Genomic DNA, 72,089 nt, shown 5'->3' on the forward strand with positions numbered 1-72,089 from the left:
GATAGGGGGATCCTGATCCTGTCACACCTTCCCTAAGGACCAAGCACCAGAGTAACCGTGGGTCCGTGGGAGCACATGCAGGCTGATCGGCATCCGGTACATGAACCAAGACTAGCACTTGAGGAGCCACAATATATAGCAAATGCAATATGATCTGTCCGCACCAAATTCACCACCACCTCAACTATACTAGCCATGGTCCTGCACTCCTGCATGAATAATAAACGATGGACGAGGTGGAACAATCAGGTCCGATCTCACCTGCACCGATACAAATCGAAAGGCTCGCAGTGGTTCCGTGGATGAAACATGCTTACGCGAGAAGATGAACACTGAAATTGTGCATAATTAGTTGGCAGAAACCCCGTCAAAAGAAAGTGCAGAGTAAGACAAGCATAACAAAGTCAGATGTGCCCAGACATAATCTTGACGTTAATGATGATATTCCAGATTTGCCTAATTACCTAAGGAAATATGAGTTTAGAAAATAGTTCCTACCTGATTGGGCACTTAGTGAACTTTCAGATTTGCCTGATTAACATAACTCAAAAAGTTTATATATACATTGCTACTCCGCATGAATTATATCCGTACAATCATCTCATTGGATTCCTATCTTTCTCATTGTCGTTGACTAAAATTGGCAGACTTGCAGACTGGTCAGACCAGTATGCACAAACCAATTTGACCGGTCAGATGATTTTGTCAAAATTCAAACTTAATTTCACCATTGGGTATGTAACACCAAAAAAAGGAGAGAGAAAAAAAAGAAAAAAAGAAGAGGTTTGTTGGGCTGGCCATGGGCAAGTTAGGCCCAACCATTGACATATTACCCTCACTAATATTTGAAAAGAAGAAGCAAAACGGATCAAGGAGTAAGAGAGGATCAAGGAGATGTGCAAGATCGGTGTTTCCCCCACTTTTCCCTTGGGGATTCTCATGGAGAAAGCCTAGGTGAGGCTTGAGCCCTACTGTACATTCGATTTGAGATTGCTTGGGCATGGTAGTTCATGGTAAGGAATGATTTGGTGTGCAGGGTTAGTGGTAGATCTTGAAACGATGTTAGTCAGGAGTTTTCAGACTGGAGAGAGGTGATTTCGTGGCTAGTTAGGACTATGTAATGGAGGATACAATCATAAAAATTTATATTATGGTGGTATACTCGAGTATGGCTCTTGTATGCTAGGAGTTATGGTCAATTCTTTGTGACCCAGTTCTTCTAATGAATTTCTGCGCAGTTTTAGATCTATTCAGTTTGAACAACCATACAAGCCTAAAAAGTTTACACAATGAATAATAAAGTTGTAGAGAATTCAGTAAATTTTCTAGAGTGTGTTTAATTGCAATTTTGCTGGAGTAAAACACGAGATATGGTAGGATTATTATGTATATTCATGTTTGCTTGACAGATCGGGAAGGTCTGTTCATTGATGATTTTCATCTAGTAAATGGCCAAATATTCTCTTCCAAATGTGAATATTTTGTAGAGGGATAAAAGTTCTTACTTCTAGCAAATTTTCATATTTGTTTATGGTATAATATAGGAGATATGATTTTCTTAATATTGGTGCTCTTTATCAATGTTGTTGACAAGGAATGTAGTTTGACTATTCTTATTCATATTGGGGTTTGAGGCATAGGAACGCTTTATTTTACGGTGTGATAGTTTGCTTTGAGAGTGTATGTGCTGATACATGAGTGGTGTTGCTTCAAGGTGAATGTCTGGATTGTTGGTAAAGGCAAGTGAACGTAGCTGTTGCTTGCTAGAACTTTAACATTCTATGTTTACTACCTCACTCCACTTATAAAATGCAGCACACATAATTATATGTGATAATGGGGAACTTTATACATGACCCATAATTAATGGGCAAAGTATGAATATGATATTGCTAATATAGATATAAAGTGGGTACATTGATTTTGTTACTTCAATATGAGTGGATAGATAAATGAAATATTCTCTGGATGATGGATTTTGAATTTATAGTGGAGCTGGAAGTATATGTATTTTAGCAATTTATTCTATGGAATATGTTACTATGAGTAATGTTTGTGGAATCCTTGGTGTTTCAATTGCTGATGAGTTTGTTAGGGTATAGGTATGTTAGTCTTGGTGTTTGAAAATATATGTGGTGTTTACTCTACTTTTATATCTCCTAGTGCAATCATGTGTGGATGATTGGTGTTTGGGTTATGAGTATGGTCCGGAGTAGTTTCCTATCACCATTCTTTGGTATATGTGATCAAATATAAGAATTGAATCTTGCTCTCCTCTATGTTTAAATTAATAATGGCTATATGCTAACCTATTCTTAGTAAAGATTGAGATCTATAGATATGATGGGATCATTAACTTTTTGGTTGATGTTTGGTGTACATAAGATTATATTATTCAATCATGATTGATGAGATTTAGGTTAAAGAAGCTCTGCTTGTATCTATCTGTACTATTTACTATGGACTAATATCTTTTTCCACTATGGAGTACATGGTACCTTGTTGGGTATGAAGGCAGGAGTTCATATGCATCCATATGCATATATCATCATTAGTTTCGCATTGCAATGTTACTTCATATCTCGATGGGTATGAAGGCAGGAGTGTTGTACATTGATATGCATTCTTGGATGTCTGAGTATTGAATGTAATGGAGTAATGATAGTGTGTGTGTGTGTGTGTGTGCGCGCGTGCGTGCATGTGCGTGTGCGTGTGCGTGGGATGAGTTTTTTCTACACTCACGTGTAGCCACTCTCATCATCAGTATACCACCGTGTATGTCCACATACTCATATTTATCACTTTGAGTATGTTTATATACTAATTCTAAGATACTTCAAAGAGATATGTACGGAAAATTTCAAAAGCATCCCTGTTTTTAATTCTATTATGGTTATACATTACTACTATATATTAAAAATAAGTATGTCCATATACTTCATGTATGGTCACATACCCAATGTATATACCATCATATATTGTCTGGTATGATCACATACTTTACATACATACTTTTCGTTGGGTCAGATACATCATACATCATGAGATACACGATATACCGTATATTAAGGATATTTAGATATTAGTTGATATAGTTGCAATAAAATTAATATGATAATGATGCTCCTGCATGGTGACGTGAATATTGGTATGACGTGAATATTGGAGATATTATGAGTTGCTGCCTTACATCCTTTGCACCTTGATTGAATTGCATTATTCCTTTTATGATATTATATGATCTGCACATTGGTACTTTTAATTCTATTTTTTATGATGACCTATATGTTTAAGAGTTTAAGGGTTGCTTATTATCATCCTAATTGGATCCTACTTTATTGATTGTTTGTAGATCTGTACCAAAATGATATTGTTTTATCCTTACCATTCTCCTGGTATAGCTGGTGGATGGTGGAGCTATCTTTTGATATTTTCTACTTTGTCAATTGGTTAATTAATCTATTACGGTTTAAATAGCTTGTTAAAGTAGTTTACTTGATGAGATTATTCAATGTCACTCTTATTTTATCCCTTCCCAGGTTATTTTTTAAAGATAGCATAAAGGGAAGTGGGGTAGTTGCACATCGTACAATTCCACGGGATCTCATATAATGCTAAGATGTATTCTTCTGTGTTTGTGAGATACTAGGGTATCCTACTTGTGTTTGCTAAAGTTATACAGTGGTTATGTTGGAGAATCACACTTCATATTTTGTCTACCCACTGTTGCTTCGACTTTGTGCTTGTTTTAAAGTATGTTGTCAAAATTTTTTGTATCCGAATTTTGTAGTGTAGTTGCAAAGCATCCTAAGGTTGTGTGATGCCTGGGGTGTTATAGTGTAGCTCTCGTCAATATGATAAAAATGATTATATAAAATATCCGATTTGGATTTTGGATGAGAGAGTTATGACTTTGGGAAGACGTGTCCCTAATCGGACCGGTCAGACTGGTCCAAGCCGCATGTTACGAGTTGTAATTTAACAAAGGATTTGTACAAAATTAGACTCCTAATGGGGCAAGACATTCCATGCCTATAAATATAAAAGGTGATGAGGACATCCTCCACTATTAACCGTTGGCAAAGACGCAACAAAGAGGCCAAGTGGTCCAGTTGTAGTCGATCAGCGCCCGTGTGAGCCTCTGAATAATCCTACCTTGTTTAGCTTGAGAGGAGAAAGCCACCTTAAAAAGGAGAGCTACCCTTCCCCTATTGGACTAGTCTTTTAGGGAGATTGGGCATTTCCCCGAGTGGGTGTGGCTAAGAACTGTTGGGGTCCGGGCAACCTTAATTTATTGGACCTCGGTCAACCTCGGCTGGGCCGGATTCATCATTTGGTATCATAGCTGGGCCCTTGTTTAAGGGGGTGGAAATGACGAGGACATCCTCCATTATTAACCGTTGGCAAAGACGCAATAAAGGGGCCAAGTGGTGCAGTTGTAGTCGGGCGGCGATAGTATGAGCCTCTAAATAATTCTACCTTGTTTAGATTGGGAAGAGTAAGCCACCTTAAAAGGGAGAGCCACCCTTCCCGTATTGGACTAGTCTTTTAGGGAGATTGGGCCTTTCCCCGAGTCGGTGTGCCTAAGAACTGTTGAGGTCCAGGCAACCTTAATTTATTGGGCCTCTGCCAACCCCACCAGGGCCGGATTCATCAAAGGGCCACGGCAGATTGAGGGTATCCAATCGATCAAAAATATAATCTTTTATCTTTTTCCCTTTAGTTTTGTATTTTCAAAACCTTAGCTCTTCCAAACCTTGATCTACCGTTCTCCATGTGTCCCGATGGCGTTTGAATGCATTCTAGGTGGCATGATGACCCAAGAATAACCCTGCATGCACTTGCCCTGACTGGGTCCCTCCGAGGCGAGTGTTCGTTGGATCCTCGCCGAGTTTTCGGTGAAACTGTGGCACTGCAACATGCGCCCCTGCTCGCTGCACGGACTATGCATCTCATGTGTTGGCCTTAAATTTGCGCCAACACATTTTGGTGACTCTTCTTGGGAAGTGAATCTAGCTATCATGGCCGATCCATCAAGCTCTAGCAATATGATAGCATTTGAAGGATTACCTAAAGAACTACTCAAGGGTATCGACGAGAGATTGTTTCCTCACTATTGTCGGGTAATGGAATAAGACATAATCATGATGAAGATATCTGTCATCAACAAGTTGAGGCTGTACATCTACCAAACCATAGTAATATAAGCCCGCAGCTAGCTTTATAAGTGGTTTGCTTAATTTTGTGGATGATCTGATTAACAAAAGGAAGGAGCAGAAGATCCAAAGAGAGGAGGAAGAAGCTATGAAGCATTATATAACGTACTTCTCCGTGGATCGACAAGGGAAAGTCATAAAGATAAATGATGTCATCTTCGATTCTTCGCAGTTTGAGGTAAAAACTCATAAGAATAAACAACCCGCTCTTGACATAGAATTTGCTAATATGGTTGATAATACTATTACTGCTATTTGGAATAAGAAGTTGAAATTTGTGGGTCAAAATATTCATAGTATGTTTGATGATCGCTTTAGCCGAATAGAAGCCCATCTTGGTATAAAGTCTATCGGTAAATAAACATGCATCTACATATAATACCGATAAGATGGTGGGTGGTTCGGCTAGTGACGGAATTCCAACTATTTTACTAATGTTATGATGATTAATTTGGCCACCAATCGCCTAACCGAACTAATGTGATGATGAAACATCACATAACTTTAAATAATTCAGCACCTAATGCAAATGTGCCATATGGCCCCGCAAGTTTGCTGCAACACATCTCTACACCATCGAAGTTTGCTGAACCTAATAGTACACCTACTGTAAATTGGCCTAGGGCCAAAGATATTGGATCAGACAGCCTTAAAGAGGAGGTGATTAAAATTTTTGAAAAACTTTTGGTATAGAGCCAAAAGTTAAATGCCGATCCTATCAGAGAACGTACCTTGAGAATTATGAGTATATTGCATATCCTCAAGGGTTTAAAAATTCTGAATTTCTTAAATTCACTAGTGATGATAGTAGAACCATATTAGAGCATATAGGTCAGTTCCTTATATAATATGGTGAGGCTAGCACTAGCGATATTTGCAAATTGAAGTTTTTTGCATTCTCTCTATTGGGTTCTTCATTTTCTTGGCTTATTTCTTTGCCACCCAATTCCATTTACACTTGAGCTAATTTAGAGCAGAAATTTCATGATTATTTCTTTACTGGTGAAACTGAATTGAAATTGTCACATCTTACATCGGTTAGGTAGAAGTTGCATGAAAATGTTTCTGAGTATATTAGATAATTTAGAGATACTAGAAACCGATGCTACAATTTGACAATTTTTGATAGAGATTTAGCTGACCTAGCTTTTTCTAGTTTACTTGATTTTCTTAAAGAAAAGCTAGATGGATAATAATTTTTAGATGTTAGTCAAGTTCTGCCAAAAGCTATGGCTAATGAAAGACGACCTAAAGAAGCTAGAAATTTACAAAAGTCCAATGAAAAGACTAATCATCCTATTTATGCACATGGTTGTGATTCAAATGATTAGGATGATGAAGGCAAGATGTTTATACTGTTGAGTTTGTATGTCCCTCTATTGATAAACCTAGTACTTGTACTTCTCAGGATTGGCAATATAAAATCAAATTCACTTTTGATGTAGCCAAGAGAAATGATGAATTTCTAAAAAATGTGAATATCAGATTGTCTCATGCTATATCGGTGCTTGATGAGTTGAAGTGGCATGCTTATTGCAAATGGCATAATTCATTACCCCATGCAACAGATGATTGCAATGTGTTTTGGAGACAAATTCAATCGGTTGTTAATGAATGTCGATTGGTTCTTCTGCAGATGTAAATTGATAAGAACCCCTTCCTAGTGCATGCTATTGAGTTGCAGAATTCCAAAATATTAATTAGACCGAATCAAACCGAATAAACAAAGGATAAGATATTAATCATTGGTAAAAGAAGATTTGAGCCTTTGAAAAGGACAAGAAAGTTCCCTTGAAGAAGATCCCTAGAGTTACATTGAAAAATTCAACGCTTGGAGGGCAAGAGCAAAAGAGCAGCACCAGGTCTACAAAGACTGGTCTTGAAAATGGTCTGACCGGTGCCCCCTTGAATTTTGCAAGAAGTCCCAAATCCTAGAAGCAGGGGAGGCTGAGTTTTGAAGAACTCATAGCCAAGTATAAAAAGAAAGGAGCCGCTCAAAAGTAGAAGAGACGACCAAGTAAAACTAAGGATACAAGCCATCGTCGGGACATCGTGAGCAACCAAATTCTTGTCCACATCAAGGTAATTATGTAACTACACCACATTCACTTGGTGAGCCGGTTGCTCCATGGTTTTGGTCGTATCCTTGCTATTATACACCTTTGGATTATAGTAGGATGCATATGGAATCATATATCAATCAATATCTTTCTATGTATTCAAATATTTTTTTTTGACGTGATCTATGTATTCAAATATTGGTTCATCGCAAAGAACGATTGTTGCTAATAATAAGCTAGTCAGAAGTGTACTTACTAGTGATGAAGGAGGTGAGAAGAACAATAAACAAGACAACTAGTGTTTGCAACCGAGGTGGTGTCCCTCAGGCTTATCTCACACTCAAAAAAGAAGATTACAATGGATGCGCAAGCAATAATCAGTGGAGCAAAAAGTGGGGTTGTACCAGCAAGGTCAGCAACTACGAAGAAGATATGGAAGACAAAGCAAGTTGTTTCATCATCAGCGTGAGTTAAAGCAAGTCACGACTTATTATACTTATCGCCTTTAGAACTAATAAATGGCTGATGTATTGTTCATCATCGTCTTTAGATAATTTTGGTCCAGAAGATTATTTTTTGGTATGCAAATTTTACCAAGAAAAAACACTCGTGTTGAAGAAGGGTAGACTTTGCATATTTGACTCGTTGAACTACGCACAAAAAAGTTATGATAACTTCTTATCCGTCAACAATAGTAAGAGAACCATATCACCATATATTATGAACACAAGATACTAAGTCCTCTATCCCCCAGACTATATAAGGACGGGTACAGACTCCCTCAAAATATACATCAAAGACAATACAAATCGACACATATAACATAGGGTATTACGTATATCGCAGCCCAAACCTGTCTAAAGTTTATATTCCTTGCACCATCGAGTTTCTCATCTTGGCAACACCCTACCTATAAACTAACCACCTCGGGGGTATCCCTCAGTGGACTTGGCGGCTAATTAACCAGCGACAAGATACAATATCAGGTATATATTTTATTATAGTATTTGGTAACGGAGGTAGTACATAGAGATACCCATGTAAATTAAATTGTAAGCTTTCTACATGCATCGAAATTGAGAATATATAGATGCATGTACACTAACTACTAACAATCATGGCGAATGCGCTCGTAGCGCGATGGCAGCGCCTCCCGTTGTTGAGCGTGCCCGCCCAGGTTCGATCCCTGTCGGGGACAACCTGGGTGTCGCCCGGGATTTATTCCCACACAGGTTCTCTGCTGGCCCTCTTCCGACCGTGCTTCGGTACATAAGCAGACATCTTCGGAGGATAGGTTGTAGTAAGTCTTAACTTGCTTGTAGGGGGTGTTGCGTGTGGTGTGAGTGTGTGTGATGTGTGTCTATTTGTGAGTTCAGATACTACAACTTGTACTCAGGGCTCTCTCTCAAAAAAACTACTAACAATCATGGCTTCCATCCTTAATACATAATACTAGTTATGTTTCATCATGCAATCGGTAATAAGCTTAGAGCATTAATGCTTCAAATCCTTTCCCCCTCGTCTTCCTGTTTGTGAGGCATCAAGTCGGTGTACCCGATGCTCTTCCTGGTCGTCGGGAAGATCATGAATACCATGCTAGCCAGGAACCCTAGCCTCACCGGCAGGTTCATGAGCACCCCCCTGACGTCCGGCCCAACGTCCGGGAACAGGCAGCTCTGTATGCTGGCGTTGCCAAGCGCGACGACGATGAACAGGACCGAGGAGACGAGCGCGTGCACGTAGTCCAGCGGCCTGACCTTCATCCGGGGCATGTTCCGGAACTTGCGCCTCCTCTCCTCGCCCGTGCCGTCGAAGTTGAACGGGTAGAAGCCCCGCGGCGTGGCCACGCCGTAGTAGAGCCTGCCGTCACGGCCGACCAGGCTGTCGGTGAAGGAGAGCAGCACGCAGGAGGCGGCGCAGGCGCCGACGAGCGCGAGGGTGAGGTACCGGCTGGCCACCCCGCATGCGCCGTGGTTGCTGAAGGACGGCGCCATGGCGTGGAAGATTGTGACCGTGCCGGTCGGCAGGAGCTTGATGATGTCGCAGGCGCCGCACAGGGTCTTGTCGACCAGTGGCGGTGGTGGCTTGGCGCCGCCGTCTGGCACCAGGAGCTTTACGTCGGCCATTTGGGCCTGCACGGCGGCGTTGTGTCCCATCTTATTTATCACCAGATGGTCGCGCACTTGCACTCTGCTGTTGTTGCGCACACTTTTATGGCCGTTCTGCAAAGTAGTTGCAGGATGCGACATGTAATGTCACAACTTGTGGTGCATCCGATCCGTGCTTGGACAGGAAACTCGTGCCAAGTAGCTAGCTAAAATGGTAAAGTTGACGTCGACGCAACAGAGATCATAGTGTTATAGCAGAGAAGCTAAGTGTGACACGATGGCTTATATATTACTAGATAATTATGCCCGTGCGTTGCTACGGACAAAATTGATATAGGTATCGAATATATATTGGTGTTCTGCGTTAATTTGTGATCGAGTCGTGGACGGAGGACTTGTCCAATTCGCATACGGAATAGACTAAGACCCATATGAAAGGACATATGACGGATCAAAAGTCAAAGTACCGCAGAAACGATCCGCTCTTTAGAAATAGATAGATAGATGTGCACTGTTCGCTTTTGTTACTGTGCAATGTGGATTTACAAGTTTGAGTATCGTAGGTTCGAAGGAAAAGAGAAACGAGAATGCTTCCTGTAGGACGTCCGACGAGAAAAAAAAATCGGACGCTCTCCGCACCAGAAGAGAGCGAATCGCTTGCACCAGAAAAAAATTATCTGGCTCGCTTGCTGGCTTGCATTGCTCGCCGCTTGTGCCACTCACGACCGCCGTTTGCCTGCTCGCCGCTCGCGACCTGCGCGCTCATACGTTCTCGCCTGCGCTCGCGCTGGCCCTCGGCTGGCGGCAGCGGAGAAGCAGGGCCAGCAGGTGGCAGCGCAAGGTCCCTCGGCGGTGGAGCCGACCGCGCACGCCTGGATGGCGGAGCGCCGCGCTCATCTGGCCCCGGCTTCCGGCGGCGGAGCAGTGGCGGCCGCGCTCGCCTAGCCCTGGCTAGCGGCGGCAAAGTAGGCCCTGTGGGCAGCGGAGCAGATCTTGCGGCAGCCATTGCTGATGTTCCCAGGGAGGATGCCTGATTTGAAGAGGAAGAACTCTAATTCGGTAGACGGCTCCTCACGCATGTTGCAGCTGTTATTTCGTGATGTTGCAACAGTGATTTTGCGATGTTGCGGTAGCTTTATTTCGATGTTGTATGCATTTGAAATGGATGTTGTATGAAACAGAGCTCTAATGTTGCGGTGGGAATTTTACTCCCGCACCCGATGAATTGATGAGTCGCGGTGCATATTTCTTTGATGTTGCAAACTTTGATTTTTTTATGTTGCAGCCGTATTTTCTTGATGTTTCAGCAACTCTATTTCGATGTTGCAATGATAGTCTGATGGGAGAGGTCTCCATCGGACGTCCAGACGCTAGCAGTGCCGAAAGAGAAAATTTCCTATCTAGCACCAGAAAACGTTCACAGCATGTAAGGAAAAGTTCAAAGAAATAGGAGTGACTAGTCGCAATCCGTGCATACTTTAAATGTAATACTTGTTGCAATAAGATATGTTTCTTCAAAGCATTGCAGGAATACCTTGTTCGAGGATCATTTTGGTCGTTATTGAATCAAAACACAGCCGCAAACCGCAGTATATATATATATATATATGTGTGTGTGTTGATGAATTACAATTATTTTTCAAGCTATTTTTTGTGGTATGCAGTGACACCACGCATGTCTTGTGGACAGAGTTTTAAGGTGTCTCATCTTCCCCTCCATCCTCTTTTTTTTTTCTTTTCTACCCTCTTTTTTTCTTACTCCTCCCCACCCCAACCCCAATGTGTGGAACTTAAAAATCCAAAGGGCCATCATCGTACGATTTATGAATGTTGATTTCATTATTCTCACTCAGTTGACAAAAATAACATCCGCAATTTTCTTTTAAGGGAAACCTCCACAATTTGTAGTGGAAAAATGATTCCCGAAGTTTCCGTTTATGAAACACTATCTTAGAGCATCTCTAAAAAGATCTAGCACTACCGGATTCAGCCGCTTTGCCGAGTGCCGGTTACACTCGGCAAAGGCCAGTTTGCCTCACTCGGCAAACACCACTCGACAAAGCCTCCCACGGCACAGTGGTCTTTGTCGAGTGTCGGATTACGGGCACTCGGCAAAGTCTTTGCCGAGAGCCTTGGCACTCGGCATAGGAGCCACGTGGCGTGACCTTGGGCGGCATCTTTGCCGAGTGCCTAACGGCAGGCACTCGGCAAAAGGGCCGCCCAAGGTCCCGCCACGTGGTCGTTTTGCCGAGTGCCACCCAGCACTCGGCAAACTTTCAAATCTTTGCCGAGTGCCTAACGGCAGACACTCGGCAAAACGGCCGCCCATGGTCCCGCTATGTGGTCGCTTTGCCGAGTGCTGGTTCCTGGCACTCGGCAAACTTTCAAATCTTTGCCGAGTGCTAGGACTTTAGCACTCGGCAAAGTGGATGTTCTGCTGACATGTGAAGGCCACTTTGCCGATTGTTTTTGCATAAGCATTCGGCAAAGTTGACACATTTTTTTTCTTTTTTCTCTGTTTTTCAATATAAATACAACAACAATATATATAAATGCAGGGACATTACAGGCAGTTATAACAATAAATATATAATTGACAAATACGAGAATAACATCGATACAAATAACGAGTCCATCACATATATCACAAGTCCGATAGACAATACATCACATAGAACGAGTCCATCACATATATAAAGTCCAATACATATAATATGTCCACAAACTAAGAGTCCATCGACGCGCCAAGTCCACTAGTGTACAAGCTACGAGCAGGTGTCACTCACGGTCTGGTGGGGGGGGGCAAGATTGCCACGGAGCCGCCGGCGAGTTCTGGTCCGGAGGAGGGTCGTTCGATGCGTTCCACGACTGATTCTGCAAATAGAAACACATAATTTGGGTAAGAATAACAAAGATATAATAATTAATATCTACAAACAAAGCATACTCACGGGAGTGTCAGAAGGTCCTGCAGGAAAGTAAGGCTAAGCTAGTAAGGCGAAGGGAGGAGGCGGCGTCGCATAGTTCATCGACGCGCCAAGTCCTTGCATCCAGGTGACCATGCTGTGCAACATAACCGACTGCTCCTCCCTCAGCTTCCGCTCCTGCTCCAGCTTGGCCTCGATCTCCATTCGGCACTTCCTCTCCTCCTCAAACTTAGCCTCCATCTCGGCCTACAAGATTTAAACCTCCATGTTACAATACAAAGCAAAGTTTCATTTTAATCATAGAACGGCAACTAAATCTAAACTAACCTGTCTCTGGTGCACGCTGGCCACTGAAGTCTCAGGCCGTGGGCGTATGGGCGGGGTCAAGTCGGTGGTACTTGCCCTAAGCTGCGAGAGACTGGGCGTACTCGCCGTGTCGACTAAGTTGTTGGCGATCAAGTACCGCTCGTGATTCTTCCCTTGTCCCGCCCTCATGATGGCTTCTCCGGAGAGTGGCGCGGTGGTCGGATCACAAGTCTCCCCGTGGAGCGCCCTTCCCACCTCTGTGTATGCATTGATGCGCGCGTGGATGCTTGGGTTTGTGTAGGCCTCTGGTGGAGCCGCTGGGTTGTAGGCCACGTCTGACGTCGCCCTGCCCATGTGAGACATGGTGTACGCCGTGAAGTCGTTACAAGACTGGCCTGGATGAGACTCCTACTGCCAAGAAGTCAACAAGATGATTAGTAAGAATTAAAAATATAGCTTTAGAAAGAATGAAGAAATTAGTGAACTTACCCAAGTATTCTTGTACTCGCCGAGGCTAAGGCTCCCTTGATGATGTGCCGGACCCGGCATCATCAAGCGGCGCTCCTGGCATAAGGCGTGCTGGCGGGCCCAATCCTCGCTGATCCACTTGTCCACCATCATAGACCAGCACTCGGCCTTGTTTGCGCCCCAGTTCGGAGGCACCTAAATGTAATGAAGTGCATGACATATTGTAATATCAAATACAAAATAAATGAGTAGATATGGCATTTATTTACCCTTAAGTACTGGTCTCGCGTGAGAAAAATGTCCCTTGCGGCTGGTTTCTTGACACTCCTCTTCTCGAACTCGGCGCAGTACACAATGACGGCCTGGACACGCGCCTCGTAGTGCATGTCCTTAACCAGCTTGTAGCAAGCCTGGTGAGCCCGCTCGTTCGCCGGGCCTCATAGCCTTCCTCGCACCTGTAGAAATCCTGCATATATACCCACAAGATAATTGCAATCATTATTCCAAAAATTGAAACATAATGTGATATTTCTAACAATTTAGTGCGAGGATGACTTACCCACAACTCCCCGACCACCCGCCTCGCTTTGGTGGTAAAGTTTCTTCCTTTACGATCAGTAGCGTCCGGGCTGGCCATGTAGTGGTCCCACGTGTATGCCGGCTCCAGCACCCCGGCATGCATCACGAGCCCGGGGAAGTGCAGCCGGCACAAAAGACCCAAGATACCATTGGGCTTCCGTTTGTGCTCACCAGGCTGCACAAAAAGCCACCCCCTGCAAGAGTGTTTAAGGTAAAATTTTAGTTAGTATTGCAATTTAAAATATATGTAATGCATAATAAATAAGTACTAACATACTTACTTAGGCTCTAGTGGCCGAATCATCGGGCGTCTCGCTAGAGGTATCGGACATCGCGGGAGTTGTGACGGTCCACGCAACCACACCACCCACTCATCTCCTGCCGCCCCCTCCTCGGCCTCTTCCTTGTCCTCCTCCTCGTCCCCCTCCACGTGCTCCTCCTCCTCCTCGGTGCCCTGGTCTTCCACCCTCTCTCCTCCTCCTCCTCCTCCTTCTCCTCGTCCTCTATTGGAGAAGGGGTCCTCTCCCTCCTCCCCCTCCTCACCTTACCTCCTCCACCACTCCCACTACCTCCTCCTCCACCCCTCCCACTCCGTCTCCCTTTTCCTCCCCCTCCTCCACCACCTTTGCGAACACTACAGCTCCCGGACCCCTCGGGTGCGTCGTACCCACTACCGCCTCCTCCACCACTGCCTCTGTACAAGGAGCTCAGCCAAGTCATCTTGTGACCGCCTGGCATCTTTGTTTAGTTACCTGAAATCAAAAGGAGTGAACGCATTAGTCAGGATAAACAATACTTGCAAATAAATGAAAATAAAAAAAATATAACTACAAATTAGCATAATACATATTAAATATTGCAAGTCCTACATGTTTTAGAAGTAGTCATCATAATCGGGATTAGCTGGATCGTAATCCTCATCATCACTATCAGCTATGTCAACATAACCAGCAGAATCCGAAGGAGGAATGTCGTCTTCACTGTCTCTGCCTAAATGTAGTCGCTCTCGTAATTGTAAGTCTTGAATATTTTGAACCTCATCTCCACCTTCCTCGTCAACTTCCCTTTCATTGTCGACTTCCATTCCAATCTCGTCGGATAAGTCTATCTCAAAACTCCCTTGTAGCCCCTCTTCTTGAAAAAACTCTATCATTGTTGTAATATTCGTTGTTTGGGAGAGGTAGTTTGCCGTGTGGCGATACTTTATACACAACATCCCAACCCCGAAGATGGTGGTCGGTTTGGCACGGGTATGAGAGATAATAAACTTGTATGGCTTGTTGAGCCACAATGTACACATCTTCACCTTGTAATGTTGAATCCTGTCGAATTTCGACTAGACCAACACTAGGGGTATGTCTTGTTAATGTTGGATCAAACCAATGGCATTTGAAAATGACTGGAGTGAGCGGTACAGAACCATGAAACTTGAGTTCGTATATTTTTTCAACTCTTCCGTAATACTCGACTCCGTCTTGACCTGGCGTAAAAACGCCGGTATTAGTGGTTTTTCGATTGGGTCGACTCTGCTCGTATGTCATTGTGTGGAAGCGATATCCATTCACGTCATAAACGTTAAACGACTTGACCCTGTAGCTAAAACCATCGGCAACCTGTCTCAACTCGGCACTCATGGATGAATTAGTTTGGCCCTGCAAGCGTATGCAGGATAGTTTGTCATATAGTTCGAGAACAACGAAATGGAATAGAACTATGAATTCAAGACTACCTTTTGTTGAAACCAATAAATGAAATCGGGTTGTGAATTTCCCGCGCCATTTTTAAGAAGACTCTCCATTTCCATCGGGGTTGGAGCCCTTGAGCGACGCCAAAATAGTTGTTGAAATTCCCTGTATAAAAAATGACAAAGGGGATTGGATGCTAAGTAGTGAAAACTTGTGAAATGGAAACTCGTGAATTGAGCACAATGTTGAGTACTTACATAATATACGGCTCCACCTCGGAAAGGTTGGTCAACACATATAGCATGATACGGCGCCACTCTTCATGGATCAAGGTCTTGTACCTCGCGTCACTTGCACTTCCAAGTTATCCTCGGAAGATGCTGAGACTCGATTCATTATCGGCAGCATTGTAACGAGGGGGTGGATTATGCACGCTGGGAAGATTGTCACCATAGTATTTGGTTGTTAAGTTTGACACCTCCTCCAAAATATATGACTCTGCAATAGAAGCTTCAATTTTACATTTATTTTTGCATTTCGTTCGAAGGACCTTCTGACATCTCTCAATTGGATAGCACCAATGGTACTGCACAGCCCCCCCCATCCGTGCCTCGTACGGAAGATGTAGAAGCAAATGCTGCATCGGATTGAAGAAGGCGGGTGGAAAGATCTTCTCCAGCTTACATAGCAACACAAGGGCCACTTTTTCCATGTCCAAAATGACGACCCGAGATAACTCCTTAGCACACAGCTGGCGGAAGAAATTGCTCAACTCTGCCAACACTCGCCATATATTATCAGGGAGATAGCCTCGAACCATCACAGGAAGAATCCGCTCAATCCATATGTGGTAGTCATGACTCTTCAGCCCGTTGATTCGCATCGTAGTCAAATTAACTCCCCTCCTCAGATTCGCTGCATACCCATCTAGAAATTGTAACTTTTGGATCCACTCTAGTGCTTCCTTTTTTTGGGGCCTCGTTAGGACGAAATCCGCCGGAGTCTTCCTCCATTGTCTCCCTGGTCTCGGAGTCTTCATTTCATATCTTGGTCTATCGCACAACGTTGCCAGATCCACTCGAGCCTTGATGTTGTCCTTCGTCTTATCAGGAATGTCTATGACAGTTCCAAAAAGAGCCTCGCCCCAATTCTTTTTAGTGTGCATGGCATCAATATTATGTGGAAGGAGGAGATCATTAATATAGGGAAGCCTCCACAAGCCAGAGACCTGAGTCCTGGAATGTTCTTCGCCATATCCCACAAAACCACCTGCATCATTGACCTGGAGAGCATCTATCTGAGCATGAAGCACGGCACCCGTCAGCATCTGCGGTGCAGATTGTGTAACTACGACACCTTTCGTGAAGTTCTTAATGTGTCTTCTAAATGGATGGTTAGCAGGAAGGAAAATGTGTCTTCTAAATGGATGGTTAGCAGGAAGGAATTGTCGATGTTTGTCAAACGACGAATAATTGCCCCCCTTTCTCAACCAAATGAACTGCAGAGTTGCCTTGCATGTTGGGCATGGGAACTTTCCATGAGTACACCATCCGCAGAAAATGCCATACGCTGGGAGGTCATGCAGAGAGTAGTGGTACCACACATACATTCTGAAGTTTGCCTTTGTCGCTCGGTCGTACGTCCACACCCCCTCCTCCCATGCTTTGATCAACTCATCGATTAGAGGCTCCATGTAAACACTCATTTTATTTCCAGGGTGCTCAGGAATAATCAATGACACAAATATGGTTTGTCGTTGAAAGAGAACGCCAGGGGGGAGATTCAAGGGAATAACGAACACGGGCCAACATGAATATGATGCGGCCATCATACCATAAGGATTGAACCCATCGGTTGCCAGCGCAACACGTACATTATGAGCTTCTTTAGCTTTCTCATGATGAATCTCATCAAAATGAGTCCATGACTCACCGTCGGAGGGATGCGCCATCTTATCTGGGTTGTATCGAACACCTTTTTTGTGCCATGTCATCTGTTTCGCGGTTTCCTCGGTCATATAGAGTCTTTGGATCCTCTGAATGAACGGAAGGTAACGTATGATTTTCACAGGAATCGTGAGCTGCCTATTAGGCTGACCGTCACCAGCATCCACCTCCAGGAATCTTGAGGCTTTGCATTTTGGACAGTAAGTTTCAGCCTCGTGCTCTTTCCTAAATAAGATGCACCCATTAGGACAAGAATGTATCTGCTCATATGGCATCTTCAGTGCACTAAGGATTTTCGTCGCCTGATACATTGTCTTGGGTAGAATGTGATCTTCCGGAAGCATGCTCCCAAAAACGGTCAACATACTGTCAAAGGCGTCTCGGCTCAGGCCAAACTGGGACTTTAAGGCCATAAGGCGTCCAATGTCGTCCAGCTGAGAAACCTTTGTTTGGCCGTGAAGAGGTTTCTGTGCCGCCACCAACATCTCGTAAAACGCCTTTGTGCTTTCCTCTGGCTCCTCCTCCTGCGGTCCTTCACCGAAATGTGCCTCTTCATAGTCTTCTAACATGTCTCCAATCCCACTAGCAACATCACATTCATTGATGCGATGCCTCACGACCTCGTCTCTCATACGATGGGCTTCACCGTGAAAGGTCCACCGGGTATAGTCTGGCGTAAATCCATAATTGACAAGATGTTCTCCCATGACCTTCTTTGTCTTCTGTTTCTGGTTTCCACAACTCTTGCAGGGACACCACATGAACCTCGACCCTTCGGCTTGCGCCCATGCCCCTTCCAAGAACTCGTTAGTCTTCCCAATCCATTCATTGGTCATGCTAGCTCGAGTTACCCGGCCGGTGTACATCCACTTACGGTCATCCATCTTCCAAGATGTCAGCGACTACTATCAAAACTCGGCTTAGTCTAGTAGGTAAGGATAGGTCCTAATCCCACCCGACCATGCGTACATGCGGTCAGCTTTCATGATCCAATCCTATCCGAGATAGAATTTCGGCAGCACCTCCCCGCTGTTCTCTAGATACACGTCCCGAAAGGGAGATTGTGTATCCCGAGAACAACATGGAGGTGATGCCGAAACTCTGACTCGGATCGGAGCTGACCATAGAACCTGACCCCATCTACGCATCCTCGGGCTGTCCAAAGAAGCGTGGACAATTCGAAACAGATACGATTAAAGATATGCAGAAAAAACTGCAAATCTCCACTCGTATCTCTTCCGAACGGGAGACGCCTAACTAGTTTACGCGATCTATGAACATGATTTCCTAAATATACTAAAAAACATCGAAACTATACTACATCAGACTTTAAAACTAAATAAATATTTAAATCAGAATTCAAAACTAACTAAATATTTAGAAACTAACTAAACATATAAATAATATTATAAATAAACTAATTAAACTAATAAACAATAAACTAAATAAACTAAATAAATTAACAAAAAACACAAATTAATTACTTTGGCGTGGGTTGGGGGCGGCGGGGCGGAGCCGAGGCGGTGGCGGCGCCGGCCGCGTGCGGCGTTGGAGAGGTGCGGGGCCCGGGGCGAAGCCGGCGATGGCTGCGGGCGGCACGCGGGGCCCGGACAGCGGCGGCACGGCCGCGGCCGGCCGCGGCATGGTGCACGGGGCCGTGGGTGCGCGGCGAGCGGGCGGCGTGGGGCCGCGGGCGGCAAGCGGGGCGGCGGCGGTGGGAGGCCCGGCTGCGGCCAGCGAGGGGCCCGGGGCGGCGCGCAGGACGGCGGTGGTCCGGCCACGTGGAGGCGATGGCGGCGGCGTCGTGGCGTGGCCGAGGCGGCGCGGCGGGTCGGGGGCGTGAGCGGGAGCGCGGTGGGCCGGGGCGCGCGGTTGAATAAATGTGTTAAGAGTCGGGCGCCGGGGGGTTATCCCCGTTATTTGCCGTGTGCCTGGATCCGGCACTCGGCAAACTATGGCTATGCCGAGTGGCAGATCGGCGACCCTCGGCAAACTACGCCTATGTCGAGTGCCAGTTCGCGGCACTCGGCAAAGGGTTTTTAAAAAATTTGATTCATTTCTTTGCCGAGGTCGGCAAACTACGCCTATGTCGAGTGCCAGATCGCGGCACTCGGCAAAGGGTTTTTAAAAAATTTGATTCATTTCTTTGCCGAGTGCCGGACCAGGTGGCACTCGGCAAATATTTATTTTAACTGAGTTCCAAAAGCAATGATACTGAAATTAACATAATGTAAAAAATATATTATTTCATGTATAACTGTTCCAAACTCAAATTCACATAATTTTAATTTCAAGTTTCATGATTTTATGCAAGAAAACCTATTATTTCATGTGTTTCTAAAGTCGAATTGAATTTATATCAACAAAATCGTTTTGATGAGGTATGTATAAAAAATTTAGTGACTACCAACTAAATAATTTGCCAAAATAAAACAACAAATTATGGTTCATGATTTCATGCAAAAAACCCTATTATTTCATGCGTTTAAAGATCAACTTAAAACTAAATATAATGATATTCAATATGTGCCAAAAATAATTTAATATATAGATAACAAATTCAAAAATTAACCAAATTTTCACAAGACACATGTTTTGTTGTTATTTCGCTATATAAAAAGTTTCACATTGAAAATCATATGTGACTTTCATTTCAACCACAAATCCAACCGGATACTACACATCTCTCCGAAACTTCTTCGGAGACTCTCCGGCTTGTGAGCGGCGTACATTATCACGTGCCCGAAATGCTGTCAATTATTTTCCACTCTATCCTCGCAGGAAACCAAGAGTTTTGCACAATTCCCATGATTTTCAGACATTGCATGCTATTTTTGGTTTTTTTCGAACGTCCGTGCACACGCTTGTGATCAAGTTTCCTGATAAAGATGCTTCAACTTTTAAGTCCTTTCACGCATACGGCATCAGTTTTCATTCTAGTACATAAATATCAAATTTCCATTAATTGATTTCCAAATTTTGATCCACTTCTAATTTAATATTAACTTCGAACGATTATTCCCCGCAAACAAAAAATTAACAGAAAATAGTAAACCAATCAATAAAGTGCCGAGTACCTAAGCTCCAGCACTCGGCTAAAGAAAATTTGCCAAGAGCCAGGCTCGAGGCACTCGGCAAAATTACTCTTCTGCCGAGTGTCAAGTGAAGGCACTCGGCAAACTATCCCCTTTGTCGAGTGCCAGGTGGTGGCACTCGGCAAAGACTTGACGCCATCAGCCCCCCTAACGGCGGCTAACGGGTGGCGCATGGCGGGCGCGCGTGCTGGGCACGTGCGCCGGCTTTGCCGAGTGCCGCCGGGCCAGCACTTGGCAAAGGTGACAGTTTGCCGAGTGCCATTCGTTGCCGACGGCCGGCACTTGGCAAATCTCGGGCATGCCGTGTGGCAGATGTTTGCCGAGTGCTCGTGTCCTAGCACTCAGCAAACCACATCTTTGCCGAGTGGCCATGTTCTAGCACTCGGCAAAGGCCGAGACACTCGGCAAATTTGGGTTTTCCGGTTGTGTAGCTAGCTTTTTTGGAAAAAAAAACCCATATCAACCATCCAATAGACTCGGTATCTTGGCCTGCTCGCTATCCGGCTCCCGATATCCCTCTCCTCGCTCGGCAAACATGCCGAGCGGCCTACACTCGCTAAACTACCGAGGTGGTGGGGCCACCACCTCTGCCGCATCTCCTTCCTCACGCCCTGACCATTGCGTCCTCGTCCTCATGCGCTCCCTCCTTGTGGGCCCCGCCGAACGATGGCTCCCTGCTGGCGGCCACCTCCCCCTCGCCGTCACTATCGAGGAGCGAGCGGTCTGGGTCCGGCTCAGCCACGGCCTTCACCTCCCTGGTCTCGCCGGCGGGCAAGGTGACCATGTGGCTCAAAGCCTTACCATGGCATTGGTACCGGCACAGCGCGTCCTTTGTGAGGGTGCTGCGGTGGTGCGCCCACCAGAGGTGGTGGTTGAAGTGGTCGTGGTTGTAGGGGCGGTAGCGGTGCCGATGAGACAGTAGGCGGAGGAACCCGTGCTGCTGCTGCTACTCTACCAGGAGTACCGCCTCGGCGGGGAGCGTGGGGTTGGGCGGACCGTTCTCGTCATCCCCAGCCACAGCTGTGGCGGCTGATTCGGTGTTGGTGGCGGGTTTGGCTTTCAGGGAGCTGTAGTGCGCGACGATCATAAGGGAGAGGACCAGGAGGAGGAGCGCGACAGTGGATGACAAGCAGCGGGCCATGGTGGCAAGCTCAGCGAGCGAAGAAGGAGGGGCGGTGGCACGGTGAGATAGGCGAGCAGTCGAGCCGAGGAGGGGCGGCGGCACGGCGAGCGGAGACGGAGGGGCGGCCAAGCATGGGTGGAGTGGGGCCCACGCAGCAGTGAGCTCGGGAGGAGAGTTGGAGAGAGGAGAGCTTGTGAGAAGGAGATTTCACTAGTGTGTTGGTTCCCCCACCTTGGAAAGCTAAATGGCTAGCTAAAGAGGAATTTGACTAGTGTGATTTGTAGAAACTCTTGGAACTGCTCTACTCATTGTCTATCTAGGCATTTCCCATTTCACCATCTATCGAGTTTAGGATGATCCTATTAAACTCTAGGATCACATAGTGCACGAATCGAGTGGGGTTTCCTTTGATCTTTCATTTTCATGGGTACAAAAAGGGAGTTCCTATATCTAGAACAAGAGAAATGAGAGAGTACACAGAGGGAGAGAGGGAGAGACCATCACCACCGGAGGAGCTTGAGGCGGCCATCACTGGTTCGCTGATGAAGATTTCCTCTAGGGTAGCGGCGAGCGATGCAGCTGCTTCACGGTCGTGGCGGCGTTATCTTGGACGACGGTGCCAATGACGACGGACCAGGGTCGACGGCGGCGGTGGTGAGACTTCCCGCTGCTCCAGCGCCCCCTACAGATCGGCTAGGGTTTAGAGAATGTGGGTGAGGGTGCTGGCCGCGCGGTGAACCTCATACCCAGTGCCTGGCCCCTCACCCCCTTTTTATTTAGCACTGTACAGCTGGGGCCCACCAACCATTAAGGGTTGGACGCCCCCGATCAGGGCGCGGATCAAGGGCCTAATAGGCCATTGGGCTTATTAAGTAGGAGATCAATCCAACATTCTCCCCCTTGATCTCACTTTGCACTTTAACTTTATACTTTAACTTGAACCTTTTTCCTTTAGTTGTTCCATCACAGATTAATGAATAGAGCATGCTTTATCGTCACGGTCCAAGACCGATAGACTCAACAGCTACCACACACATCACTGTTTTGAAACAAATTCTTTATCTTTTGGGCCCTTTTATTCTCCAGAAATCACAGGCTTTCCCTTAAACCCATGCCGGCTATGTGTTCCATGAACACATTGGGTGGTAAGCCTTTAGTGAGCGGATCCGCAAGCATTTTCTTTGTACTTATATGCTCGAGTGTAATAGAGTGATTCTGGATTTTCTCCTTCACAACATAAAACTTTATGTCAATGTGTTTGGCAGCACCACTTGACTTATTGTTGTGAGCATAAAACACTGCTGGTTCATTGTTGCAGTACGTTCTGAGTGGTCTTTGAATGCTGTCTACCACTCTTAAACCGGGTATAAATTTCTTTAACCATTCAACCTGCCCCGAGGCCTCATAACATGCTACAAATTCAGCGTACATCGTCGATGATGCAGTGACACTTTGTTTGGAGCTTTTCCATGATATAGCTCCCCCTGCGAGTGTGAACACATAAACGAACGTGGACTTTCGGTCATCGATGTCCCCCCGCAAAATCCGCATCTGAATACCCTTCTATCTCTAGGGAATCGAATTTTCTGTATGTTAGCATGACGCTTTTTTTGCCTTGCACATAACGTAAAACTTTCTTTACCATGATCCAGTGTGCCTGTCCTGGATTACTTTGATATCTGCTAAGTATCCCGATAACAAATGCTTAGTCAGGGCATGTACAAACTTGAGCATACTGTAGGCTTTCGACAGCTGAAGCATATGGAACCGCTTTCATTTGATCGATCTCATACTGGTTCTTGGGACATTGAAATTTTCCAAATCTATCGCCCTTGACTATTGGAGCAGGTGAAGGCTTGCACATTTGCATATTGTACTTCTTTAGTACCTTTTCTAAGTATGCCTTTTGTGATAGTCCTAATACCCCTTTTGTTCTATCTCGGTGAATTTCAATTCCCAAAACAAATGAACCTTCACCGAGATCTTTCATGTCAAAGTTTGAGGACAAGAATTTCTTTGTCTCTAGCAGCAGACCGACATCACTACTAGCAAGTAGAATGTCATCCACATACAGGATCAGGAAAATAAATTTTCCACTTCTGAACTTTGCATGAATGCAATTGTCCTCATTTTCTTTAAACCCAAATTTCCTTATTGTTTCATCAAACTTTAGATACCACTACCTAGAGGCTTGCTTTAATCCATAAATGGATTTCTTTAAGCGACATCTCATATGTTCTTTTCCTTCCACAACAAAACCTTTTGGTTGTGCCATGTAAATGTTTTCATACAGATCCCCGTTAAGGAATGCCGTCTTCACATCCATCTGATGTAACTCTAAGTCATAATGTGCCACTAGTGCCATTATTATCCTGAAGGAATCTTTACACGAAACTGGAGAAAAGGTTTTGTTATAATCTATCCCTTCCCTTTGCGTGAAGCCTTTTGCCACGAGTCGTGCTTTGAACCTTTCTACATTCCCTTTGAAGTCATGTTTGATCTTGTAGACCCATTTACAGCCTATTGTTTTGGCTCCTTTAGGACTTTCCTCTTAGTCCCAAACACCATTGGAACTCATTGATCTCATGTCATCCTTCATAGCTTCCAGCAATTTAGATGAGTGAACACTTCTCATGGCTTCTTCATATGAAGTGGGATGACCCTCCATATGAATCTCTTCGGTATTATATACTTCATAGTCGCTAGAAATAGCCGACCTTCTTTCTCTTTGTGACCTTCTAAGGGCCACTGCCTGTGGCACATTTTGTGCCTCAACTTCTGGCACATTTTCTATAGGGGGCTGTAGCTCCTCCTCCTCATGTCCAACCACGGGTTCAGGCGGTTCCTGGATGACAGGTTCCGAACCTTCACTCACTGTTGGTATGTGTGGAGTTTGCGACAGGTGTTGACACCGTAATATCTGGAATAGTTGGCTCAGCAACAACCGAAGAAGGTGCTGGCGTCACTATCTCTGGAACTTTTGGTGCAGCATCAACAGGTAGTGAGAAAAATGGCACTTGAATCATAGGAGTAGGCACATACACCCGCTTCTCCTCAAGGTCAATTTCTCTAGGTACCATGCTCCCCCAGATCATTTTGTCTTCTAGAAAGACAGCATGTCTCGTTTCTACAAACTTTGTATGTCTGTCTGGACAATAGAAACGAAAACCTTTCACTTTTCAGGATAGCCGATAAAATGACAGCTTATAGTTTTGGGATCCAGTTTTCCAATACTTGGATTAAACACTTTAGCCTCAGCTGGGCTCCCCCAGACCCGCAGGTGAGTCAGTGAGGGTTCTCTTCCTATCCATAGCTCATATGGTGTTTTGGGCACCGATTTGCTTGGCACTCTGTTGAGAATATAAATGGCGGTTTTTAACACCTCCATCCACAGACTCAATGGCAGTGTGGAATAATTCATCATACTGCGCACCATATCCATTAGTGTACGGTTGCGCCTTTCAGCTACTCCATTTTGCTGAGGCTCCCCCGGTGTGGAATATTGGGCAACTATACCTTTTTCCTGTAAAAACCTTGCAAAAGGTCTAGGAACTTGTCAATAAGGGGTATGTCGACTGTAGTACTCCCCTTCACGGTCTGACCTTACTATTTTAATTCTTTTGTCAAGCTGATTTTCAACCTCAGCTTTAAATATTTTAAATTTATCCAATGCCTCAGATCTTTCTTTAATTGGATAAATATAACCATAGCGGGAGTAATCGTCTTTGAATGTTATGAACGAATCATAGCCATCCACACTTTTCACAGGAAACAGGCCACATATATCAGTGTGGATTATTTCTAATGTTCCAGCACTTCGTTTGGCACCCTTTTTAATTTTCTCTACAAATTTTCCTTTAATGCATTCAACGCATTGTTCAAGATCAGAGAACTCTAGCGGAGGAAGAATTTCACTCTTCACTAAGCTTTTAATTCTCCCCCTCGAAATATGGCATAAACGACAGTGCCATAATTTTGATGAAGTATCTTGAGTTCTCTTTCTTTTCTTTGTTTCTTTCTCTGACAAGGATTCATTCACATTCACATCACATACAGAATGCACTTTATCACGCATAGATAATAAATATAGATCACTGTAAAGAAAAGCATCACCAATACAATTATTATTAAACCATAGTTCACATTTGCCATTCGCAAAATGACAACCAAAACCATCTGTGTCTAAGCGTGATACACGAATCAAGTTTCTCTAAAGCGAAGGAACAAATAAAACATCTTTTAATACAAGCATGAAACTATTAACTAGCTCGAGGGAGACATCGCCAACAGCTTCCACATTTGCTTGTACTCCGTTCGCGACTTTAATGTGTCTTTCGCTTCTTAGCGTAGTCCTTGTCGAACGGAACCCCTGTAAAGAATTTGCAACATGCACAGTTGCACCAGAATCAATCCACCAAGTAGATTTACAAAATTTTATATATAGGGATTCATTTACAAATGAAATAACATTCTCACCATTCTTTGCCATTATCATTTTCAGATAGCTGGGACAATCTTACTTATAATGTCCCTCCTTGTGACAGTAGTGGCACTCATTCTTGCCTGCTGGAGGACGCTGCTGTTGATGCTGATATGGCATGGGAGCTTTATCTTTTGCCTTAGGGGAAGAAGCAGCATGGAAGGGCCTTTTCTTGTTATTATGCACAAAATTGATAGACCCACCATTCTGTTTCTTGAGTCTATCTTCCTCTTGCGCACACATGCCAATTGCCTTTTCCATGTTTCACTTCTCTGGCTGCGAGTTATAGTTTACAACGAACGTTGCAAACTCTTTTGGCAGAGAGGCGAACACCAGTTGCACCATAAACTCTTCTTTGAGATCCAAGTCCATTGGTTTGAGCTTGGAGTTCAATACGCACATCCCCATGATATGATCTCTTATAGTACCGGCATTGCTATAGTAGCTTTTTGTGACCAACTGCTCTATGATCTGTGTGGCATAAGTCTTTGAAGAATCAGTAAACTCGTTCTTTATCTTTTCAAGGTACTCTGCAGCAGAATCACACTCTCCAATTGAACCCAAAATGTTAGGATCAATTGTGTTCTTTATCACTGCCACACATTTCTTGTTAGCATTGTTCCACTTTGTCTTTTTGAGATCATAAGCCATCTTTAAGGGAGCATAGTCCTTTCCTTTTTCTGCCACTCAGCATCAGTGTCAGATTCCCCTCTCACTGGAGCCAGTGGCTCAGTGGGCTTTGGAGTGGTGATTATCTCATCCACCTCTCCACAGACGAAAGAAAGATCAACTTTCTTGATCCATTCCCCATAGTTGTCTCCTTTTAGAGTTGGGATGTGAGTGATGAATCCCATCAAGTTCATCCCCGCTGAAAATTTCAAAAAATAGTGAGAACATAATAATAACAATTGCATGTAATAATTCCAATGTTGGTAAAAAATAGAACATACAACTGTTTATACAATTAAATCTATATCATCATTGGGCAGAAATAGAAATAAATGCACAAGAACTATGAAATTACAGTATTGTAATTAACAACATTGGTCAGAAAAATAACAATACTATAATCCTAAAAAAATACTTTAAACATTGTCTGAAATTTAATAGTCTCGTTGGTTCGAATTAAATTAGAGAGCAATTACTTTAAACTTTGCACCGGAAACATGTAAGAATTTCTATTTTCAGAAGCAAAACTGTGAACTTTCATCTCTAAACAATAAACACGTTGGTGCAAAAATTGAATAGAGATCAAATTATAACGGAATCCATTCAAAATTCTATAGAAACTGCTTCTGAAAAATAGAAAAACATTGAAAATGAACACTGTTGAGCCGGCCCAACTGCGAATGCGGCCCGCGGCCTGCGAGCGCGCGGCGCTCCCCCCACCCAGGCCGCAGCGTGGGCCTGGGTCGTAAATTCGGCCCGCGTTCGGCTCCCTCTTGGGCCACATTTGGCCCAAGAGCCGTCCGGCCGCCGCCTGCCGTCGGATGCGATCCGACGGCTCCGCTTTGATTCCGGTGAAATAAAAACCCCATCCGGCCGATTTCCCCGGAAACCCTAATCCATTTCCTTTCCTCCCCTTCTCTCTCTACTACTCGAGCGGCGGCGGCCAGAGTGAGAGCGACGGCCATGGCGTCCGCGGAGGAGGTGACTGGGCGGCGTCGCCGCGGCTTGCTCGCCAGCGCGCGCACCCACCGGTTGGGGAGCGCGCCGCCGTCGAGCTCGCCATTGACGGTGCTCGGCTTCCGAGCTCGCGCGCGTGCGTCCCGACGTCCCGGCAGCGAGCGGCAGCTCCCTGTGCCACGCTCCGGTGAGCGGCGGCGCATTCAAGTCCCGCGCATCGGCGGTCAATGGTGGCGCGTGGACGAGGTAAGTCCTGCGTCCCCTTCTAGGGTTAGGGTTTGATCCATTTCTGTTCGATTTGAAATCGATTCGCTTTTCTTTGACTTTTGTTTCGATTCGCACTCGAATCTTTCTTTGCCGACCTCGATCTACACGTGTGTAGGCGACTGATACCATTGTTAGACTCTAGGATCACACAGTGCACAGATCGAGTGGGGTTTCCTTTGATCTTTCCTTTTCATGGGTACAAAAAGGGAGTTCCTATATCTAGAACAAGAGAAATGAGAGAGTACACAGAGGGAGAGAGGGAGAGACCATCACCACCGGAGGAGCTTGAGGCGGCCATCACTGGTTCGCTGATGAAGATCTGCTCTAGGGCAGCGGCGAGCGATGCAGCGGCTTCACGGTCGTGGCGGTGTTGTCGTGGACGACGGTGCCAACGACGACGGACCAGGGTCAACGGCGGCGGCGGTGAGACTTCCCGCTGCTCCAGCGCCCCCTACAGATCGGCTAGGGTTTAGAGAATGTGGGTGAGGGGGCTTGTGGCGCGGTGAACTTCGTACCCAGTGCCTGGCCCCTCACCCCCTTTTTATTTAGCGCTGTACAGCGGGGCCCCACCAACCATTAAGGGTTGGACTGATTGGTTTGTCCCAGCACGCCGGCATGCATGATAAATATGGATTCGTATATTCAGAGGATTATGACCAATTCAAATACATCCATCGATGATTTCTTGTTATATACAAAAGGATGCAACAAGAATAAAATGCCAATTATGCACGTGTGTGTGTGTGTGTGTGTGTGTATATATATATATATATATATATATATATATATATATATATATATATATATATATATATGGAAGAGTTCTCACCAGCAGATACAGTTTGCAACTGCTTTGTATTCAGGACAAGTAGTAGTCTTCTAAAGAGTCATGGCTTCAGCCATGCCTCTGCCCCTTATGCTCCTGTGCCTTCTCGTCACTCTCACCCATGGGTCAAGGCTCGTCCTTCTCCGTTCGACCGACGACTCCGGTGCCTCGCCGTCGTCGGATGCCTGCCCGTCCACAGCTTCAGGTACAATGCCGAACGATGCCACTTGGGCGTCAACTCCACTACTATCCAAATCAACTTGTTACTTGTCGCGTGTTAACTAGCTCTTGTCGTGATGATCCAGGACACGGCAATGGCAACAAGCTGCCGTTGGTGCACCGGCTGAGCCCGTGCTCTCCTCTCGGCGGCCGTGGGGCCCGAAAGCATGGCAAGGCGTCGCTGGATGAGATCCTGCACCGGGACGGCGTCCGCCTGCGCTACCTCTCGGGGATCCAGGCTGCAGCGGCCGCTGCTCCTGCCCCAGCCCCTGCCCCCTCCGCTATGCCGGCGTCAGGGCTTTCCGTCCCCGCCACGCAGAACGTCATCAGCAGCCTCCCCGGAGTGTTCGACTACACGGTGCTCGCCGGCTACGGCACTCCGGCGCAGCAGCTCCCCATGTACTTCGACGTCAGCGGCATGTCCAATCTCCGGTGCAAGCCGTGCATCTTGGGGTCCTCCGGGGCCGCGCCGTGCGACCGGGCCTTCGACCCCTCCCTGTCCTCGTCGTTCAGCGCCCTGCCATGCGGGTCGCCGGACTGCAGGCAGACGACGTGCTCGTCCGGGTCATTGTGCACCTTCACGTTCCAGAACTCGACCTTCGTCTTCGGCAACGGCACCGTCGTGACGGACACGCTCACGATCTCGCCCTCGGCCAAGTTCGAGGACTTCTCCGCCGGGTGCATGCAGCTCGACAACATGTACTTCAGCGACGGTCCGGGCGTCGGGAACATCGACCTCAGCCGGAGCCGCCACTCGCTGGCGACCCGCGTGCTGCTCTCATCGCCGCCCGGTACGGCCGCGTTCTCCATCTGCCTCCCGGCGGACACGGACACGCACGGCTTCCTCAACATCGCCCCCGCACTGTGGGAATACTCCGGCCTCGCCGGCGTCAAGTACGCGCCGCTGGTGACCAACGAGAGGGGGCCGAACTTCTACTACGTCGACCTCGTCGCCATCGCCATCAACGGCAAGGACCTCCCGTTGCCGCCGGCCATGTTCAGGGGCAACGGGACGATGATTGACACGCAATCGGCCTTCACCTACCTGAACCCGCCGATCTACGCGGCGCTCCGCGACGAGTTCCGGAGGGCGATGGCCAAGTACCAGCCCGCGCCGGCGTTCAGCGACCTCGACACGTGCTACAACTTCACGGGGCTCCAGCAAATCGAGCTCCCGGACATCACGCTCAGGTTCGGGAACGGGGAGACCATGGACCTCGACGACCGACAGTTCATGTACTTCTTCCGCGAGCACCTCGACGAGGACTTCCCGTTCGGATGCCTGGCATTCGCCGCGTCCCCCGACAACGATTTCCCCTGGAACTTGCTGGGGTCTCAGCTGCAGCGGACGAAGGAGATCGTCTACGACGTGCGGGGTGGCATGGTTGCCTTCGTCCCCAGCCGCTGCGGGCTGCGTTGATGCTGCTTAAATGCGACCGTTAGTCGGTTCGTCGTCTACTTTCAATATTGTGGTTTGGCCAGGTTGCTAACATTTATGTAGGTGTTGACGCAAATCTCGGTCAACACACGAGAGCACTCGAACGTGCGAGTCGCAAAGGGACCGAAGAGCAGCAAGGCCACACGGACCGGTTAGACCGGTTGAGCAAACCGGTCAGACTGGTTTCTAGGGTTTCGCTGGAATCGGTCGTCTCGAGGGATAAGTATCACACTTACGTGGTGAAGAGCGGCAAGGTTTACGAGCAAACCAGTAAAGGATAACCAACGCGCTTACGTGACGAAGAACGACTAGTTTACGAGCAAACTAGCAAAGGCCGTCGAAGCTCTCACCCGGGAGGGACCCCATCGGGGCGTGAACGTCGCCGGACGTGCCCTAGGTCGACCAGCGAGCTTAGGATGCCATCAATGGCCGTGGAGATCACGATGGACAGCAAGGGAGATTGTAAAAGACTAGGGTTTAGAGGTAAAAAGTAGATGTATTTTGTATTGTTCGATTGGGTATGTCTCAATCGGCCATAGCCCTTTATATTTATAGGGTGGGAAGGTCTGTACCCGTGGGAGGTCAAAAATATATTACAAACCGACCTAGAATCAAATTACAACTCTAATTCGGACTAATCTGCTAAAAACCGGTCAGACCGGTCACCAAATCCGGTCAGACCGGACTCCTCGTGCTGCACAGCAGCCAAAACCGGTCAGACCGGTCCCCAAATCCGGTCAAACCGGTTTTGCCCAGATAGGCGAACTTTCTGGCGCCATAACTCCTACACCCGGACTCCGAATTAGGCGATCCATGTGTCCGTTTCGATCGTCTAGACGAGGGCTTCGACTTGGTGCATTAAAACCCATGATTTGACCACATCTTGATGCCTTTTTGTGCCCATCTTTGTCTCATTGATGAAATCATATCCAAAATATCCCAAAACGATCTCCATATCCTGCGCAATGGTCATATATGCCAAACTTGCAAAATAATAAGAGTTAATATTGAATTGGCTATTTTGGCCTTTATCTTGCCTACTTCAGGTCATGCCAATTTTGAGTGTCAACATATCCCCCCCTGTTTCTTGGTAAAGTTTGCGTACCAAGAAACATCTCTTTTGGCCAAAATCATAGAAGACCGATGACTAATACTAGTACATCATCTATGTTTTTTTTCTAAAACCAATAAAACTTCATGGGCCATGTTACTTGGTACTAACCGGGATGACAATATCATCTTTGTTGTTTTCATTTGCACATGATGAGTGAGATACAAGCCCGAGTACACACCACCTCGGCTATGAATACTTGATGCAATGGCTAGAACCATCTTCACCACATATCCCTAAATCGACCAAATCATTATGAAAACAATCAGTCTTTGCAATGCTCCTCAACTTAGCATAAAGTAACCCAACATAACACCTTCGGCATCTTGATGGCATAACTCGTCATCAAAATATAATTGAATGTAAATTGCCAAACTTTTGTACAGCTATAACTCTGTAGATAATCAATAAAAGATTTTCTCCAAACACTAACCTCGGCTGCATTATGATTTTGGGCCACCATAGCCGACTTAGTGTTTTCCACAAGAAAAATTGGTTAAACCGGTTCAGCGGTTCCACAAGCGGTCAGACTGGTCATGGAATCCGGTCAGACCGGTCTCAAAAACCGGTTGGACCGGTATGTCCAGAGAGTGCACCTTGGTATCAACAAACATCGGCCTTTTGATATGAAATTGATCTTTTCTAATCATATAGCCAGATGTTTGATGTGTCAAAATATTTGCACCGTTATCAACATGTCTAGGTATATGGTAAATGACAAATTCATCAAAGCAAGATATCACATCTAGACATTCTCATGATAATCCTTTTGTGATCCAAATAAGCATCAGTTCAGCTTAAGTACTTGCTGCACCTATCAATATTGAATCACCAAACGCTTTTGCCTATTTCACACCTATGGATCACAAGATTTCTAGCTCGAATACAGAACTTCATATTCGGCCTAAATATTGGTGTAAAATATTTAAACCGGCTATACGTCTCAAAATAGCATCATTTGATGAAACAAAAACAACACCAGTGCCTTGAGAACTCTTTCAAGCCGATCCAAAAAAAGTACCAAATCCATAGGGGAAAAATGCTCATTTTACTAATACCTTGCCCCCCGAGCATTAAAATAATTAAGTGATATCTTATCGGGAAGCTTAACACTTTAGGACGATGATCAAAGACATTCAACGGCCGTATGTGTTGCCAAGGATGATACAAATTATCGTCCACAGTAAATTCATCCATAAGAATATGTATAGCCGAAATAGTGTAGAGAGACATATAAAATCCAGAATAAAAACCATCTCCAGGAACTAAATATTTCGGCTTTTGAAATTAATCAATAGGCATAACAATTTGGTGATAACCCTCCTTGATATAAAGACCCACATGGCGTCCAAGGATCAAAATAAGACCATGAGGGATAACCAAACATATTCATGGATGAATTCCAATACACAGGCATATATAGTATTTGTGAATCAAATGGATGATGTACTAACCAATAATTTTGATAATTTGGTGCAAACCTTATATTTGAAGATCGTCTCTTGGACCTTCTATTCTTCTTTAATTGCATTGCACCTTCTGTGCAAACATCATCTTCGTCTTGAGTTTGAATGCTTCCTTTAAGAACCCACGCCATGCCTTTTTCTTTCAGCTCCTGGGCACTAAGTCTCTGGAGCTTCTTCCTCTGCCAACCTGATGAGCCGAGTAAATACCTCGGCTGTGCTTGAGCTTTGGACAGCAGCACCTTCTTCTTGATTTTCGGCTCCTTTAACTTCTTTTGGCCAGATTTGGTATTTGGAATATCAACAGCTGAATTTTCCTTTTCATTGCCATTAATAGCCGAAGTCTTTAACACATTAATCAGCTTTTCAGCAATTGTATTCAGATCTGAACTTGTGGCTTTGCGACCATCCTTTTTCACTACATAAATCTGCTTGACAACCTTTTTCTTCTCTTGAACTCTAGACCGATACTTTGGCTTAAATCGGTCATTCTCAATGCACGGCTGCCCTACACATGACGGTTCTCTTGGTGCTGCATACTCTACATGATATGGTCTAAAATATGAAGGAGTATGTGCTTATGGATCATCCCATCCCCATGATGAATGGTGAAGGAGTATGTGCCTATGGATCATCCCATCCCCATGATGAATGGTGATGAAAACCAGCGGGATGCAAAACGTTTGGAATTGGCATCGATGGCCCCGAAGGAGAATATGGTGCTGCTGAATGAAAGTTTTTCCTTTGCCAATTCCAACTCCTAGAATTATGCTTAGGAGGTAATCTTGATGATTTAACATCATTTGACCGATTAGCACGTTTGGCATCATTCTCTTCTAGGTATTTAGCTAGAAGTTCATCAAAACTGAGCTTCAGCTTCTTGCCATTGTGCTTATTATGGTCTTTAGCTCCATTTATCTTAAGACGCTCTGATTTCAATATTTCTGGGCATCCCTGATCAGAACCGGTCTGACCGGTTGAGCAAACCGGTCTGACGTGTCTTGTCAGCACAGCAGAAGTAATCGGTTCTTGTTCCGATTGTGAAGAACCTGTTTACCCCCCAGTATTTTCCAGATTTTTATTAAGCTCATCGTCTTTCGAAACATCTTCAATTTGGATGATGTCTTCTATATCACTTGAGGGCTTAGAATCTTCCTTCTCATAAATATTTTTCTTGTTACATGGACTGGCCGATGTTGGCCAATTTTGTAACTTCTTATCATCAAGACCAATTTATTTCAATTGGTCATTCTCTTGTTCATGAGCAAATTTCAATCGTCCGGAGTTAATGGCCGATTGTATAATTTGGCGAAACATATTGCAATTCTGAATACTGTGATCAAATGAATTATGCAACTTGCAATAATCTCGCTCCTTTGCATCAAGAGATGATAGCAAGACTTTGTGACCAAAAGGTTTAATAAAATTCTTCTCCAGCAATATATCAAATAAATCATCACACAAAGTCAAATCGAAGGTATATTTTATTTTCTCTAACCGGCGCTTTTGTGGAGAAGGTTTTAAGGCTGAGCAAACGAATGGTTCAGATTTCTCATTAATCCATTCGGCTATAGCTTTCCTTGTGCTTGTCACATCCGATACTTTAGAGCTTATCACTATATCATCATCGGATTTCACAATGCTTTTCGGTTTTGGTTTCTTGTTTTTAATCCCAGAATGACCACAAGTAAACCATGTAGAGAAAAATTTTGGCAACGATGACGGAGCGAGTCTAAATGCCAAAATATTACTATTATCGGCCTTTCTAATTTTCACAATGCATTGGCCGACACTATCTGAAATTATTTTGTTGCTAGCAAGTAAATTACCTTCCTCAATCGATCTTCTAGGATTATTCACAATCATATCTCTAGTAGATGTATCGACTGAAATCATATGATCTGATCTGGAATTGGGTAAATTACTTGAAAAGCGTACCTTGTCAAATATGCTGGAGAGGCGAGGAACCTTTTTGTGGATGATATCATGCCTTTCCTCCCGATGACCACCTGCAGCACTTTCCGCAGGAACCGGTCTGACCGGTCGACTTGACCCGGTCTGACCGGTTGTTCCAGCGCGACTGGACAACTCTGAATGTTGGACCGTCAATATCTTGTCATTGCTCCTGAGATAATGGTCTCTAGTATCTTGATGTATATCACCAACCGAACTCCGTTCAGTCATAAATTGTTGCTCACTATTGCACTTGACAAGGCTACTTACAGATATGGGTCTTTTAGCTTCCGAAAAGTCAAGCATAGCTGTTTTATTGAATTTGGCAGGTTTTTGTACAACTAGACTTTTCTCTTTCAAAACAATAGATTCGGGACGATCTTTATTCAATTCGGTTCTCACCATAACCGAATTGCTACCCACATCGGAATTATCCTTTCTTCCACTATCAACCGATGATGTAACCGGCTTTGTAGCTGCAAATCTCATTTCCTTGAATATATCGTCAATGGATGGTAATTCCATTACTTGAACAAATCCTTGCTCTGTTTCTTGGAAACAAGATTTATACAATCTTATTTGTGTTTCTGCAAATTTCCTAAGCTTATCCTCAAATTTTTTATCCTTGTTAAATCTTTTAAGCACATCATTCTTAAGCTCAGCATATTTTGCATCCCACAAAGTATTTGGCTTTTTGCAATATAGTAGAAACACTATTCGGTGCAGCCTTTTGTGCAAAATCACAAGCATGAACTTTCGCTAACGAAGAATGAGTAGTACCGAAACTATGTGATGATGCATGAGATGAAACACATGAAAAATTAATCTGTGGAGATGAATGTGATCTTGCTGAATTCTCTATAATTCGGCTATAAGTATTGGAAACATCTGGAACCGAAGTATGAGTATTAGCATTTGTATATGGTGCTGAATTTATACATGCATCTTCCACTCTAGCATATAATGGTTGAGAATAATTGGCCGGAAATCTAAAATCAGCATGGCCAATTTTCTCATTCATCGGCATGCTTTGAGTCAAATATTCTAAATTTGTTGCCGATGAATAAGCATATGAAACACCTTGCTGAAAATTATTAAAATCATTAGCACATGATGTCTCATAAAGATTGGCCGAACTCACTATGTTAGTTTGGCCTTGATAATTGTTCATCGGCATGTGAACTTGTTCTGCTGCCGATGTATGAAAATATGTATGTTGTATGTTGCTAGTAGCATCAAAATTCAAATTATGCATATTATTTGGCATGGGCTGTTGCATGAAATTTTCAGAATTATAAGCAGCATAATTAAAACCATCTGAATAATTACTAGCCGGTGCAATATGTATACCACTATTATGACTAGCAACATCAACATGAGAATTTATGGTACTAGCAAAATAATCAGTAGAAATATATGATGTACTTGCATGTTGTACCTCAGGCGTGGTGTAGTAATATTGTTGTGGTGCATATGAATAACCCGCCATGTATACTTCTTAGTAGGTCTTGATGCTTCTGGTCTTGTAATCAATAAATCCTGATATATTTGATAATCCAAGCAATCAATAACCAACACTTTGCCTTTTCTTTTGATCTTTGATATGTAGCAGCAAGCAAAGTAGAGTGCAATCGGCTTGAGTAGCCTAGTGCAATACCACAATTATATTTGCAATCGGTCTAAAGAGACCAGATGCAATAACAAGGGCGAACCAAAATAGTAGATCAATTAATACAGGGCTAGGGTAGAAAAATTCGGTTGCTTTAATAACCAGAATTATCGTCCCCAGCGGAGTCGCCAAAATGTGTTGGCGCAAATCTCGGTCAACACACGAGAGCACTCGAACGTGCGAGTCGCAAAGGGACCGAAGAGCAGCAAGGCCACACGGACCGGTTAGACCGGTTGAGCAAACCGGTCAGACCGGTTTCTAGGGTTTTGCTGGAATTGGTCGTCTTGAGGGATAAGTATCACACTTACGTGGTGAAGAGCGGCAAGGTTTACGAGCAAACCAGCAAAGGATAACCAACGTTCTTACGTGACGAAGAACGACTAGTTTATGAGCAAACTAGCAAAGGCCGTCGAAGCTCTCACCCGGGAGGGACCCCGTCGGGGCGTGAACGTCGCCGGACGTGCCCTAGGTCGACCAGCGAGCTTAGGATGCCATCAATGGCCGTGGAGATCATGATGGACAGCAAGGGAGATTGGAAAAGACTAGGGTTTAGAGGTAAAAAGTAGATGTATTTTGTATTGTTCGATTGGGTATGTCTCAATCGGCCATAGCCCTTTATATTTATAGGGTGGGAAGGTCTGTACCCGTGGGAGGTCAAAAATATATTACAAACCGACCTAGAATCAAATTACAACTCTAATTCGGACTAATCTGCTAAAAACCGGTCAGACCGGTCACCAAATCCGGTCAGACCGGACTCCTCGTGCTGCACAGCAGCCAAAACCGGTCAGACCGGTCCCCAAATCCGGTCAAACCGGTTTTGCCCAGATAGGCGAACTTTCTGGCGCCATAACTCCTACACCCGGACTCCGAATTAGGCGATCCATGTGTCCGTTTCGATCGTCTAGACGAGGGCTTCGACTTGGTGCATTAAAACCCAAGATTTGACCTCATCTTGATGCCTTTTTGTGCCCATCTTTATCTCATTGATGAAATCATATCCAAAATATCCCAAAACGATCTCCATATCCTGCGCAATGGTCATATATGCCAAACTTGCAAAATAATAAGAGTTAATATTGAATTGGCTATTTTGGCCTTTATCTTGCCTACTTCAGGTCATGCCAATTTTGAGTGTCAACAGTAGGTATCCCTTGTGTTATGTGTGTTATGTGCCTGTGTGTTTTGTTAGTTTGATGTCTTCGAAGTTGTTTTGGGTGTTCTTGAATGCTATTATAACCACTACAGAAACGGCACAGTTGCCATGTGCCAACATTTTTGCCGTGTGTACAATATCGGGCACACGGTAAATAATGAAGCTTTTTGCCGCATATGCTGACCGTAAAACATAACACACAAATAAAACACATGACAAATATATCTTTTGCTGTGTGCGATCACAAAACACACGGCATAAATAAAACACATGACAAATATATCCTTTGCCGTGTGCAGGATCATAAAACACACGGCAAATACCTAGCACACTGTGTGTCGTGTGCAGACCGCCCTAGGCACACGACAAATACCAGCACCATTAATGGCCATCGGCCGACCGTTGGGCTTTGCTGGGCTGTGTTTGCCGTGTGTCCTCGGCACACGGCAAATAAACTCAATCCCGTAGTGAACAATTGGTTTGCGACTTGGCACGCAAATAAACTCAATCCCGTAGTGAACAATTGGTTTGCGATAATTGTGACACCATTTAGTTTTTTAACTGTTCACTGATTTGGGTGCTTCACTGAGCCACCACTCAACCCTCATCATAGCAGCAGCAGTAAAAGCCTATTTACCAATACACATACATGAGCCACCTTATGACAAGATCGACTAGCAAATTTAAAATTAATCTCAAGAACATTTGCTGCTAAGCTCCTTCATGTCTTTTATAACTGATGAGGCTTCAGAACATTTGTCATGACCTACTAGTTCTCAGCGATCACATACAGCCATACAATCAGATTCAAGCACCAAACGCTGAATCCCTTACTGGACAGCAAACAACAATAATCCTACCCGGCAAGCTTGTGCTTCCATCGGAATCGCAATTATTAGACGAATGATCATACCATACAGGTACAACCCAAGCTCCGTAGAAAATTATGGTCGAGGTGATCATGTCAGGTAGCACTACAACACCAACTACACCGCACCTGTACGTTGCTTTGAAGTCATTGTAGAAAGCATCATTAGCGTACATATTTGCAGAAGAACTCAGATCTAATATACCAAAATATACGCGTCCTACACCTAATCAAATTCTTCCTTTGAGCTTGTAATGTTACTTGTTGTGGAACGTACCTGTTTGCGTTCTTGTCCTCAAGGTGGTACAGGTGCTTGGTTCTGAATTTATTTCATTTTAATAAGTGTTATTCTTTCAATGGTATGGACATGTCCATCGACAGCGAGATGTGATGACTTTGTAAATCTCGAGAATTGGCCAGCTAGTTCATTCTCTTGAATGTGGTCATAGGGATATGGGTGTGTACTTATATTCACAAGGATGAGTGCGCATGCATGTTTGTGAGCATCCAAGTCTGTACTATCTTTGCAAAAAAATGACTTGCTAAAATTGAAATGGTTCCACCTCAATAAATAAGAGCCAATATGGTGAGCACTTTCGCTCAGTCTGAACATTTTGCTGGTTGGGGGTACAACCACTACTTAGGAGTACCTAATCGCGGAAATCTCATTCGTGCGAGTGAGTGGATCAGTGCCACAAACTTGATGTAGAAGGGGATGGTTATTTTTGTGGCGGCGTCAAAGCCAAAAAGAATGACGGATTATGCCTGCCGGCACATGCACGGATAGGTAAAAATCTGAAATGGTTCTAATCATTATTAGGATATATCTGTAAGGAAGATAGCCCCATGAGAGCATCTCCAAGAGCTCTTGTATCTTGGATAACTTGGCTAAAAAAAATGAGACAAAAAAAACTCACATCCAACAGATATTCTATCTACCTCGTCTTCTATCCTTGTTTTGTATCCAGGTGGTGCCGCAGGGCAAAGATACCGAGCCCATCAGCTCTTGTATCCCGCCCGCACGGCCTAGCCCCACCCCGCGACCCACAGCTCTGCCCGCAGCTCTGGCTCCGCCGGTGCGAACTCCTCTTCTCCTTCCTCTTGCTCGGGCTGGTGGAGTCCGATTCGTCGCCGGCGAGGTCGGTCGTGCCGGCGGCCTAGAGGAAGGAGATCTCGCTCCCCGTGTCGAACGCGGCGCAGCTCGGCCTGGGCGTCTCAGCCCGCGACCCCGCCTCCCGGATTGGCGAGACGAGGCCGCGGCCGCGTGAGCTCCGGTCGGATGCTTGTCGAGCTTGGAGAAGACGAACAAGATGGACCGGCTGACAAGCTCGCCGAACAGTGCGCTGGAGAGCATCTCCATCGCGAGCAGCACACCACACCACGCCGCGGGCTCCTCCAACCCTTCTTCTCCGGGGGCGGGGGCTAGGCGGAGGAGAGGGAGGAGATACAGAAGCTCAAGGTCCGGAGCTCCGGGCCGCCGCTGCCGCCGGTTCCGTACGCCACCCCAGCAGCTCCCGCCCGAAGCTCCGTCTTTCTCTCACTTTCTCTCTACTTCCTCTCTTCCCCTCCCTTTTTTCCTGCTCCCGGCAGAGGCCGCCGGCCAGGTGGCCGGTGATGCCTGACCGCAGGCCGCGCCAAGGCCCCTCCCGACCAGCGCCCCGACCAGCTGCCTACTCGCGCTAGAGCCAGAGCCGAGCTCCCCCCTACGCCCATGAGCTCCACCGCCCAACCTTGGCCGCCACCTCCACCTAGCCCGCCGCCGTTTCCTCGAGCCAGAGCGCTCACTCTTGCTCCCTCATCCCCTCCTCGCGCCATAGCCAGAGCCGAGCTCCCCCCTACGACCAGGAGCTCCGCCGCCCCACCATGGCTGCCGCCTCCAACTAGCCCACCTCCGAGCTCCCCCTTCCGTCCTCCGCCGCCTGCTCTGCACCGCCGCCGGTGGATCCACACGCCGCCCCCGCTCCCACCCGCAGCTCCGGTCGCTGGTGGCCAGCCGCGCCTGCTGCTTGAAGTGAGAGGAAGGTGGAGGCGCCATGGCTGCTCGGGATTTGGAGGAGTGAGCAGATGGTGGAGGGGGCGCAGGAGGATGGAGACGAGTCAGAGCAATAGAGGTGGATTTGGAAAATCTGTTGGATTACTCCTTTTGGAAGTCTTCTATAGTTTTACAATCCTCCTTAATCTCTATATTTACCTAGAATTATAGAAGAGCTCTTGGAGATGCAGTAGTGATGTAAAAAGGCCTCATAGGTAGTGGCTTCGCAGACCAGATCAGAGTAAAGAATTATCTAGAGTGATAATAACTCTAATTTCATTCTCAAATTAGTTTATAGGATTTGGTTGAAGGTTGAAAGTTTATTTCTCTATAACTGTACGTATTGAACCTTCAATTTTGCCAAACGTAACAGCAGTGATTAAGAAGAAAATTCATACAAAGCTTCGCAATGAAAATTGGATGACTGAGATTGGTCTATGAAAATGGGACCACAAGATGAAAACTAATTACCAAATGTGTTGCAGAATTATACTTTGAACCTTGAATTATTCAACCGTCACAAAATAATAGTAAGTGATGGATATGAGATTAAGTTGATCATCAGCAGCTCCCGGCTACAAAGCCAACCATTTGACGCCCTAAATCATAGATGACTTCGGTAGAGCTCTGCTGCACATTCCCAATTACTGAAAATTCCCCCGTCTCCTTTGTAGCCGCGAATGCCAAACAGTACTTAGAGGAACCGATGTAATATAAGATTCCAGTGGGTGGAAGCTCCAGCGTCACGCCACCACCAAAAAGCAATGCCACTTTTGGTATTTTTATCTCCTTGAGATGTCCAAAATCATAACAAGTTTACTGAGGCCGCGTATCTTCTCACCCAAGCATCGAATTCCCTACCAAGGGCAAGGTAGGCAGCCTCAGGGAGGTAGGTCACAACTGTGCCAGTGTCGAGAACAGTGCCTACATCTCTGAAAACACTCTCTGCTATTGGTAACATCTTTCCACCTACGCTCAGCCCAATGAGGTCAACAAAATAATATGATGGAGCAGTAAGGTTATGCAGCATAGGCGTGAACTGAACCAGGCCAGATTGTTCCTGCTGTGATCCAAATGTCAAAAATCCAGTGTTGCCATTCAGCGATGGTAGGCAATAAGAGAAGGTGCCGTTGATACTACTGTAACCTTGTGATGCAATTGATAAGCTTCCCCGACCTAGACCCATCACCCCAACAGATCAGACAAACGATGATAATCACGATCTCGTGGCCGCGAACCGCAACCAAACATGAAATCCTCGAGCACAATTGATGGTGTCAATGTGAGTGTCTCATTTGACAAGAAACCATTACAACCTCTCAGCACAGATATCCCTCTTTCATAAGCGGTTATCATCTCATAATAGCCGTCGACACTAAAACCTTCAGCTAGTCGATTTGTCAAGTTGGATGTTTCTCTGAAGGATGATGAATTTGACGGATAGAAGCACTCACCATGGTGGAAGTACCCGCTTGTTCTGCAGTAGGTCTCCCCACATGTTATCAAAGAGAGGTCACTGGAAGTGTCAATGTAGACTGTTGTGTCTATCTTAGGTGTACCATATCCAACAACAGCTATATAGTCCAAGGTGATGACGTCAAGTCCACTTATGTAACCCCGTTGCGTGCCATTAGAGTTTTCAGAATACCTTAGATGGAGGGTCTCGAGACGTGATAGGTCATCATGGAGGACATTCCTATGGTAATCCATTGCTGGATGACCACGGGGTGAGCATGGTCCATGTCGATGAACTACTTTTAACATCTTATTAGAGTCTGTAAGAACAACACAGGGGAAATAAAGAGTTGGTGAATCAAAATGGAGATTTTATTTCACTGTATTGTTTGCCGAACATTATGTCGTATGTTTCAACTCTATGCAAAACGCACCTTGTGAATGAAAAACACATAATCCTCCCCAGTTCACAAAGGAACATAAAACATCTTCAAACAGGTTCACCCACCATGTACCCCAAGTTCCTGCAAAACAATAGGCAAGAATAATCATATGTCAATAATGCCCCAATTCATAGCTTTAACAAACTTAAAAAGAGGAACCAGGGTAATGGTTCAATCCGAACCAGAAATGCAGGCTGTTGCAGGCTTCAAAGAATTGAGCTTAACTGAAACATCTGGTTCCCCGGTATCCCCAACAGAAGTTTTCCAGATAATGAATATCAGAAGCAACGTTAGGAGAAGGGATCGCAGGCCAACAGCCATTTGAACCAAGTTTACTAGGGGACCTAAAGGACTCGAATTACCATGTCAAATTGAGCATTAATATATTCAGAGCATTGGTTGCACCAAAACAACACGGCATCTGCACTTTGTGTTTGCTTGTGTGTGTCTATAGTGTTTATAATCTTGTACATCTGCAACAAGAAACCCACACAGGGCAATATCATTGAATATAAGAGAAACAATTAATTGGACGCCAAATGGAAAGTAATGTTTCTTCTTGTTGGTTCTAGCCTATGAAGCTTTGGTGAAAGAAGACAAGAGTTTTAGCAAGTTTGGATAGGACAAGAAACAAACCGAAAAGGATGTGTTGTTTTTCTGTTTTGCCAAATGCTAATGAGCAAATACCTGGTTCTAGCAAATGTGGATCAGAGACCAAGTAGGAAAACTCCGTATGTATCTTGCAAAAGAGCATGGAGGAATGCATTAGCAAAGGCGGTGTTAATGTCACATCCGGTTTTAAGAATAAAACCGAATGCATAACTATATGTATGTGAGGATCAAGTTCTATACGTATAGAGACATCATAAGTGAATAATCAGTAACAGTATTACGTAAAAGAGAATTAAAACAATTAAAAGACTATCAGAGTTATACAGCTTATCCTGGAAACGAAGACTTTAAGCTTCACAGGCAATCAACTGGGAGTTGCATACGCCTAGAATTCAGCTTCATTTTCAAAAGACTTCACATCAACTTTCTCTTCTGAGCAGCAGTAAGCAAGAGTGAGTACACTTATAGTTGGTACTCAGCAAAGCCACAAGAAATAACTAGAGTATGATTTATATCTATCTTTAAGTTTATTAATCATGTGAGGGTCCAAGCCGCTCTTGACCGTGAGCACGGCTAACCGGTTAGTTTTAACTCTGCAGAGGTTGTACACTTTCATCACAATTCGCGTAAAAGTTCCGAAGAACTTTGAACCCAACCACGCATGTGCTAGCTAGGCACAATATCACACTTCCTGAGGTGTGATTGCATAGGGACGCTACGAGGCCTTTCCAAAGAATTCCTATATGTAAGTGTTGGTCCCTACATTTGCAGTACCTCAGAAGACACAGCTTCCTTCACCGCTCCACCACACAAACCCAAACACCACCAAGCTAGCCACCCCAACACCACATATAGTTCATCTAATTACTTAGCCAAGACCAGAGCCATATAGTATTGTGGTTGCACTGTTTTCTTGGGTGGTTCTCCATGTTCCAATTAAATAAAGTATTCTTATAAATAAGCATAGACAGAAAGATGGCCAGGGTCACTTATCTTTCACCAACGAAAAGCTACTCTTACTACTCTTCACTGGTCTTCAGCTTTTGCTCACTTGCAATTCTTGATTCTTCAAGCTTCAAACAACGATCCTTCTACTCGAAGCAATCATCGGGCAACCAAACAAAGCAAACAATAAGAACAACTAAGAACAGTACACCAAAACAAAAGAAGGACTTTAAAAGAGCGTACAGAAAGACTAGGCTCATTGCTACAGTCACGCTAGCGCAAGAAACGCGAAAAACGGAGCACGGTTGAAAAGAGACAACTATCGAAAGATTTATATTATAAAAGAAGACAAAAGAAAAGAACTTTAAGCTTAAGTTATTTTATTCAATTAGAAAGCAAAGGATATTCCAAAGAAATATCCAAGATTATAATTAACACATTATATTCATGTTTGCAAAAGCGATGTTGAACTTAGTCAAATTTTATATATAATTGTCTATGCAGAAATTATACTAATTAAATAATTAATTAGAGAATAGATATGTGAGAGCATCTAAACGCTTAACTTTATATGATTCTTGTTGAACTAACAAATTAAATTAAAAACACATTTGAGTTGATATTAATCAAGTTAACATTAATTATGAAAACTAGAGTGGAACTCTAATTAGCTTTTAATTAGAAGAACTAATGAGAGATTATTAATCAAATTAAATTTATATTTAACTTTAAAACACAAACTACGGTACAACGGCACTACTAAACGATAGCTTACACTAAATCAAAACTAACAAAACAAGAACGGGTTGAAACAGAGCTAAAACGAAGAAGTTATGACTAAAATAAGGTTTTAGGGGCTAATTTGTGAAAGAATTAAACTTCCAGGGGTTAGATCTGAAGAAAATAGGGACTAAGCAAAACTTCAGGGGTTAGCATGAAAAACATGGGCTCCAGGATGGCGGGTTGGATTTTAGAAAAGGACAGGGGTTAAAATAGAAGACAACGGGCTGTTTCATAAATATTTTTGAACGGGGGTGGACCGCGGGTTGATTTTGAGAAAACCGAAGGGCGCTTTTGCAAAATGTACTAGGATTGACCGGTCTTTTTTGATTGACTTGGGCCAGACTCGATCTGGACCGTTGGATCCAGATCCGATGTCTCAGAGTGGATCGGGCGGAGGGCGGCGGCGCTTGGCGCCGACGGCGAGGCTGGGAGGCAGCGGAGCTCGCTGGCGTTGACCGAAATCGCGATTCCTGCCACGATTTCGACTTGGGTTTGACTTGGGAGGGAGAGGGCGGCACCGCGAACGCAACTAAGGGCTTGGGAGGAGGCGTCGATGCGGCGGAGAGCGTGCTCGACGGCGAGGCAACTTGGCGGAGCGACGGCGAGCCATTGCATACGCAAGGAGGAGAGATAGAGAGAGAGAAGAGGTCAGCGAGGGTTCTCACCGCAACGCGTGTCTCCGGCGGTGCGCAGACGTCGAGAAAAGGTAGCGGTGCGACGGCGAAAACCGAGAGCTAGGCGAAAGGGCGGCGGGGGGCTAGGGTTTGGCGCAAGAGCGGCGGCCCGTGACGAACGGGGTCATGGGGGGAGGGGGTCGCACGGCCGCTATTTAAGGGGCGGAGAGCGATCCTCGTCTTGCGGGCCAAGGAAACGCGAGGCAGCGCATGCTCTGGCCGGACTCGGGCTCGAGTCCGAGCCGTGCACGGGGAAGGAGGCGGCCCCGACAGGTGGGGCCCGCCTGTCGGTGGCACAAAGAGAGAGATGAGTGGGAGGCAGATTGGGCCGCGAGAAGGGAGGAGCTGGGCCGGCGGGTTGGGCCGCGCAGGGGAAAAGAAATGAAGGGAGAGGGAGTTGGGCTGCGGAAAAAGAAAAGAGAGAGGGAAAGGGAGAAAAGGGTGGGCTGAAAAGTGAGAGAGAGAGGACAAGAGTTGGTTTTGCATTTTGGAAACTGATTCAAACAATTCAATTCAAGTTCAAGTTCAAATTTAAACTGAACATCAAGCAAATAAATGATGCAAAGCAGCATGAATGCAACAAAACAACCTCATTTAGTTTTAGAAAAATAACCAATTTTTTTTATTTTTTTCTTATACTAAATTTCCTGTAAAGAGAAATAAATGTTGGGAAATTTTAAAATTATTAGAAAATTTTTGTTTTGTTTTTAATTTTAATCACATCCTGAAATCCAAAAATTTCAGGATGTGATAGAACTACCCCCTTAAAAGGAATCTCGTCCCGAGACTCACAAGGCTAGCAAGAGACAAAGGTTTAGGTGATATCAACTGTCTTCCCGGTCATTCCATCTTACAATATTCCTCGAACATACTTCTCTTTTCTTCACATCTCACACAAAACACTTATTGGATACTTAGTATAATTCAACCTTTAACTATTCATTCTTTTCTCAGCTTAGTATAATTCAACCTTTAACTATTCATTCTTTTCTCAGCTTCATTGACTCATCATTCGAAGAACTTGTTTCGTACCTTGACAAAGTGATTTGAATAGAGCTGGATTGGTCTAAATGGCTTGAGAGTCTTGTATCATCTCTCAAGTTCTCCTACATCTCTAGCTTCTTGGATCATTGAATGATAAGATTTTCTTCTTCTCTCCAGTAGGAACTTGCTTTTCTGGCTTTGATATCTTGGCGACTCGGTGTGGTACAAAAATTGGGCACTGAAGATTTATGGCATTCTTGTCTAGCTGAGGTATCCTAACCATCACGTCCTGGCAAGGGGGCCAACTGATGATGTCTGACCGAGTGCAGGGATGTTGGAACTTCAGTCATGGGGTTGATCATCATCCTTTTTTTCACACCAACTAGCAAGATGTCCGTCTTCTCCACACTTGAGGCAATATAATCTCGCATCACGGGACCTAGTTCTCTTACGCTTCGTTGGACACCCATTGGCATAGTGGCCTTCTTCACCACATCCAAAGCACACTCTTTTAACACGCCCATCCTGACTTTCTCATTTTGTGGGACATATATTGGCATAGTGGCCTTTTTCACCACATTTATAGCACACTACTCTTTTAATATGTCCATCAAGACTACTTTTCTGCTCCTATACAACTCTTGGTGGAATGACTTGTACATCAGGATCCTTCTTGATAGAGTGATCACATGGAGGTTGAACAACTTTTGGCTGTGGTTGATTGGAACTGAGTTGAGTACCTTTATCTACCAATGGTTGTGGTAACTCCATCTTCTCTTGACTTGCTTTACTGATCTGTTTCTTAGGCTGCTTGCTTCTTTTAGGATGATACTCATTAAAAGTGATAGTCCAATCCTCGAGGTTTATAGTCTAATTACTATTTTCAGCTTGAGCAACTCCTTCTAGGTTTGGATCTTGCATAGATAACTCCCTATTAATATCTGAATGGTAACGTTGTCTTGCTTCTTCTGTCATTAAGCTATCTTCTTCCTGGAGACATAGACGACCATAATGCTCACAATATTGACATGTTCCTGGAGTCTTACTATCTTTATGCTGTCTTTCCCTTTCTAGCTCTGGTGTTCCACGACTTCTCTTATTCCTTTGGCGGTTCCATGTTTTAGTGACTTGCCTCTTTACTGGTCTGGTGGGGATCTCCGATTTGGTCAACTTCATGTTATGAGGTGACATTGTATTGGACTTCATCCTTCCTTATAAGACTTGAGCCTGCATGGCTAATAGCTTCTCTTTATCAAACGGTGACGGCAACATAGCAGATGAGACTGAATGGTTATCACCGATGGTTGTGTTGCGGTTCTTAGGGAATAAGTCTTGCTCTGGAATATGCTGCTGGATATTTGTCATGATTGGAGCCATTGCTTGTGGCCTCTGAGTCTGTGCTGGAATGTTGGGGTCACCTTTGGCGCCATCTTCTGGATTTCTGTTGAGACTCGCAATCTGGCTGGGTGGTAGGGATAAGGTTAGTAGAGAGAATAAATGATAAAGAAGATTGAATAGCAAGGTAAAGTCCATGATATCATCTCTCACCAACTTGTGGTGGTCATGATTGTTAAATGAATCAAGGTGGATAGGAGAAAGACATGGGGGTTGCAAAAGGAAAAGAGCATTCTTGACTTCAGCTTGCTTTCATTTGTTGACCATTTCAGATGCTTGGAGATCTCTACTATTACTTGTCAGTGTTGCCTTGAACTTTTCTTCTTGACATCTTTTAAAGATTGGGTAGAAGGACGGAGGATAACAAGGAGGTGGGATGTACAAAAGAAGAACCCAGCTAAGCAACTGATGTCATTATAGGTAGAAGACCCACAATACACCAACAATCATTACAAATAAGCAAATCAGACAAGGTCATAAAGACAAACATCATCACACAAACACAGAATTCCACCAGTCAACACTTAGTCAACGAGCGATGCTAAACGTTGTTAATAGAGTTAGAAGGGGTCCTCCTAAGCATGGTTATATCTTCATGATTGTAGTGGTAGTGGGTGTCATAATCTCGCTCAGACATGAGTCTTTGGTGGTGAACGGAATTCTTCATCCAACTTGAGTAGGAATGTGAGCAGGTGACACAGTTTCCAATTGCTTCGACTTGACTCCTCTTGATGAACTAGCAGCTCCATTCTTCAGATGACTTGGATCTTCAGATGACTTGGACAGGCATGGAACGGATCATCTAAGTATTTTTGAATCAGAAGAGATACTTTGGAATTAAAAGTCAAGAGATGAATCCAAAGCGGCATTTATTTGGAAAGAAAGGAGAGGCACAATGGAGAAACTAGATACATTGAAAACAAAGCAAAAGGGGTAAGTTAAGACAATCAAGAAAAAATTTCACCAGCACATCAAAAGGAGGTGAGCTGGACAAAATTAGAAAATCATACATCAAAGGAGATATACGATTAAAATCAAGGAGTGATCCAGGAGAGAGAAAGAAAATATAGTCAAGGCTTGAAGGTGTTGAGGAACAAGAAAGCGTAGTTGACAAATGGTCGGGTATCAAAAGAAAAAAATTATCAAGGAGAGTGTAGATTAATATACGGAAATTGAGGATTTTACATTTGCAAATAAGAAAGTGCAAACGAAAAGAGGATCAGATGAGATAGGTGGGTTATCAAGACAGACTGAGGAAAGAAATGGTTAAGGAGTGAGAATATTCACCAAAGAGGTCAAGGGTAAAGTAGGAATTGCTTTTGTGACAAAATAGACCTTAGGAAGCGACCATTGCTATCTAGGCTTACGTCCTACAGTCGATACAGCTCTGATACCACTTTTATCACACCCGGTTTTAAGAATAAAACTGAATGCATAACTATATGTATGGCAGGATCAAGTTCCATACATATAGAGACACCATAAGTGAATAATCAGTAACAGTATCACATAAAAGAGAATTAAAACAATTAAAAGACTATCAGATTTATACAGTTTATCTTGGAAACAAAGGCTTTAAACTTTACACGCAATCGACTGGGGATTGCATGCGCCTAGAATTCAGTTCCATCTTCAAAAGACTTCACATCAACTTTCTCTTCCGAACAGCAGTAAGTAAGGGTGAGTACACTTATGGTTGGTACTCAACAAGGCCACAAGAAATAATTAGAGTATGATTTATATCCATCTTTAAGTTTATTAATCATGTGAGGGTCCAAGCCGCTCTTGACCGTGAGAACGGCTAACCGGTTAGTTTTATCTCTGCAGAGGTTGTACACTTTCACCACAATTCGCGTAAAAGTTCCAAAGAACTTTGAACCCAACCACGCATGTGCTAGTTAGGCACAATATCACACTTCCTGAGGTGTGATTGCATAGGGACGCTACGAGGCCTTTCCAAAGAATTCCTATATGTAAGTGTTGGTCCCTACATTTGCAGTACCTCAGAAGACACAGCTTCCTTCACCACTCCACCACACAAACCCAAACACCACCAAGCTAGCCACCCCAACACCACATATAGTTCATCTAATTACTTAGCCAAGACCAGAGCCATATATTATTGTGGTTGCACTGTTTTATTGGGTGGTTCTCCATGTTCCAATTAAATAAAGTATTCTTGTAAATAAGCATAGACAGAAAGATGGCCAGGGTCACTTGCCTTTCACCAACGAAAAGCTACACTTACTACTCTTCACTGTTCTTCAGCTTTTGCTCACTTGCAATTCTTGATTCTTCAAGCTTCAAACAATGATCCTTCTACTCGAAGTAATCATCGGGCAACCAAACAAAGCAAACAACAAGAACAACTAAAAACAGTACACCAAAACAAAAGAAGGACTTTAAAAGAGCGCACAGAAAGACTAGGCTCGTTGCTACGGTCACGCTAGTGCAAGAAACCCGAAAAACAGAGCTACGGTTGAAAAGAGACAACTATCGAAAGATTTATATTATAAAAGAAAAGAAAAGAAAAGAACTTTAAGCTTAAGTTATTTTATTCAATTAGAAAGCAAAGGATATTCCAAAGAAATATCCAGGATTATAATTAACACATTATATTCATGTTTGCAAAAGCGATGTTGAACTTAGTCAAATTTTATATATAATTGTCTATGCATAAATTATACTAATTAAACAATTAATTAGAGAACAGATATGTGAGAGCATCTAAACGCTTAACTTTATATGATTCTTGTTGAACTAATAAATTAAATTAAAAACACATTTGAGTTGATATTAATCAAGTTAACATTAATTATGAAAACTAGAGTGGAACTCTAATTAGCTTTTAATTAGAAGAACTAATGAGATATTATTAATCAAATTAAATTTATATTTAACTTTAAAACAGGAACTATGGTACAACAGCACTACTAAATGATAGCTTACACTAAAACAAAACTAACGAAACAAGAACGGGTTGAAACGGAGCTAAAACGAAGAAGTTATGGCTAAAACAAGGTTTTAGGGGCTTATTTGTGAAAGAATTAAACTTCCAGGGGTTTGATCTGAAGAAAACAGGGACTAAGAAAAACTTCAGGGGTTAGCATGAAAAACTTGGGCTCCAAGATGGTGGGTTGGATTTTAGAAAAGAACAGGGGTTAAAATAGAAGACAACGGGCTGTTTCATAAGTATTTTTGAACAGGGGGGACCGCGGGTTGATTTTGAGAAAACCGAAGGGCGCTTTTGCAAAATGTACTAGTGTTGACTGGTCTTGTTTGATTGACTTGGGCCAGACTCGATCTGGACCGTCAGTCCAGATCCGACCTCTCAGAGTGGATCGGGCGGTGGGCGGCGGGGCTTGGCGCCGGCGGTGAGGCTGGGCGGCAGCGAAGCTCGCTGGCGTTGACTGAAATCGCGATTCCGGCCACGACTTTGACTCGGGTTTGACCTAGGAGGGAGAGGGCGGCACCTTGAATGTAACTAAGGGCTTGGGAGGAGGCATCGACGCGGCGGAGAGCGTGCTCGATGGCGACTCGGCGGAGCGATGGCGAGCCATTGCGTACGCAAGGAGGAGCAATAGAGAGTGAGAAGAGGTCGGCGAGGGTTCTCACCACAACGCGTATCTCCGGCGGTGCGCAGACGTCGAGAAAAGGCGGAGGTGCGGCGGTGAAAACCGAGAGCTAGAGGAAAGGGCAGCGGCGCGGCTAGGGTTTGGCACAAGAGCGGCGGCGCGTGAGGAAAGGGGTCGTGGGGGGTCGCACAGGTGCTATTTAAGGGGTGGTGAGAGATCCTCGGCTTGCGGACCAAGGAAACGCGAGGCGGCGCGTGCTCTGGCTGGACTCGGGCTCGAGTCCGAGCCGTGCACGGGGAAGGAGACGGCACCGACAGGTGGGTCCCGCCTGTCGGTGGCACAAAGAGAGAGAAGAGTGGGAGGCAGATTGGGCCACGAGAAGGGAGGAGCTAGGCCGGCGGGTTGGGCCGCGCAGGGGAAAAGAAATGAAGGGAGAGGGAGCTGGGCTGCAGAAAAAGAAAAGAGACAGGGAAAGGGAGAAAAGGGCTAGGCTGAAAAGAGAGAGAGAGAGGACAAGAGTTGGTTTTGCATTTTTGAAACTGATTCAAACAATTCAATGCAAGTTCGAATTCAAATTTAAACTGAACATCAAGCAAATAAATGATGCAAAGCAGCATGAATGCAACAAAACAACCTTATTTAGTTTTAGAAAAACAACCAATTATTTTATTACTTTTTTTCTTATACTAAATTTCCTGTAAAGAGAAATAAATGTTGGGAAATTTTAAAATTATGAGAAAATTGTTATTTTGTTTTTAATTTTAATCACATTCTGAAATCCAAAAATGTAGATTTCAAGATATGACAGTTAACAAGGAATGGATACGATCAATATCATTTTGAGCTGACCATGAGATTTTAGAAATTTCTCAAAGAACGAAACAAGCAAAATGTAACATCCCCTAAGCAAGCCTTAATCTGGATGCCACCAAACTAACATATACCAAGCCAGCAAGAAATTTTTGGCAGCATCTCCCCTGTTTTGAGTTTAAGCGGAAGCAAAAACATAACATGATATATGATTAAGTAAGTACACCAGCAAGATAAAACAACATAAAGAGTAGATAAAGACCACCAGGATCTAGGAACAACTAACATGATCCACAAGACTGAAGTTTTAGTCAAAAAAACATTGTAGCACTATTTATGTTACATCACAAGATAAACTAGACGATGGTGTGAAAGAGTGATGTGAGCTGCTAATTTCCCACCCCTTCACACAAAAGTCACTCCAGTACCTGGAAAGGTAAAAGAGGGTGTGAGATGCGAGATCTCAGCAAGTAAACTGCTTTAACAAGCTATTTAAACTACAAGTTCGTTAAGCATCGATTCAAAATATCCATTACAAGTAAACCGAAGGGGAACAATAAGATATATCGAATCAAATAATACAACCGCATAAAGGATGAGATTAGCCACCAATACTCTAAGACATACACCTCACATCCCCAAAATCATAATGCAAATGCAATGAAATGTCATGCCTTCATACCCAATAAGGTATGAAGCTGCATCGTTATGCCCAATAATCGATGCTGTACCGATACGATCGAAACCATAGATTTGTAACATAACTCCATATGTCAATGCAATGAATAAGATGCAATGCAAATGCCATATAAAGAAAAAGGTAAACCATATATATCTCCACAAGCATCTCTCTTGGTAGAGAATAAACATCATTCCATTCCACCACCAAAGGCATCATTAGACCATAGATAAAGAACCATAGATTTTCCATCGAATCCATAGAGAAGACATAACATAACAATTAAATAAGGTCAAATAGATCATATTGTATTAGTTGTAATTCTGAATTTTTAATGTGGAGGTAGAATAAATAACAAGTTAAAGCGTGTAGCCACCACCGCTACGTTTACTTGCCTCCAACAAGTTGAGAATCTGTCTAAAATTTCGGGCAGCAGCATACAAAAATCCATATCTCACAAACCTGTTGTCCAAATATTCTCAAATTTTGACAGCATGTACATCATTGGGAAAACTACAACTTTGTTATTATGGGCTTCCTCGAATTCCAAGGTTAAGGTCAGGCCACGCGTCTGAACAGCTACTGTCCAAATCTGGACATTCAAAAACAATGTCCAAACAATATTCAATAACTGATGATATACTTCACCAAAATATGTGAAGTTTTTACAGCCGCTACATCCCATAAACCTCTACAACTTTTGTATAATCCATCTGATGAGGCCATCTCAACTAAACAAGATATAAACCAAGCACATGATGTGGAATATATCAACCAAGCAAGAGAATAAGTGAACATTGAACCAATTACACGTAGCCGAGATAAGAAACTACAACAAGAGGTGAACGCGCTACTTTGTGAAATTCATTTTAATATTAATGAGAATTATATACTACCTAAGTCGTGCACGTTGTTATTGCCCAGGTTCACCAAGGAGGATGACAAGAACACAGAAGGAGAAGATTACAGAGAAGGACCACACTTGAACTCGTCTAGTGCTGCAGAACAGTCCGAAAGAATAAGTCATAACTTTTGATTCCCACAAGCTATGGTGGTCAATGAGGACATTTTTGGAAAGCTTATCAAGTCTACTTTCCAATGGCATACTTGCCGAGTACTTTTGATTATCCAGTAATGAGATCTGAGTACTTTAGTGAAGACTGGTCAGAATGTCAACAGTCTGCCAGACGTGCAACTTCACATGCAAAATTGTACCACTGTACAATATTTCGTGGTTCATGCTGCACATGGTTGGAAATCTTATCACGTTAGCTTTCCAACGCAACAAAGCTCATATCATTTAGACTTCCCAATAAGGAGTTATGACCAATTTAGTGGAGACTGCACAGAAGACCAACAGCCTCGTGAGGCTCCTCGGGATTTCAGTTCGTGATGACTTTTGAGTTATCATAACTCCAGAAACTCCAAGAGTCATTCACACCCAATAAGGTGGGTTGTTCCTTGTATAAGTACTCCATATAGCTCAGAGATGAATCAACACTTTGATAATGAAATAGAACCCCTTTTGTTCAGCTGTGTGCTAACAAATTCAGAGAGTGATCCCTACCCCTTTGCTCTTGTGATTTCCTTTGCGGGATTGCAGAAGCGGCGGCTTCATCCGCTCCCAATTGGTGCTCCTACTCCCTTCAAGGTTTGCCTTGATTGATTGTAGGTTGTGTTGGTTGGTTCTTTGAAAGTGTGGTTGGGCGAATCCTCGATTCAGGTTGCCGGTTAAAGACGGTGGTTGGCTTCGAGTTTGATTTGCCAGGTTGCACTAGTTATCGCTTCTTGCATCAAGTTATCCGGCTATTCTTCAGCTAGTTATCAAGAACAAGATCCTACGTCGTGAAAATCGGGACCCTGAGACTCATCATCTGGTATCAGAGCTTTCATTGCCACGGTAGGATTCTTTACCCTTAGCTACATATATTTTTGTCTTCGTCCTATCCACCATAAAGCCAAAAAAAGAAAAATTCTGTCATAGCCTTTTATCTCAATCTGATTATCTAGTGAGTTTGGTTAAGTTTCAGTCCATTAGAGTCTTCGTTTAGTTGCTGATCATATCATACTTTGCGTGTCCTTTTGTGCCTTTCATATCTCTGAAAAATCCCACAAAAAAAAGAGTAAACCACTTCTATCCTTTGCGTAAACTTTATCCTATCAACATATGTGTCTCTACCTTTAATTTTTGCAAGTATTATATCAATGTGTCTCTACCTTTAGTTTTTGCAAGTATTATATCTGATCTTGTCTTAGTGTTGTTAAAAAAAGAGTCAAAAAAAAGAGGAAAGAAAAGTTGCAGCAAAAAAAATTGTTGTGCTGAGAAAGTTGAAAAGAAAGAAGAGAGATCAGATTGTTGGTATCCACAAGTGCTGAAGTTTTATATCAAGTTGTGTAACTAGTTTGCTATCTTTCTTTGGTGCAATTTTTGCTAGAAGATTCCTTGTGAACCATACATCCCTAGCATAATCCTTGTTTGCATCAAGACTGAAATTTCTTTTTGTGCGTGTGTTGTATCCATTACATCACTCATATCTTGTGATCAGCTCTAGGCATTGGATCTCTAGTTTGGATTGCTATTTAACTCTACAACAACTAGAATTCAGATTGCCCCTTGTGTATCACCCTTACCAAGCTCCACATAAAAACCATCGTGTACGGTTTGCTTGATCTTGTCACTCAATTATCACTACTCTTTACCACCACACGGATTACTTCTGTGATCTATAGGAAAACATAAGAGCTTTGGATGGTAAGAGAAGGTGAGATTGTAAGAGTTCCACATATTATCTTATACCACATATAAGCTTGTTGTTGCATATGCGTTAACCATGGCAGGCCGGAGATACACCATTCTTCCATTCTATGGAAGTACTGACCCGGAAGAGTTTCTTGATTGGCAAGAGCAAATGGAGATTGAACTTGAAGTTCAAGGTTTTTCAGAATCCAAGAAGATACAACGAGCTGTACTTGAGTTTGAAGATTATGCTCTTGATTGGTGGAAGCAATATCCACAGAAGCGTCTCATCAAGAATTGGAAAGATTTGAGGAAAGCCATGAGAAAAGAATTTTTTTCAAGAAAATATGGGCTGATTTTGCTTCGTGATTTGGAGAATGTGAAGCAAAGTAGTAGATCTATCCAAGCATATTATGATAAGCTATATTCTTCCTTGCATAGAGCAAATGTTCTTGATGACATGAATGCAATGGAATACTTTGAGAGGGGTCTTAATGATGACATTGCTGCTGCACTTGAGGGTAAGAATTTTAGAAGTTTGCAAGATCTTCTAAGTTGTGCAATTAGAGAAGAGAAGAAAATTATGAAGATGCAGCAAGACAAGATCACAAGGTGCATTAATTTGAGCCAAGACTCCTATGCAAAGCTACATTCAAATATATCCTCCGTTGTTGGAGAGAAGCCATCATCAACTCCATGCAAGAAGAGAGGACATGCTATCCCAAAACTTTCTTCAGTTGATTCTAGTGCTAAAAGAAGAGAATATAAACAATGCAACTCCAAAAAGAGCTTTGTTGAGCAGCAAGAAGATAGCTTTATGCCTCGAGTTGATAAGAGAAATGATAAGCAAGATCAAGAAGAAAGTTCTGCTGCACATGCCACAGAGGAGTTGAAGGAACATGCTGCAGTTTCACATCATGGAAATCTAAAATTATTCAGCAAGAAGCACCATCACAATGACTGAACCCAAGCGTTGTAGAATTGACAAGTCTTGTGCCTTGTTCTAGTGATAAATGTGGTGAAGTTGTATGCTCCAAATCTGTCCAGAATTTTTCTGTGCAACATGGTGAGACTTCAGAGCCAAAATGTGACCAAGAAATTGGTAGCACTTCAGATTTTGAAGGAGCATCTAATCTGTATTTAAAGGCTGACCAAAGTGTCAATTTGAGAGCTGGATGTGAGAAGAAAAACATTTCTATTATGCAACCTCGTGCAAGTGAGAAATCTATCCAAGATGCACTTCATCATGCTTCAATGGATTTGCAGTTACAAGCTAATGTTGTTTCAAGCTTGAACAAAGTGTCAAGATGTGTTGTGCCATCAGCTGTCACTTGTGATGAATTGTTGGACAGTTGTGCTGGAAGTTTTTGCTCCACAAAAAGTTCAGTTTGAAGGCAAGAATAACACACATGATTTCACTTCTTCCGAAGCAATTTTAGTGTCTTTTGAGAAGGTGAAAGATGACTATGTTGATACAACTATTGCTGTCCCAATGCCATTGAGAAAAATCATGAATGCAAACATCTATTCATATGTTGCTCCACAAGAAGTTGAAGATATTGTGCCTGAAAACCCATGTGAGAAAGAGAGCCACATAGCCAAATTGAGTGCGAGCGAAAATAGAAGTGAGATGTGTGATTCCACCAAATGTGAGGTTGAGAGCATCAATAATATGAGTGTGAGAGAAACACCACACAAAGTGAGAGAGCTTTATTGCAGAGCATGTGAGGATGATTTTGATACTAACCCACTAATCTCTACTCCTAGTTTTGTCTCTCAAAATCTGCAGGTAAAAGGAAGAAGAGATTGCTTTCCATAACACCGCCATGCTTGATGAGAGAAGTGAAGTGTTGTAAATGTTGACAACCAATGTACAATCACCGAAACTGGAAGGTAATGAAAATAATTCAGATCCGATTTTTCAGGAACCCATGGTGAGTAATTATGATGAAACATCTTCTATAGTTACTCAAAGTCGTTGTGCTGATTCAATTCATTCACAAGTCCAGTCAAGTGCAGAAATTTTGCAAAGTAAAACCCATTGTTCTAGCATGCATAATTGTTGTCATGTTTTGATTGGTCAATCTGATGATTTACATGCCAATAAACTTCATCATATTCAATTGATTACTCAAGCTGATTTATTTGCAAAGATATCTCCTGCTGAATGTTTGTGCTACACCATGCTTGATAAACCTATTGAAATTAATAAAATGCTTGAGAATGTTTCTATGATAACATCCATGAGATCTTTGAATAATGCTCATAGCTGCAAGTTTACATTCAACTTGATTGTTGAACATGTTGTTGATAAGTTATTGGTATGTGCGATGTGCATAATATGTGACAACCTTGTTGATTTTAAGTTGAATATACTGAATAACAATTCTTGTGAGCCATATTTTTCTGATGTTGAGACGAATAAATTGTTTGATGCTTGCTGTTCGAAACCATTATTCCCTTTTCCATATTTTTCACTAAAAGAAGGAGACCATGCTGAAAGTAGTGCCATTTCTGCACCCAAAAGTTTTTCGTCCACATCAGGGAGCAATGAGTTTGGAAGGTATACATCTAAACCTTTGAATAAATTGTGCAACAAGAAGTTTTGTGACATAAGAAATGCTCCATCACTAAATTTTGAAATGTTCAATATTGCAATGATGAAATCTGAAATTTTGAATCAATTGTGTTGCTTGAAAGAAATTATTGTTCTCCCATCAACCATGTTGTTTCAAGCTTATCCTAATAATGTGCATAACACATATGCACCATGCTACATGGATACCGATTACAAAGGAAGAAATGAGAAAGCTGAAATGATTTATCATGGAAATTGTTGTATATATATACCTTGTGCTTTTTATAGATTGGTTTCAGATCAACAAAAATCGAGGACGGCTTTTCTTCAAGGGAGGGAGAATGATAAGACCATCTCAAGGACCTCAACAAGTACAATCAATATTGAACATTCATATAAGGTTAAAGCTATATTTAACTTCAAATCTTATTGTTTTCCTTTAGCAAGTCTACTACTTGGTTTGTATGATTGCAGGTTAAATCACCTTGCTATACTCGAAGAAATAAATACAATTACAACTCCAAAGTTCTACTACAACTACAATGACGATTATGGTGTTAACACAACATTCAATGTTGCTGACCTAACACCATACTTTGGTCTGGAAGAATCAGAGTCAAGGACGACTCCTTTTCAAGAGGGGGAGGATGATGAGGCCATCTCAACTAAACAAGATATAAACCAAGCACATGGTGTGGAAGATATCAACCAAGCAAGAGAACAAGTGAACATTGGACCAATTACACGTAGTTGAGCTAAGAAACTACAACAAGAGGTGAACACACTACTTTGTGAAATTCATTTTAATATTAATGAGAATTATATATTACCTAAGTCGTGCATGTTGTTATTGCTCAGATTCACCAAGGAGGATGACAAGAACACAGAAGGAGAAGATTACAGAGAAGGACCACACTCGAACCCGTCCAATGTTGCAGAACAGTCCGAAAGAATAAGGCATAACCTTTGATTCCCACAAGCTATGGTAGTCAATGAGGACATTTTTGGAAAGCATATCAAGTCTAATTTCCAATGGCATACTTGCCGAGTACTTTTGATTATCAAGTAATGAGATCTGAGTACTTTAGTGAAGACTGGTCAGAATGTCAACAGTCTCCAGATGTGCAACTTCCCATGCAAAACTGTACCACTGTACAATATTTCGTGGTTCATGCTACCCATGGTTGGAAATCTTATCATGTTAGATTTCCAACGCAACAAACCTCATATCATTTAGACTTCCCAATAAGGAGTTATGACCGATTTAGTGGAGACTGCACAGAAGACCAACAGCCACGCGAGGCTCCTCGGGATTTCAGTTCGTGGTGACTTTTGAGTTACCATAACTCCAGAAACTCCAAGAGTCATTCACACCCAACAAGGAGGGTTGTTTCTTGTATGAGTACTCCATATATCTCAGAGATGAATCAAGACTTTGATAATGAAATAGAACCCCTTATGTTCAGCTGTGTGCTAACAAATTCAGAGAGTGATCTCTACCCCTTTGCTCTTGTGATTTCCTTCGCGGGATTGCAGAAGCAGCGGCTTCATCCGCTCCCAATTGGTGCTCCTACTCTCTTTAAGGTTTGCCTTGATTGATTGTAGGTTGTGTTGGTTGGTTCTTTGAGAGTGTGGTTGGGCTAATCCTCGATTCAGGTTGCCGGTTAAAGACGGTGGTTGGCTTCGAGTTTTATTTGCCAGGTTGCACTAGTTATCGCTGCTTGCAGCAAGTTATCCGGTTGTTCTTCAGCTAGTTATCAAGAACAAGATCCTACGTCGTGAAGATCGGGACCCCGAGACTCATCACCATCTTTGGAGGACAAAATAATATCAATTAGCAGTAAAATTGAATCACCTCACCTTGGTGGTTCTCCAAACCTAGGGCAGCTGGATGGGATGGGGAAAACAAGTCTACTCCAAAGATGCACCACATTTTGATCCTCTCCTTTTCCTCAATCCATTTTTCTCCTTTTCCCTTGTTGATTGCTGTGGTGGAGGAGATTCTAGAGATGGAAAGGTGTTATTGGTGGGGGGTGGGGTGGGGGGGGGACGTTCTTTGGGAGGAGAACGAAGAGAAGGGAGAGGGGACGGGTGCTGGAAAAGGCTCGGTCCTAGGGTTACGAGGAAAAAGGGTTTCGACTTGGGCCAAGGGGGTGGGCTGGTTTGCTTGGAAAAGAGCTCGGTCCTAGGGCTATGAGGAAAAAGGGTTTCGACTTGGGCCAAGGGGGTGGACTGGTTTGCTAGGATTAGCCCAAATTGTATTGTGCTCCCTGAATGTTTGGTATTACACAAAAGGAATTGTATGGTGACGTAATTGATGATGTAAATTATTTGATAACTATTGTCGAAATAAATTAGAAACTTTAATATTCGGAATATGGGAGTAAGACTTCAACTTAACTATGACACCTTAGAATAATACAATAATAGCAAAACCTGGATTCAAGTCATTGCCTCAAATCGTATCTCACATATTTTCTATATTTATTTGAAGGAGTTGCTCTTCAGTTGTGTGTAATGTGTCTGTCCGCAATGAGGTGCGTGCCTGTGGAAACTTTATTAATCTCAAGATCTGCTGGCTAACCCGGCCCTCTTGTATGTTTGTACTAGTAGATATAGGGATCGGAGTATGTGCACTTCTATAAAAATCATTCGTATGAACGCCCCAAATTTTTAGGAGCGGATCAAAATTTGACCTGTTGTTACAAATAGAGCGGAATCATTATAGCAACCGACCCACCTCTAAAAAAATACATTTTCCCTATTTTGATCTATAGAACAAGAAAAAATATCAAAACCATATTTCAATGTATATAATGATTATGAGTGTGGAAAGCACAAAGTAAGCCTTGAGTTGTATGAGATAGTTGAGTGAGCGAGGTATACATTATGGTTTCACACTCTTAACCATTATATACGCTAAAATATGATTTTGAAATTTTTTTATAAAAAATTTCTACGTATCACAATAGATTTGTGGTAAAAATTTCATATTTTTTATATGTTTTGCTAAATGTTTTCATTTAAACAAAATTTCAGAATTTTTACAAATATTTTTACGGTGGGTTGTGGCACCATCCGTCCCTAAAAATCTATTTGTAGGAGTGGGTGGAGGCATCACCCCCTGAAAATCCATCTGTAGGGGTGGGTGTGTCAGCCGCCCCTACAAATACCCCTGAAAGTTGAGGCGATGACTATGTCGATGTGGCAATCCGTGTGTTGGGTCTGGATGCACGCCCATTGGCTGAGAAAATCGTGCCAGGACTGCTGCCGGCTTTCCTCTCCTTTACCTTTTCGGTACTCTCGTCTCTCATTATCTCTTCCTTCCCTCTCTCCTTATCTTTTCTCTCAGCCACTCCTCTCTACTCTGTCTCGGCATTTGGATCAGCAGTACTAGCAATGGCGATGGTGTTGAGCAGGCTCCGGATCTGCAGCGCCGGGGGCGGGGCCAGCCTAGTGACGTCGTCGTCCCGCTCCGGCTGGCTGCCGTTCTGCACCAATGCCACCACCTCTGGCTGCCGAGGGGCTGCTCAGCCAGCCCCACCCGCCACTTCGACGGCTCCTCCCATGTAAGCCTCTGCAGATTTTGTTTGTTTGGCTCCGCCCAGCCGTTGATTGTTTGCAATTGGTGAGGCCGTGGGACGCACCAGTTGACCTTTGCAATTGTTTGTTTGGCTTGTGCAGATAGGGATCTTGGTGACGGAGCTGGTGCTGGGCCTTGGCAACTTGATGGCTCTCGTCGGCATCTACGACCTACGCCGGCGGCAGCGCGTGGTGGCAGGGTGGGCACTGGAGTGCGCTGATGGCCAGATCTCGGTACTGTCGCCTGGTCAACTACTGGCGCGGCCGTCGCAGCTGCTGCACTGCCTCACGAGCCGCCGGGCGCCGGCAGCCGGGACGACAGCACTGAGCGGCCTCGCCGGATTTTTTTTATTTTTTTATTCGATTTGTAAGGGCGGGCCATCCCATCGGCCGCCTCTACAAAACTACTTTTAAAGGCGGGTAAAGTGTCATCCATCTCTAAAAATAAATTTTAGAGGCAGATGACGCCTCTAACCGCCTCTAAAAATAGGTTTGCAAGGTGGATAAGGGCATTATCTGTCCCTAAAAGTGAATTTTTAGAGGCGGGCATGTTATCCGCCCCTATAAATACGATTTTTAACTGCGAAAACTAAGGGGCGGGTCTGGAATCCGCCCCTAAAAATGGGCATTTTAATCACCCGACAAATGATTTATGCAGTAGTGGTGTGTAGTATAGGGGTTATAATGTGGTGCATGTATTAGGGCTAATGTGCATGCCTGTGCATTTGAGCATCTGCATTTGTACAGTTTTTTTACAAAAGAAAAAGGAAAGAGAAAAAAGGCAGCTAATGAGTGCAAGGATGCTTGTCTGTGCCGAGCAAATATGTTTTTGTTAGCATTCAAAGATGCTTCCTCGTAGCATATTCAACATTTGTCAGTATGAATAGGCCCTATTTAGTTCTCACCCTATAAACCCCGTAAACGCAAAAAAAATATCACATCGAATGTTTCGACACATGTATGGAGTACTAAATGAAGTATATTTATAAAACTTTTTGCATAGATGGGCTGTAAATCGCGAGACGAATCTAATGAGCCTACTTAATCCATGATTTGCAATAGTGATGCTACAATAAACATCCTCTAATTATTAATTAATCATGGATTATTTAGCATCATTAGATTCGTCTCGCGATTTACAACCCATCTGTGCAAAAAATTTTATAAATAGACTTCATTTAGTATTTCAAATTAGCAAGATTCCATTGCAATTTTTTTTTTTGCAAAACATCTAAACACGGCCATAGTAATAAAACCCATCTCAAGGCATATAGTTTGTGTACAGTATGGATCAGCTTGGAGATCAGGTCAAAGTCGGATTCAGAGTTAGACTTGTAATATTGCTTTGGTAATATATAAACATAGGCATCCTTCATGGTGTTGTACGCTAGCTTTCAAACTTTTACATTACTAGAAAATACTCCCTCCGTCCTAAAATATAAGTCATCCTGAGAGTTTTACTGTGTCCAGATTCATAGAATGTTCAATGAATCTGGACATACAGTTTGTCTAGATCAGAGAATGTTCAGTGAATCTGGTAAAATGTCAGAATAACTTATATTTCAGGACATAGGGAGTATGCCTTATCCTATAACTAATTAACTATATAAATTGAACTTGACATGAAATATCCTACCGTAATGCTTGGATTCGAGCATCCGAATGGAGTTGGAAATACAGGGTGCGGGCCCACACCACACTCTCACCATTTCTCATCCACTCATTTCCCGTCATGTGTCTCCACTGGTTCCTGCTCGTTCTCATCCACACCAATCTCTCTCTCCCTCCCTCTCACATGCGCGCTCGAGTGCCAGGGGCAAGCAACACCGGCCGCCACTCCCTTGCGGCTTCCCCGCACCGGCCGCCAGAGGAGCTCTGGGCAGCGGCAATGGAGGGCAGCTCCGGGCGGCAGGCAGCAGGCGGGGTGCACGTGCTGGGGGCCGGGCCTCTGCTCCCTACGCCTTCCTCCACCCCGGTAGCTGCTCCCTCCACCATGGGTGAGCCGCGCCGGCCGCCGGAGGAGCTCTGGGCGGCGGCCATGGTGGGTAGCTCTGGGAGGTTGCAAAAGAGTTAAGGCTGTGGTAGGGGAGCACCGGGTGGTCGTGTTTGCAATAAATATCTTATAATATTGCAGTAGAGATTTTGGGATGTTGTAATAGTACCTCTTGGTGTTGCAACTTGCAAGTGCTTTAGATGTGTTGCGTATTGCAGACAAATGCATTTTGCGATGTTGCACGATTGATTTCCTGAGATATTTCGATGTTATTGTTGGGGATCACCACCTCCGAACTGGCACGATGAACTGACCTTCGGTCGCGTCCTTAACTCTTTGTGAAGCAAATTTTTTGTCTCTATGTGCAGGGAAAGATGCATCAATGGCTAGGAAGACTGATCCGGTCAGCCAAAGGTCTTTGAGCTTCGATAACCAACCGAAAGCATGGTGCCTCACGGGGACCTCAGTGGAGGTTTGACCAGGGACCTTCGGGCGGACGTATCAGAACAGCTCTATGAACATAACCGCCAAATGTTGATGAAGGTTGGTAAAGAGACACCCGAAGGTGACGACCATGTAAGGTGTATATATAAGTAAATAGTTTGTACACATTAATCTATGGAAATGACTATTTCCCCATAATATCCTTCGAATATAGAGGGCAGATAGGGGTATTTTTTGAATTATGCAACTAAGGTTGGAGTATAAACATCCCCCCGATCACTGTAACCTTCGATCCCAGTTCATCGCTTTAATTTTGTGGTGATCACAACTTTGATCCCAAAAGTTGTAGCAGTTGACGTTTTTGATGCTTCATCTGTTGATTTCTCATTTTACAATCGGTCATGTCGCATGCAACATTATTGGCCATGCACGCGATTCATTGATTATTGGGTTCCGACTAGGATTTCAATTGATGGACCAAAAAATCATTGTTTGCTTTAGAAATAGTAGAGATAGTTAGAGACTTTATAGGTGGATCCATCTCCTATCTTGATAGACCAAGGAATCATTGACAAAGGAGAACTCAAGATATGCTTGACTTGGGACCTGACCACTCTAGAGAACATCCCACAGCAAACAGGTGGATCCATCGCCTATATTAACAAATGCAATCCCCTTGATGAACTTGTCTAAAAGTTCCAGCTAGCATATCTCTCCAAGTCTCCATCAAAAAGATCCTTTCTTAAAATGACTGGTATTATGGTTCTTCTCAATTACTCATCACATTATCTCAACTATCTTACCCACTACTTCCAATAAAGAAGACATAGATTATATTATCAACAAGATGCACGGCTAATAGGCTATAAGGCATTTTTTAACTTTTGCTTTGGCCTAATAGGTTTGTCCCAATTCACTGCACTGTATCAGCTAACACCCATTTGGCGCAAACCCAACCCTCCCGCCAGTGACATCGAACACAACGTTGTACGCCCTCTGCTGCATGTTACCAATGACCATAAGGTCCACCGAATCCGTGGGCACGAAGGCCAGGCACGCCACCGCGGCACCTGCCACGTACAGTATCCCAGACGCGTCCGCGTCAATCCTGGCGCCGCCACCAAACTCGAACGCCACCGGGGGCACCATCACGACGTCGTGCCCCGTCACGTCGTAGCACGTGTCCAGAGGCCCCGCGGACCCCTCCGGCTGCATCGTGTAGTTGTTCATGTGACGCCTGAACTCGTCGCGCAGCGGGTAGTACGCCGCGGCCGGCATGTGGGTGATCACCGTGCCCGAGTCGATGATGACTGCCGCTTCGGAGATCGCCGCCGCGGGCACAGGGGCGGCCGCGCCGTTCACGGAGATGCTGGAGAGGTCCACCACGTATACAGAGCGTGTTCTCAGAAGCGTGAACGTCAGGTTCATTGTGACCGAAGCTCCTGCCATGGTTGGCAACTTGCTCGAGCTCTTTCCGACCTTTAGCAAAGGATCTCTGTATACTATTATAGATGCCTGCGTACTTAATCGTTATACCTGTTGGGTTATAGCATGGAGTTGACAGAGATCGTAGGTAGACACCGAAGCGGTGGCACGAAGTAATCGCCGCCCTATGGGTTTCAGCTTTGGACTGCACACGGCTGTTCCGGGGACAACAAGACGAAGGCACTGTGCTACAACCAGATGCCGGTGTATATATATTCGGTCATAATTAGTCATGTCCAACAAATTCGATAACTAAACTGTGCAATTTATTGAGACGACAAAGCTCCTTCAAATGAACTGAATATATTCTAGTTTAATTGACAAGTGGCGAACTGTTTCTGCAATACTAATCAATCAAATACCTGCACTCAAGCATTCCCCTGAATCCTGATGAAACAGCTTGTGCCATATCATGCATTACGTCATGCTCATGCATAACATAGTATTCCTCAAACACCAGCCTTTTCTATTGATGTGAAGTCAAAGAATGATTTTCTAGACAGCAGATCCAAATATCTGCTGCAATATCTTCCAAAAGATGTGATTCATTTGCAGTTCGCAAAATCAATCCAGAACCCAGCCGCATCTTCATCAGTTCCTTCTTCCAAAATTTGTACGCGGACTTGTGGAAATATGCTACAATATCTAAAGACAACTGATCTCAACTGGGATTCCCTCGACATTACACAACATGATCTGTGACGTACCTTTTATGGAAGAAGAGCTAAAAAATGTGTGATCAACCAAATGCCATCAGACAAAGCGCCAGGGCCGGATGGATTCACAGTGGCCTTTATCAAGTCGTGCTGGGACATAATTAAAGATGTCATCATCGCTGCAGCAAACTCCTACTCCCTTAGATGTTCCCGCTTGCAAATCATTGTCCTGCTGCCAAAGAAAGAGGGTGCAGACGCAATAACAGAGTTCCGACCAATCAGCTTAATTCACTCCTTTGTCAAGATAATCACAAAGGCGCTTGCTCCGGCTTGCGCCCTATATGAACAACATTGTCTCAACTAATCAAAGCGCTTTTATTAAGGAGAGAAGTATCCATGATAATTTTCTGTCCGTTAGGAACACAACAAGACACTTCCACAAAAATCGAACTCCAACCCTTTTCTTCAAGTTGGATATCGCCAAGGCCTTTAATTCTGTGAGATGGAACTACCTGACTCTTTTTCGGAATTTGGGTTTTCCTAACAGTTGGAGGGAGATGATCGCTCGCCTCCTCGTAACCTCATGCTCACGAGTACTGCTAAATGGAATTCTAACAAGGCCAATCTATCATGGTCGTGGTCTGCGTCAAGGCGACCCTCTCTCACCACACTATTATTTGTCATTGCCATTGATCCTCTGCAGAAGCTCTTCAACTTGGCAACAGAAAGGGGGGTTTTTCAGTAAAATAAGAGCCCAAATGCCGGGTATTCGAATTTCCCTGTATGCGGATGATGCCGCACTTTTCCTAGCACCCATCAAAGAAGAAGTGCCAGCCTTGCAGAGCTACTGACAGATTTGGCGAGGCAACAGGGCTGAAGACAAACTTTCATAAATCAACTGTGGTGCCCATCCATTGCAATGGCCTCAACATCAAGCATGTTCTGACGGATTTGCCGGCAAAAAGGACACATTTTCAGATCAAGTACTTGGGCCTCCCCCTAACCACCATTCGCCTGCGAAGGGTGGATTTTCAACCGCTCGTCGATAAAACATTGGCAAAGTTCAATAGTTGGAACCACAAGAACCTGAACTATGCTGGACGGCTCACATTGGTCAAATCAGTCCTATCTTCACAGGTTGTTTACTTTCTGACAGCGCTACGAGCACCAAAGGCAACCTTGCAAGACATTGATGCAAAGCCCAAACAATTTCTCTGGGCTGGGACTGAAAAAATTACAGGGGCCAAATGCAAGGTAAACTGGGTGCGGGTTGCGAGATCAACTTTGTTGTGACCGAAGCTCCTGCCATGGTTGGCAACTTGCTCGAGCTCTTTCCGACCTTTAGCAAAGGATCTCTGTACTCTTATAGATGCCAACGTACTTAATTGTTATAGCTGTTGGGTTATAGCGTGGAGTTGACAGGAGACCGTAGACACCGAAGCGGCAGCACGAAGTAATCCCCGCCCTACGGGTTTCAGCTTTGGACTGCACACGGCTGTTCCGGGGACAACAAGAAGAAGGCATTGATGTGCTACAACATGATGTTGGTGTATATTGGGTCATAATGTAGTCATTTCCAACAAATTCGATAACTAAACTGTGCAATATTTATTGAGACGCCAAAGCTCCTCAAATGGACTGAATCTTCTATTTTAATGGACAAGTGGCGAACTGTTTTTGCAGTACTAATCAATCCAATACCTGCAGTCCTCAAGCATTCCCCTAAAGAAACAGCTTGTGCCATATCATGCATTACGTCATGTATAACATAGTATTCCTCAAGAACTGCACCAGCCCTTTCTATGTGAAGTCAAAGAATGATTTTCTAGCCAGCAGATCCAAATATTCTGCTGCAATATCATCCAAAGGATGTGATTCATTTGCAGTTCGCAAAATCAATCCAGAACCCAGCCGCATCTCCATCAGTTCCTTCTTCCCAAATTTGTACCCTTGTGGAAATATGCTACAGTATCTAAAGCACAGTTCCAAGTAGATAGTGGTAGCTTAATCTAATAACCTTTGATGATACCATCCTATACTATATGTAAATTCTGGAAATCTTCCTTCATATTTTTCTTTCAATGCACAAACCACATGTTGCTACTCAAATGTGCACCTATAACCTTGGCTGCGAAGGGTCAACAATTTGTTCAGCATGAGAGTGCATATTTGTGCAATACTTAAGATCAAGACCACAGAGTGCATCCTTATTGAACAGCATCAAAAGGTCTTTCTCTTGTAAGCCACCTAATTTAAGATGCTCTCCCTTAACTCCAAGAACATTGCCATCCATATATTCCACTAATTCTTTCTGAGTTTCCACATATTTTAAGGGGAGCAAATAGTCTCTCCTACTAATTCATATCTTTGTCATTCCAAAAAATTGTCAAAAATGAGCAACAAACTCTTAGAGATCAACTTGTCTTCGAGAATGGCATGAAGCGATTCATATGGATTGGCCAATGTGCTCTCCTTTGTAATTGCTTCTATGATATTGTTATGGCTAGTGCATCAAAATGACTAGATACAAATACCCATATATGGAAATCAAAGTAATTTTGCACATTCTTCTCACTATAAATGAGTTGAGCTAACATTGTCTTCCCAAAACTACCATGCCCAACTATGGAGAAAAACTGGAGATTGGTACCCATCAGCTCATTAGCAATCAACACTTGAGGATCAAATCTTTTTCCTTGTTCAGGCCAAAAACTTGTTCGCTGTCAACTTTTAGCTTGTTTCGTATTGCTTACCTTTTATCTTACAGTGATCACAATCCATATTGGGACCAACAATTCCAACTTCCACAAAATCAAGGAAACTTGTTACACCAAAAAATGCCTTGTGCAATCCTTCAATAGCTTCCTTCAACCTCTTCAACCGTCCATTCTGATGACAATGCTTGATGAGCTTGTTGATAAATTTTCCTTTTTAAATTGGAGATACCCCAAGCAAGGTTCATCTTGTTCTTCACATGCTTTGGCACCCTCCTTCAACTTCTAGTACTTGAGCTCATCATCGAGTGAATCTTGGATCGGCCTCCTCGACAGCATCCCTTGATTTTCTCCCTGTCAACAGTATCAAAGACTGCTTGGACCTAAGGAAGTGTCCTCAGAAGTTCGGATTCCAAATCCTTCAAGTCCTTCTCAGCCTTCCAGTACATATGAAGGTAACCAAAGGCTCTGTTCAATAGATACAAGATAACATGCATTGTAACTGCTTTGCCTGCAAAAGCAAGATAAACACTGGCCATTGTTTCTTGCAAGTGGAAGAGAAACATGCAGATATAAGTATAGATAAGGATGTAAGAAGGGAAGGAAGAAGGCTTGAAAGTCAACAACAGGGAGGAGTAAACTGTGTGCTCTTAATCTCTATTAAACTACAATCAGCAAGCGTTAGGTGCACATGATGTAGACAACAAAACTACAAAAGGATCAATAATATCTACTGTCAACTTGTTCTATATCCTTCAGAAAATCTCTAATCTAACACTTCTTAAAATGAGAGAACTAGGACCACACACAGCAGATAGCTAATTTTGATTTTGTCCCTTTTCTGCTTCTTAAAGTATAAATATGTATCGTAAATAACTGGGTGAGGTTTTATCAACAGCATACTACTGTGGAAGGGTCTGTCACAACTAATTTAATTTGTAATATGTTCCGTGAGTTAACATGGAAATTATTCTACTCATGTTGAAAAACATAATGATACTCATCCCTGAACATTAACCAACTAAAAATACTTGCGCTGAGCAAACCCACATTTAGCAACATTGAGGATAAAGCCTATGTGTAGTCCATCAGCAGCAACTCTGATTCAAATCACAATCACTATGACCACAAATATTTTTATAATATAAGAAACCGATCCATGACTTTTCTTGTGACACCATTATATCAAGCGGAGGTACAGCGTAAGCAACGCTACGTCAGCAAGGAGATGGTATAGCAACGCCTGGTAAAAAGAACACCCAAGCTTTTTCGATTTGATACATTAACAAGATGAAATCCCCAAGATATAGACACAGCATATCATTAATTTAACCGTAGAGTTCCACTGAAAAAGCAGAGATAGTATATTTTTGAGGTGTCCAAATGACCGCAGAGACGATTTGGACAAATCTTACAGAAAACAGCTGCACTGGTTAAACCATCGCAGAGGCACTGGTCTAACCGGTGAGCATCGGATAGGCGTCGGAGCATTGAGCAGCACTGGTTTATCTGATGCTCACCGGTTAGACTGGTGCCTCTGCGGCGGTTCAACCGGTGCAGCTATTTTCTGCAAGCTTTGTCCAAATCGTCTCTGCAGTCATTTGGACACCTCAAAAATATACTATATCTGCTTTTTCACTACGTTTGATTGTCTCAGCAGTGGATTGGACACATTTGACTTTATTCATGGGACCTAAAAATCCTACAAATATGATCTCACAAACTTGTTAGTCCCATTGATTATGTTGTCACACAATCACCAAAATCACAAACAATAACTTAATAGGGCCATGTTCCTTACAGGAGTCTTGCCTGCATGGACAGGTGCGCACATGGCAAGCGATGCAGCAGTAGGTGAGCACGGAAGAGGCGATGGAGCTCTTGCCTACCAACTGACGAGGCGATAGGCGGAAACGGGGATACCCTCCCCATATCCTTTCTCTGACGGGTATACTCGTCCCCTACCCTTCTATGGACTGGTAAAATATTCCGTATCCATCCCCTAACCGTTTCAACCAGTGTGGATTTGGGGAACGGGTAAGGGTACCCAATGGCAATGCAAGATTTAATCCTTTTCCTCGAGCTAGCAACGCAGCAGATCGAAAAGGAGGGTGGCAGGCAGAGTAGGGCATCGCTGGGGGGGGGGGGGGGGGGGGGGCGGGGGGGGGGGAGGTCTCACTGTCTCAGCTCACCTCTTTGCTATTGCCGTCCTAGTGGGCAGTTGGCAGTGGCTTCACCGCACCTAAGGCTGGACGAAAAACTCGAAACTCGCTAGCTCGCTCGACTCGCTCGTTATTAGCTCGGCTCGAGCTCGACTCGTTTTATAATGAGCCAGCTCGTTTTATAACAAGCCAGCTCGCTTTATAATGAGCCAGCTCGAGCTGGCTCGCGAGCTGCTCGCGAGCCATAACGAGCCAAAATAAATAACAAATATTGTATGAATTAGTTGAAACGATCAACAAATAATGGTTGATCATGGTCATGGACGATAACATACTTATATTTTTTATTATAAAATTCACATTATTTTATTTATTTTACTTTAAATATGCATGTGATGTGTTTTTTTATAGATTTAGGGTTATCATCTCTATGTAAATATTTTTATACTCTGGCTCGTGAGCCAAACGAGCTAGCTCGAGCCACTAACGAGCCGAGCCGAGCTAGCTTTCTGGCTCGTTTGTATAACGAGCTATAACGAGTCGAGTCATAACGAGCCGAGCTATAACGAGCCGAGCCACTAACGAGCCGAGCTGGCTCGATATCCAGCCCTAACCGCACCCCCATGGCACGGGCTCCACGTCAGGGCTTGCCGGCTCAACATATTTTCCTTTTGGGGGAGCAAGAGGGAAAGGCAGGTAGACGTCCACCAAGGGGACAAACGGAGCGCCGGCATGGCGGTGGCTCGCGGAGAGGCTATATAT

At 43.8% G+C, this 72,089-nt stretch overlaps 3 protein-coding genes and 2 long non-coding RNA genes across 5 annotated transcripts; 3 read left to right on the forward strand and 2 right to left on the reverse strand.

Annotated features, from left to right (window-relative positions):
- Positions 1–8,248: 8,248 nt before the first annotated feature.
- Positions 8,249–9,451, reverse strand: LOC120671377 (protein DMP2-like). The gene has a single exon (XM_039951676.1). It carries the CDS (start codon positions 9,430–9,432, stop codon positions 8,779–8,781), a length of 654 nt encoding a protein of 217 aa, XP_039807610.1. The 5' UTR covers positions 9,433–9,451; the 3' UTR covers positions 8,249–8,778.
- Positions 9,452–28,775: 19,324 nt separating this feature from the next.
- On the forward strand, positions 28,776–30,351 carry LOC120669203 (aspartyl protease AED1-like). Its single transcript, XM_039948993.1, has 2 exons — positions 28,776–28,917; positions 29,018–30,351. The coding sequence occupies exons 1-2, from the start codon at positions 28,776–28,778 to the stop codon at positions 30,349–30,351; spliced, it is 1,476 nt and encodes a 491-aa protein (XP_039804927.1).
- Positions 30,352–61,494: 31,143 nt separating this feature from the next.
- LOC120668571 lies at positions 61,495–62,760 on the forward strand. The gene is made up of 2 exons (XR_005672480.1): positions 61,495–61,860; positions 61,976–62,760. It is a non-coding gene; the product is annotated as an uncharacterized LOC120668571 (long non-coding RNA).
- Positions 62,761–63,511: 751 nt separating this feature from the next.
- LOC120670927 lies at positions 63,512–64,705 on the forward strand. Its single transcript, XR_005673440.1, has 2 exons — positions 63,512–63,914; positions 64,235–64,705. It is a non-coding gene; the product is annotated as an uncharacterized LOC120670927 (long non-coding RNA).
- A 535-nt stretch (positions 64,706–65,240) lies between these two features.
- Positions 65,241–65,759, reverse strand: LOC120669204 (aspartyl protease family protein At5g10770-like). Its single transcript, XM_039948995.1, has one exon. It carries the CDS (start codon positions 65,757–65,759, stop codon positions 65,241–65,243), a length of 519 nt encoding a protein of 172 aa, XP_039804929.1.
- Between the last annotated feature and the right edge of the window lie 6,330 nt (positions 65,760–72,089).

Source organism: Panicum virgatum, chromosome 4N (assembly GCF_016808335.1).
Source record: "Panicum virgatum strain AP13 chromosome 4N, P.virgatum_v5, whole genome shotgun sequence".
NCBI lineage: Eukaryota > Viridiplantae > Streptophyta > Magnoliopsida > Poales > Poaceae > Panicum > Panicum virgatum.

What these genes read in the sequence shown, in the direction of transcription:
- LOC120671377 (XM_039951676.1), bottom strand. Translation starts at nt 9,432, where the DNA reads ATGGGACACAACGCCGCCGTGCAGGCCCAAATGGCCGACGTAAAGCTC.
- LOC120669203 (XM_039948993.1), top strand. Translation starts at nt 28,776, where the DNA reads ATGGCTTCAGCCATGCCTCTGCCCCTTATGCTCCTGTGCCTTCTCGTC. An exon ending in CTGCCCGTCCACAGCTTCAG is followed by an intron (nt 28,918 to 29,017) that starts GTACAATGCCGA and finishes GTGATGATCCAG; the next exon opens with GACACGGCAATGGCAACAAG.
- LOC120669204 (XM_039948995.1), bottom strand. Translation starts at nt 65,759, where the DNA reads ATGGCAGGAGCTTCGGTCACAATGAACCTGACGTTCACGCTTCTGAGA.